This window comes from Coptis chinensis, chromosome 2 (assembly GCF_015680905.1).
Source record: "Coptis chinensis isolate HL-2020 chromosome 2, ASM1568090v1, whole genome shotgun sequence".
NCBI classification, from domain to species: domain Eukaryota; kingdom Viridiplantae; phylum Streptophyta; class Magnoliopsida; order Ranunculales; family Ranunculaceae; genus Coptis; species Coptis chinensis.
This window is the reverse complement of record NC_141457.1, coordinates 42914086-42965104: the sequence shown is the minus strand read 5'-3', so window position 1 is coordinate 42965104 and position 51019 is coordinate 42914086. Positions and strand designations below refer to the sequence as shown.

Here is a 51019-nt window from a genome sequence, read left to right as displayed (position 1 = left end):
TATCTATATTTATCAAAGTTTCTACTCTCAATTCTATCGAAATAGAGTAGAGTAACAAATTCGTTCCACTCCTAGTGCTCTAGCATGGAATGTTTTCTAGTCTAATTAGTCGGTCTTAAGTCTAATGAGAGGTTTACGAGGGGAATTCTATACTACGAGGTGAATGAAATTAGCAAGTTACGAATAACGAAATGATACTGAATACTGAATGTGAATCTAGATAAAGGATTAGAGGGGAATTGAATCCACCTCGAATCCAACTTAATAACCTAGCATAGATTCTTGTATCTCGAAATTCTCACGTTCTTATGGCAAGAATTTCGAGTTCTAATCCCCTAGTGTTCATGGCATCTCTACCAAATACTAACTAGCATGTGAGGTCGTCCACCCATTCTCATGGCGAATCACGACCTTCTAGAGTGGAATAAATTCTACAACGCGTCTACACTATACCACTAAGTTTTCATCAAGGCTTCATCAACCCCTCTAGTGGAGGTTTTAGCCTTGAGTCATCAACCCATCATTTCCCATTGAATTATAACTACACATCATATTAAAATTCTAACTTAACTAATTTAACTAACAATATTTCAATCTACTTAAACTACGAAATGATAATCAACAAGAATTAAAATTAGATCTATAAATTGAAATGACAAAAATCGAAATTGATAAAAATAACTATTTTTATTTATCTAATCAATCAAGAACAATGATTCAAGACTTAATCTAACACAAGAATTGAAAGTGGAACTTAAACTTAATTACTCTACTGAAAACTAGATCTAGAATTATATATATATTTTTAGGTCTAACTAGCTACCATTAACAAAGAGCTAAGCTTTGGTTTTTATACTTTCAGATCCAAAAATCGTGCATGGGCTTGGAGCCATGTTTTGGGCCAGAGAATCAGGCCCAAAACCCAATACTTTCAGTCCAAAAAGGCCTCTTTAGCTGTAGTTGGCTTCAACAGACTTTTCGTCCACTTCTGCTCCTCTGATTGGATCAAGGCTTAGACCATTGGAAAGCTCTTTCCGAGCCGGTCGTTTTGACATAAGGTAGGCCCAATTCCGAGGTCTAAGTCCAAAGATATGGTCTTCGGAAGTTCTATTGACTTTGTACACTATTTCTGCCCGCGTGGACTTTGACTCTTCATCTTTTGACCGGGCTTTACAGAGGCTTGGTCTTCTTGAATCTTGGCCTTTAATCACAGAACTCCTTAGCAACCGACCTTTGCTCCTTTATCTCGCTAAAGTAGCACATTTATGCACATAATGGACTTTTACGCCTGAAATGCATAAAAACACGTAATCAGTATTAACTCTTAATTATTACTCACATAATTTGTCTAAAAGTATGACTGTTACAGGGTTAAAACTACAGTTTTGGGCTCTTATCATCTATGGATGGAGAGGTTAGCATGATCGAGAGCTTCGCTCGAGATTATTTCAACAACACGTTCACTGATAATTAGATGCCAAAATTTCTTTCCTTTGAAGGTTCAGACTCCAACATTTTCATCCCTACACTAGTCGATACACATATTATGGATGAAGACGAGATAGATGACTTTCTCAAAGATATAGAGGAATACCATAGTAATGTGGGTATGACCAAGCTAGATGAGGAATTCGATGAGTTTCTTAGAGCAGGTGATGAGTCACCCTATCAAGAACTACTTTGCACAACATCCACCTCGACTCCCCTCCTTCCACCCTTTCAAATGAATCTCGAGTTTGCACTCGATCCTTTTGTTTCTCCTGTGCTTCATAATTTTTTAAATCCTCCTAGAAAACAAATACTTCAGAAGGACAAACCATTTGACACCTTCATTTTCAGAATTGAGACAGTCTCTACCTACACCATGAATGAGTTTTGTGCTAAACCCACATCCTCATTTTTTCCATGCTTTCCTTCTACAACTTTTTCATATCCACCATATTCTCCACAACCATTCACTTTTCCACACTTATTCACTAGGACACCCTCTCGTTCAAAGATGAAAAAGAAGGTGCATGCTAGGTTACGTTATAGGTTTATCCGACTTCGCTTTCATTTCACTAGGTTGTGTCATAGGAAATCTTGGTGCTTGATTGTGTTTGGGTATGTTTTTTGTGATATTTATTTATGGAATGATCCACAACTATTTCGGTTGTTGATATATGATAAACTGCATGTTCATACATATGTTTAGATAAAGTCTCGAGTATCTGACTATAAACGACTCAATTTTTGTGTTTGGTGTATTTCCTTTCATTTCAAGATATTGGTGAGTGCACCATTAAGGTAACCGGACCCTCCCTATGGAGTGTGTGGCTGTAAGTGCCGGATCCTAAGTCCACGTTTAACATAATTCACGTTTTCCACTCTTGCATGTTTTCTCGGATTTTTGAGTCATGTTTCTCTATGGGGTGAATTATGTCCTTATTGCTTATTCTTTTTCCTTATAAAAGTAACAAAAATATTAAATAATAAACATAGTAATCTAGGAAGTCACGGGAATCTGACTTTAAAAGACCCACTTTTAAAAAAACAAATTTTCTAAACTCTGTTGTAAAAATTTGTTTGGGGGTAGGGTGTTCGTGTTTCCGTCCTAGAATGTTTTATGTCCCATTAGAATTGCTTAGGCCGTTTAATTGTATTCCGATTCGGGTTGACATAATCTATGAATTTAGAGTTCATTCGTTCGCATAACTTACGTCATGCACGCACTTCGAGGTATTTTCCACTATCTTATATGTCATCCACAGTCGGAATAGAGTGTTTTATGGATCATTGGATTGGAAATTCTCTCCTGATCATTTCCATATCTCATTTGCAAAAATCGGACCGGTAACGAAGCGGCAATGTTAGTTTGAAGTCGCGCTAAAAATCGACAAAAATTGAAAAATTCGAATTGGGCTTGGGTCTAACTTCAAGACCGTAAGACGAAGCGCGCGCTTTACCTTAAACCTTCAGATCACGTTTTCATCTTCACCGCCGCCATTAATAAGCAAACAAGCTTCAAACCCTAAACCAAAAATTAAAATTAAGAAGAAAACTACCTACACCCACGCCAAACATCCAAACCCATTCCAAATCTTCTCAAAACCGTCCCACCACCACCTCCATCAATTTACAAAAACCAAAAACCACCGAAAAATCCAAATCTTGGAGCTGCCGCGCCACCACACCACCACCACCATCATTTTTTTAGTAAAGTTGTCCCTCATTGCTTCCCCCTACCTTATTCAAACCACCTAACCTTATCAAAACTTCCAATGGCTTAACAACGCCGGATTTTGCCAGAGCAAGCATTTACTGGCGACCACTTCGTGCCATTTTACGGTGACGAAATAGTTAGTAGAGATTGGAATAGCTTGTGGTACTCGACCGACGCCTTTTACCATGAAGAGTTAGTCCGACGGTTTTACAACACGAGGGAGTTGGAGGGGAATAGAATTTTTGTTATGGTGGCAAAGAGGAGGAAAGAAGTAACTACTGGGTTGTTGGCTGAGATTCTAGGCATTCCGCCTAGAATCCATCTTGATGCCACGTTACAGGAGTCCCAATATACTGGGGTAGAGCCTTTGATGCACGCGACTGTTACCGAAGGGAACTACAATGTGAGCTCGCATTGTGTTCGCCAGGCATCCCTCAGAACCAACCAGCTGGCTATAGCTCAGTAGATTAGTAGGAATGTCATAGGGAAGGAGAAGGTCAGCGACATCAGTCTGAATTGCCTTCACATTCTATGGATACTCCAGGAGCAGAAGTATGAGTTATGTATCTTGGAGTTTTTGCTTAACATGATTAAGAGAGTGGGGAAGTCTATTGCACCTCTCCCTGTTTTGATAACCAAGATCATGCTGAAGTTGAGAGCGACTTCGACGTCTGATAGAATTTGCGTCACCCTACACCAAAATCCTCGGATTTATAAGGAGTGTATCCAACAAGTTTGGAGATTGCCTGAGGATAGGGTAGTCGACGAGGAGGACGTCGGAAATGAGAATGACTCGGAGGATGAGGAAGACTTGACATGTTTTGATGTTGATGCCTTGGAGAGGTGTTGGTCAGATGCAGAACGCATGGCTGTGATTCATCGTGGCATGTGTTCATTCAATACTATCTGCGAAGACCTCCGGACTCGACAGGCTACTATACACCATAACTTCGAGATTTGTACCCAAATGAGAGGATGGCGATGGGGAACGGATGAGTATAATTTGGAATTTTAGCGCCAGTTTCGAGCCGATATGCTTGCACGCTTTCCACCTCACGGGGATTCTCCTTCTGAGGATACATGATCGAGGCACGACCATCGTCGCCGAAAGACGAATGGTGCTGGCCCATCGGGAGCTTAGGAGCCATCTTCTGAGCGTGTGCCCTCCGCTACCAGTATCGACGTGTTTAGGGATAGTATAGCTTGATGATTTTTATTTGTAGTTTTATTTTTGTTAGTTATTTTAATGTAAGTTTTAATTCGGTAATTTGAATTTTGTAGTGAAATGTACTTTGAATGAAAAATTAATATAATGCGGTTATTTTCATTGTGCGTGGTTGTTTAATATTGATCCGACCTTCCCAAATTGTTTGGGGGTGGTATTATCTATTTCAGCATGATTTTTATATGACCCTCATTTTTAGAAGTTATTTCGGAGTTAGGGTGAGAATATTGCCGATCTGGACATATCTATGAATAAATATGGGGTAGGATGAAATCTCGATAAGTTAGGTAGTTTTATCCTAAATTCAACCTAAAAAATACTACGATTGTTTTTAGAATCAAGAATATGAGTTGTTTCCGCTTTCGGGTTTGAAAATTTTAGTATTTCCGAAAATTGCCGTAAAAGCTTTTTGGCAACTTCCCGATTCGTTTTAGCAACTTAAAACCTATAAAAACTTCATTCATTCTACACTCACAACCCACACTATACCTAACTTCCATCTCCCACCTTTCACTCCCACGTTTCCCGTTGTTCTTCACTATTTTCACAAATCAGCACCTCGGAGCGCACCTGCACCCTAAGCCATTGTTAGAAATTTTACACTGAGCGCATCTGCACCCAAGAGGAGCGCACCTGTGCCCAAAACACTGTAAATCCAAAAACACCCGAGCGCACCTGCACCCAAGAGGAGCGACTGGCTCGACCTCGACCTCAAGTAGACCATAAATCTCTAGTTTTTCGCGGGTTGTTCGGATCGATTCGCGGAACTGTTCCAGGGTCGTTTTGAGATGACATCTCCTACAATAATACCGAACAGTCTTTCAAATATTTGTTCCAAAGCACTACTTATGGTGCTTGGTTTTGCAAGGCGATCACATACGTAGGTCGGAACCGCTTATGGTAAGACTGATGAACTTTATTCTCCAAAGACTTGCATCTTATTTTTATGATAATTGCATTTTTTTTTGAGAGACCGGATGGAGAACAAGTGTTCTCCATCAACATTGATGATGAACCAATGGAAATTACCAGGTTCTTGCTAGCATTTGTTCTTGGACTTGCTATGCCCGCTGAAATACAAGACCCATGGTGCTATTGGGTAGATAATATGCATGTCTACACTTATGAGTTTTTGCATGAGTCGTATGGGGCAAGCATTTTCCATATCGAGGACCAAGGGGAATATAACGCGTCGCCTTTGGTAGCTGTCCATGAACATAGGAACTGTTATGTTTTGGATCATGCTAAACATTTTAGGGAATGGCGCTTTTTTCTTACGTGAATGATGCCACTTGCGCCGTCTTTCTTGCTTTAGCCACGGGACGTATGTGCCATGACCTTCCCAGAACTTTGATGTCTAGTTTAGCTTGAGCCCATAGCATGAGGCATAAGTGCCTTCTTATGCCTGTTCTAATTTCCCATATTATGCTATGTTTTTCCCCTGTTTTTGTACACGCGTTTTACTGGATTGGATTACGGTCGATTAATCGCACACTCCACCAATAGTATTATTCGATCTTTCCGTGTAATGACTTGGCAATGGTGGAGGATACAACCTCATCAAAGGTTGCACCCTACACCCCGGCCGGATTTCAAGTGGCTTTAATAGGTTAGCAATAATAGATGATAAATGGCGGGAAGCCTGACAAATTATCATGGCATGGCAGGACGTGAAGGAACCTCACTTCTTTATAGAAGAAGAGGATGAGGAGGATAAAGAATAAAAGCGGGAGATAAGGTCAGTTTTTAATTCCAGTTAGTGTCTACTTATGTCCCAAGCAATTTTATTCTTGTTAACCCCATAATGGGTGGAACTCTTACAAAGTTGCGTCAGTTTTCTTTTCTATATTAGTATGTTCTAACCTTGTTTTGCAGATGTTCCAAAATTTCACGCGTTTCCATGGTATTTTTCTACCCTCTTTATTTAAATGCTTTGAGGACAAAGCATGCTTCTTGTGGGGGGCATAGAAACACGTGTAATTAAGGCATCTGTTAGGATATAGATATGTATAATATGCATTTGTTTTCAAGTTAAAAATTTCAAAAATATAAATAAATAAGTTTATGCTATACACTTAGGAATATTGGTATTGTTTTCTTTCTCTATGCTCTTAACAATCTAGAAGTCTCACGTAGCTTTTGCATCAGAAGAATTGTTAGAAACTTAGGTTAATATGTAGGTAAAATAATCTTTGCATCTATCTATAAATATATTACATGAGTATCTATGATTATTAGCAGTAAGTTTCTGAAATCTAGGCTAGAGTACTTATTCTACAAATCCTGTGAAAATATAGCCTAAAGCCTTATATGAGCGAAACATTTGAGAAATGACACAAAGGAGAAGTAAAATCTGGATAGAGAAATCACACGTCCACTTGCTTGATCACTATACCATATCCTAAGCGAGAATTTAGGCCCTCTTTGGATCGATATAGCCAGAAATTCAAACTACGAATTATTTTCCGCTAGTCGCCCCTCTGAGCCTTTCTTTAGCCTTTCATAAACCACAAATCATTTACCCTGTTACAAAAACAAAACAAAATAAAAAAAAATAAAAAAAAAATAAAAAAAATCAACCTACCCAATCTAGAATAAGTCTGGGAATAGAATGAGTGAAGAAAGAAGAAGAGAAAAACCTGTGTAAACAAAAATTAGTTAGTTGCTTCAGAAAAAGAAAAGAAGTTTCCATCCAAGGAAAAGAAAAAGAAAAAGAAAAATAGAAATAAATAAAAACTCCAAAAATAAAATAAAAGGAGTCAAAAGCCAAAGAAAAGAAAAAGAAAAATATGGCTAAGGATGGAAACAAAGTATAAAAGCAAAAGGAAATAACAAGGTTTTCTCTAAGTTACATAATATGAAGACTCTATTATCTCGGACTTGTCCTTTTGAATATCCATTTCCTTCCTTCTTAAACCATCTCCTAATCCCATGCAGAACACCTAATAAAGACCTCTAGCTCAATTAGGAATAGGTTAGTGTGATAGTAAGTGGCGATGTGTTTGATCGACTCCGGCTTCCTTGTTTGTCATTGAGATTGTAAGATAAAGTGTGCCCACCGCATTAATCGGAGTATGAAAACTCGAGCGGGGAAAATCGAGTGTTTGTATCTTGACTTATATGTGAGAACCTACTTAAGGTCGCTATTCCGAAGTTTTCATAAACTAACACATTCTTGCATTTCATAGTATTACTCATTGTATATATGTTTATTGTAGATGATTGATTATTATGCATATAGTAGCTTAGGTTTCGACTTGATTATTCTATATGCATTGCTAGTGAGATGTATAGTTAATTTAGAGCATGAATAAGGAAACAATAGTTTTATTTCTTAGTCGTTGTAGTATAGATGAAGTTTATGAGTTCCTTCACTGGAAAACTCCCACGAGGCTATAACTTGTCCACTAAGGAATTCCTAGTGGTTTAAGTCCTTGTTGCATATGGTCAATACAATCGCACTCAGCGAAACAAGAGTAGCTAGAACTCCATTTTTGGTCACTTATTCTAATTTCTCATATTTGCTTGAGGACAAGCAAAATGCTGTTTGGGGGTGGTTTGATAAGAGCCCAAAACTGTAGTTTTAACCCCTTAATAATCATACTTTTAGACCAATTATGTGAGTAATAATTAAGAGTTAATACGACACGTGTTTTATGCGTTTAGGGCTTCAAAGTCAATTTATGTGAGTAAATGTGCCACTTTTATGATATAAAGGAGCAATGGTTGGTTGCTAAGGAGTTCTGTGATTAAAGGCCAAGATTCAAGAAGACAAAGCCATTGTAAAGCCCGGTCAAAAGGTGAAAAGTCAAAGTCCACGCGGGCAGAAACAGTGCACAAAGTCAGTAGAACTTCTGAAGACCGTATATTTCGACTCAGACCTCGGATTTGGGCCTACATTATGTCAAAACGACCGGCTCGGAAAGAGCTTTCCAATGGTCCAAGCCTTGGCCCAATCAGAGGAGCAGAAGTGGACGAAAAGTCTGTTGAAGCCAAATCTAGCTAAAAAGGGGTCTGTGGACTGAAGGAATTGGGTTTTGGGCCTGATTCTCTGGCTCAAAACATGGCTCCAAGCCCATGCACGATTTTGGATCTGATTTCCTCCATATCAACAAAGAAGACTTAACTCTTAAGATATCTAGTAGCTTAGGATAGAAAGTAGCCATTAGAATAGCTTCTAAATCTAGTTTTAATTGTTTTTAATTAAGTTTAGTTTCATTTCATTCCTTATTTTAGATTAAACCTTTAAAATATTGTTATACATTTGATTAGATTAATAAAATAGTTATTATTATTCAATTCGTTTTCTGTCATTACATTTATAGATCTAGTTTAAATTCTTGTTGATATCATTTCTTAATTATTAATTAGATTTCAATTATTGTTTGTTAAATTAGTAAAGTTGGAATCTTGATATTATGTTTAGTTTAGATTCATATGGAAATGATTGCAGAATGATTCTCAGCTAAACCTCCATTAGAGGGGGTTGAGAAGCCTTGATGAAAGCTTGATTTCGATTATCGTAGAGTCGTCGTAATTTCTATTCCACTCTAGAAACGATTAATTCACCATGAGAATGGGTTTAATCCTTCACATGCTAGTTATGAATTGGTAGAAGTGTCATGTGTAATTAAGGATTAGGAAAAACCAATTGTTTAGCGTAGCAGTTCAATTCGGATTACGACGATTCGTCGTTAGTAAGTTAAGTTGAGTTAAGGTGGAATCAATCCCCCCTAATTCATTATCATAGAATCAACGCAGCATTCCGTAGTTAATTAGTCGTATCTTGTGGGTAATTGCATCGTAGTTATAATTCGTAAATCTCTCATTAGACGGTTAGTTAAGATTATTTATACTTAGAGAACATTACTATGTGAAAGAATTAGGAGTGGAACGAACTTCCTACTCCACTATATCTGTTCAATTGATTGAGAGTATAAAACTTTGATAATCTAGGCACGTAATTTCGTCTAGTTTTACTTACGTTTTGAGTTTTATCATTCATTTCGTAGGTAAAACTGTCATTAGACTTAGAAAACATTACATGTGAAAGAACTAGGAGTGGAACGAATCATCTACTCCACTATATCTCAATAGGATTGAGAGTATAAAGTTTTTGATAAATTAGATACACGAAAATAGTTCTAGTTTTACTAGCGTTTAGAGTTCTCGCGAGCTTTAGTCATTTGTAAAACTACTCTTTTTACAGTTATCAGTCGACCTTTGGTTTTTGCTTCCTTACGAGGCGGTACTAGCCATGTACTTTCTGGTACGGCAATCTCCATAAACTTCCTAATCATAACCCTCTGCTCTTCTTCAGAAACCATTGCAAACCTTTTCATGAACAAGTCCATCGAAGGTGTAACATCAGGACCAACACCCACTGACACATTGGGAGAAACAGACAATGTTTTCCAAAAGGGGTCGATAGCAGTCAAAGGGATGGACCGCTCTTGCTCTTCAAACTCAATTAATTCATGAGCACATGGCAGTCTATGGCTTATGCGCAAATAGCACCAACACTTGATCTCTCCATCTTTAACACATTTTATGCGGGTATTTATTTCTTCAAATAGCAAGTCCAAACACTTGCGTGAGACAAGACCTCTGAGTTCACGAAACAAAGGAATCCAGTGGTGGTGATGAGTTACAATCATACTCCTCTCGAAGGTAGCTCTAATCTCGGACATTTGGATCTCTAGAATTGGGTGGATTAAGCTAAACATACTCAAAAAATCATGATCGTTTGCATTTCTTAGTACACGCTTCACCTGAGCATGAGACCCTTCAACTCTATTGGTCGTTGTACTCCCAAAGTGAATGTGTTGGTCAGTCCAACAACATACGAATCGATCCCTGTGAAGAAACCAAGTCTCTCACAAATAACTAACAAAATTGGAGTACTCAACCCTATAATATTTTTCCAAAGCATCCCATCTTTGCTGGAAAATAACCTCTGTCTTCGATTTGACTACAGTGTTCCATGAGAACTGGGACTTCTTTACAAGTTATGTAGTTGGAAAAATATCATAACATTTTGAAAGGACACACGTAGCGATATGCCATCTACATAGATGCTTGTGTGCGTTAGGAAAAACTTTGTCAGCAGCACTCATCAAGACCAAAGTCCCTGTCAGACACGATCACGGATGGGCTTATGCCACCAAGCAAGCCACTAAACTGATACATGGCCCACTCATAGTCGACTGTTGTTTCAGACTGAAGCAGCACCTGACATACGGTGAAAGACTTCCACGTTAAACTCACTCCAACAAACTGTACAAAAAGCCACCGATACCTGTTAGTTTTGTAGGTAGGGTCTAACATGAAAACTGTTGGAAAAGTTTGAGCCAACTTAACACCTTCTGGATGGGCCCATAACAACCCATAACAACTCTGTTATCTCCTCAGTATTCTCATCCTATCTCAACTCTTTAAAATAATGTTCTTTTGCTAACAACTCACGCAATCTCTGCAATTGTGTGAGACCGTTCATATCTAATTTTCTCACCTTCTGCCTTATAGTGTAGACTTGGGATATACTAGATATGTTTTCATGATATCTATTCTTAATGGAATCCAAAATTTGTTTAGGCTTTATTCCACACTTACTCATCTCTGACAAGTACTCGAACTCTGGAACGGTCAGAGAAATAGCAAATGCATGTCCTTCAAGGGTCTTCGCCAATACATGGTTGTGAATACCATTTCTAACTTCTATTTTCCAACTATCGACAGTGCCGCGTTGGAAAACACCTTTTAACTTAAATGGACACCCTGATTTCTCGGTTCCCGGCCTTCTCTTATTAGCCCTCCCTTTGTCTTCCTTCTTGTGTGACTGATACACACCCAAGCACTTGCAAGCTAAATTCAATCTTGCTACTCGGTTTCCCTTGGCACACTCCGACTTTTCAATGACCATAACAACATTAACTTGTTTTCCTCTAGCGGTTGCCTCACTACATGTATGAAATACCTAAACACATAAAATACAACAACTATTATTAATACACTAATAAAATTACATTTAGAAAATTTAAAAAAAAAAAATGAAATCAATGCCTACTCCATCATACCTCTTCCGTAGTAAAAATTTCTGTTGTATCACTTAAAATCGGTTGACAATCTATGTCATTCGAGTTTGCAGAGGATCAGTTCTCGAATAGCGGCAAAGAATCCTACATATAGAATAAAACAAGAGTCTCAAACAATTTGCATTTAGGTAATGAGGGATTTCAGTCATTAAAAAAATGAACTTCTCACTAAATTTAGTCCAAACGACCTAGTCATGTAGTTCCATAGAGGGTCCAAATGACCCAGCCATGTAGTCCATAGTGTCCCTAAACGACCTAGACATGTAGTTCCATAGAGTCCCCAAACGACCCAGCCATGTCGTTTGGGCTCGGGTTTTGCATTCATTCAATCAATCGAGTGATTTGCATTCATTCTAATCAATGCTCTCTTATAGATTCATTCATTCATTAATTTAATCAATCAAGTGTTTTGTATTCATTATAATCAAGTGTTACCTCATTATTTAGGTTTGCTTATCTTTGTCGTCGACGATTTCTCGGCATCTCATTTGCTCGACTAGTCCTATATTCTATTTCTTCAAATTCTTCACCTTCACCTTCAACATTTTGTGCCACTTCTTCACTTTCAACATTTCTTCTATTTTCTCCTTCTCTAATTTGTTGTTGCACCTCAAGCATTAGCTCAAATGATTCTTCTTCATCTTCAAGTTCCATTTAGGATTTTGATTGGGTATTCTATGTAGAGAAACTTGAGTATTCTATGTAAGGAGTAAGGATTCTGATGAAAAAAAGAGTAAGGATGAGTACATGAGAAACTTGAGTCTTCTATGTAGAGATATTTGAAATTTTGATATATTTCAAATAATTGAGTGAAATGTGTTTGTAAACCCTAAACCCCAAACTAGTTTATTATTCACAATTGAAAAAAAAAAAAAATAGAAAATAGCAAGTTTAGATATAAAACAAATTATTATTTTAGATTTTGATAATTGAGTAAAATATGTTTGAAATTAAAATTTCTTTATGTCGGTATGAAATTTGTAAACCCTAAACCCCAAACTAGTTTATGATTCACAATTTGAAAAATAAAATAAAAAATAACAAGTTTAGATATAAAACAAATTATTATTTCAAATAATTAAGTAAAATATGTTGGTACGAAATTTGTAAATCCTGAACCCTAAACCCTAAATCCCAAACCCCAAACCCCAAACTAGTTTATAATTCACAATTTGAAAAATAAACTAAAAATAACAAGTTTAGATATAAAACAAATAATTATTTCTAATAATTAAGTGAAATATGTTGGTACGAAATTTGTAAACCCTGAACCCCAAACCCCAAACTAGTTTATGATTCACAATTGAAAAAAAATGAAAAATAACAAGTTTAGATATAAAAACAAATTATTGTTTTAGATTTTGGCATGTTTGATTACATTATTTTAGATTTTGACATGTTTGATTACATGTTTTAACTTGGTTATATAGATACTATGTCTTAACAGATAAAGAGTGCATGTAATTGTGTTGGTGTAACTAATTGTGTTGTTCCTAACCCAATTTTTTAAATCAGATTTCAATTTTCCTAATTCAATTGGGATGTGTTGATAATTGATCATTACTAATTCAATTTTGCAGATAATTGTTTAAATAAATTATTGTACATTTATGATAGATTAATAATTTCTATTATAAGAAAAGTGTTCGGTATTTATATATAAGAAAAATGTAATTGGTGTTTATGTAATCAATTTTTATTGGTTAATCGGGCTAATCATTGGTTAATTAGGAATTTTCTTGGTTTAAAACTTCTCAATTATTTTAGTCCAAATGACTTCACCATATCGTCCCCATAGAAGCCCCAAACGATTCAGCCATACCACTTGCATGTGACACCAAATGGCATTGCCTAGTCGTTTAAATTCACACTTAAATGATGTGGTCAAGTTGTTTGAGTGTACACTCAAATGATATAGTAGTACCGTTTGAGCGTACACTCAAACGACATGCTCAAACCGTTCCATGGAGATTCCAGAAAGCCAAGTCTCAAACGACATGCTAAAACCGAGTGCGTGTATACTCAAACGATATGGTGGTATCATACACTCAAACGCCCCGAGGGGTTTGTTATGGCAAGACAGGTTGAATTGGTTGCTGGACCTAGACTTTGATGGCAAACTTATAATATGGTAAATTTATAAAAAAAAAAATTTTGTGGGTTGCGAAATCCAATTTGATGAGTGCCCACTTGAATCACCGTTATTAGATTTTAAACAATCAACAATTATGATTCACGTGCCTGGTCTTTTTCCACCCGCTGGGCCCCTTTGTTTAAAAAAATGACGTCATTGATAGTTTTTGGAAAAAACAAATATATACTTCCTTCATAGCTCATTTTTCATATTTTCAATGGAAACAACAACCGAGCCATTATTACTCAACTCCTTAACAAAACCCCATCTTCAAGAAATCTCCTCACAAAAAGTTCCCGAGCCCATCATCATCGACCCATCTCCAAACCATGTCTCAAACTCTCATGAACCATCATCTCATCAAGAGTTTGTCTCTTCTTTTTCATTGATCAAACAATCTATGTTCTTGTTATTACTATATCTCTTTGTTGGCGTGGTAATATATTATTTGAATAGAGAACAATATTCTGGAGTTGAAACACACCCAGTTGTCGATGCATTTTACTTTTGTATAATAACCATGTGCACTATTGGTTATGGTGATATTACACCGTTGACTCCAACAACTAAACTGTTTTCATGTGTTTTTGTGTTAGTTGGTTTTGGTTTAATACATGTTTTACTTACTGGTGCTTTGAGTTATGTACTAGACTTGCAAGAAAACATGATCTTGACTAGTATTCAAGTAGGTGATCATAGTGGTTTTTCGGCGAAAAAGTATATATTTGATGTAGAAAAGGGTAGAATGAGGATTAGAATGAAAGTGGGATTTGCGTTAGGTGTTGTGGTGTTGTGTATTGGTAGTGGGATTATGATTTTGTGTTTTGTGGAGAAGTTGAGTTGGATTGATTCTGTTTACTTGTCTGTTATGTCTGTTACAACTGTTGGTTATGGTGATAGAGCGTTTAAAACATTGGCGGGGCGATTGTTCGCTTCCATTTGGCTACTGTTCTCGACTTTGGCTGTTGCTCGAGCTTTTTTGTATTTGGCGGAGGCAAGGATTGGTAAGAGGCAGAGAAGGATAGTCAAATGGGTGTTGCAGAGGGATATTACTGTTCAGGATTTGCTCGCTGCTGATGTCAATAACAATGGTTTTATTAGGTTGGTACTTTTTAATTTCAGTTCAATTATTATCGTTCATTACTTTGTTTGCAATTGCCATGGTTTTGTTACATTGTTATGCATTCCCAATGAAGGGGCAAATAACAAGTATTATTAGGATATATATCTTTCAAATCGCATTAGGATTTAAAACAATTTAGCTCTCCCTTAGTTTTTAAAGTAGTGTGAGCGACATTGAAATTTACAGAGAAGTTCTTATAAATTGGCAGTTGTAGATTAGGATGATTCGTACAATGCCAAGTTATTATCTTTATTAGTGATTTTATTATTAATTGTTTGTAGTGTTTCAATGTTTCATTTCCATGTCTGGTTGAAATGCTTTGTAATAGTACAACTAACTTTCTCTCCAGACTTTTGTTAGTACCACAATGTACATGGTGTCTCAGTACATGTTATGGAAGTATTTTCTAGCATAGAGTTTGGAAACCACCTTCCCTTGCTATTATAAATATGTGCTATTTGCCTATTTGGTATGTATTTAGTATAATATTGCGTTTGTTTGTATGTGTGAATGTATAACTAAATAAGTCATAAACATGGAGAAGGTGCCAGAAATGTGACAATGATATAGACGTGGGGATTTTTGTTTGGTTGAAAGCTGTGTATGCATTGTTTACCCAATGAATAAAGGCGTCTAAAGGTTTCAAGTGGATTCTGTTATAGAAGTTATCGTAAGGTTTGGGATACGTGGTGGCACCCTTTGAGTATATAAGGAATGGCGAACCAAACTGTCAGTAAGGAAACGGCCACGCTTCCTCTCAGCTAAACACTTTGAGTGTATACTATTTGATCCAGCAAGCACACCATTTATCAGCATGTTAGCTTTCCAAATTAAAAACTATGTTTCTTTAGTGGTTTGCTACAAAACCTTAGGGACTGTTTTCTTTGGTGGGGGTGTTTTGTTGCTATATACTGTATTTTAGACTTATTGGTGGGGGATGAGAATTGGGTGGTGGTGTTGGCAGGGGTGGACCCAAAGGAGGGCTAACAGGAGCTATACCCCCCCCCCCCCCCCTAAGTTTCTCGGAAAAAAAAATATCAATACTAACAGTACTAACGAAAATTAGTATACTAGGAACAAGTATACTAACCCAATTATATATACTATCCCAACTATATATACTAGTAACAAGTAGTTTTCTAGTGACGAAAAACCCTTTATATGCTAGTATGTCTCCTCTTTCCTGACCTGACTTCTAAGAGTGAAAAAAGAATAGCATTCTTACACGGTAAATATATATCTTCTAACATTCCATTCTCTTTTACTCTCATATTCTCCAAGTTCATTCTCAAATATCAAATATGGAAATTAAAAAATTAAAACCTAAAAGAAAACATCTTGTTTGTTTGTGTGTGATATTGCTTGGGTTCCCTTAAGAGAAAAAAAAAATTCTTTGAAGTTTAACTTCAAAGTAGCCCCCCCTTATACAAGATCCTAGTTCCGCCCCGGGGTGTGGAAGACTTGTCTTCAGTGGCAGAGCCAGGCTTTGGTTTCAGGATGAATACTTCAGGAAATATTTTCTCAACAAGTCTTCTAAAGAATTGTATTTGTAGATATAATTGGTTGTTCTCGTTGTTCATTAGTTATGTACGTTCATATTACCATATCAGAAATCTAGCAAACTAACTTTCTATTCAACAAGCCTGCAATCCAACTCCAAAACTTTGAAACTCTATACTTGAAATCGCAGTTCATTAAGATTTAAGACACTTCACACTATTAAACTGTACTGGCGGGCCATTTTTAGAAGGTCATAGTGTATACTAGTATGCTACATAGTACTGACCTTATCAACAGATATCTCTCTTAGAAAGATAATAGCTTCCCTTCCAAGAACTAACTCCGCTCTGGTCCATAGGCTAGCCTTATGACTTCTAGTAACTCTTCCTTGCATCAGTACTTCAGACGAACTCCTGAGTATTTGAGGACAAGCTCCCTATTCGATCTCAAACTAATCAATAATTCTTTGCAGCTATTGTTGGCTGATTTGACCCATAAATAGTTATCCCAAATGAATTTCAATAGTTTTCCAGTATATTGCAATGTTTTAAGAGATGCCCTTTGGTGAAGACAAGGATATCATTTGCATACAATGATCCTTGGCATTTCCTTGACCAGAATGAGAGGCTTCTAAAGACCCTAGTCCCTTAGAAAGTTTAAATATTGTGTTACCATGTTTCTAGCTCTTTTTTTAAGAAGTGGGATCATAGCAGTTTAATTCACAGTCATTAACCTAGATAATCCTTCTAGGTGGGAAACCAAATATTTTCACATAACCTTGACCAAAAAGTGTCAGCTCATTATATCATACGCTTGTGAGATGTCTACCTTGATACCCAAAGATGCACCAAATGTTTTATTCTTCACTTCATTGGAAAGTTTGAAGGCAAGATCAATGCCACCCTGTACTGATCCTCCTTGAAGGAAGATTTCTTGAGCCTCTGAGGTCTGAGACCAACCTGCAGATGACAGACATTAGCCTGAGCTGCATAATCTTAGCTCATATTTTAACAAATGCGTTTCCCATACATATATGCCTGATTATTGATATTTTCTGGCATTTTTTGTTCTAAGGTAAGAGAACTGTGAATTTGGTACTAGCATCAGCATGTAAAAAAAATCTTTAAAAAAGAATACGACAACCCCTCTAAATCAAGAATGTTGATTGAACTACTCTCTTGTTAATTCTCTTCTAGAGCGTTGATAGAAGAATCGTTTGAGGCCATCAGGACAAAGAGAGCTCTCTAAATCTAGCTCAAAACACTGCCTTCTTTTCTCAGAGAGAATATTGCAGAGCATCTGATTGTCAACCATTAGTGGAAGAAAGTGGTGGTGAATGGGATACTTTTGCTAAAGGGATTACTTTTCTTCGTGGTAATGGAGAGTAATTCTTTTTGGGGATAATATGTGGGTAGGGGAGACCTCGGTTAAAAAAGAAACTTGTGGAACAACGTAATTGCTACAAATAAAAAAGCTCGCACTTTGGATTACATGGAAAAGGATGTTAATGGTGTGGAATGGAATATGACACAAGATTGAGAGATATTGCTGTAATTTATCAAGTAGGTAGAAACTTTAGAGAAGTGGATAAGGGATTATGGGTGTGGGAAGACAAAGATCAAAGATGCCTTTACTGTGAAATCATTTTACAACGTTTTGGCTAAGGAGTATGCTTCATTGGTGCTTGAGGCGAACGTAAGGATCACTAATTTTCCATTCAAGCGGTTTTAGATGAACTCCATCTTACATAGAGTTATTTTCTTTTGCTGGGGTCCTTTCTTGGGTAGTATCCAATCCATTAACAATTTGAACTGGAGGGGTTTGAACATTGACAATGTGTGTGTTTTAGTGGAGGAAGATGTAGATCACCTTCTTCATTGTCTCTTTGCTTTTGGAATTTGGGCACTCATCTTCCAATGTTACTTGGGCACTATCTAAATTAAGGATGTTTTGGGGAAGAGTATTATTGTGGGTCCACTCTCAAACAAAGCCAAATGGTTTGCGGATCATCTTTCAAATGCTATTGTGTGGACATTTTGGAAAGAAAGAAACATGAGGATATTTGTACAAAAGGAAAAGGGGATGCATAACTTAGTAGGGGAAATCAAGGAGCTTCTATTTGATTGGGCATGTGCTATATCATTGTTTATGTGTGTAAGATTTGATAATTTTATGTGAAATTGGGATGGGATAGTAAGATGAGTTAGCTCTTGTAAGGAGTATTTGGGGAGTATGAATGTGGTTGAGTACCTCCTTGTGACTTGAACTCAAAAACATTGTAATCTTTAGTATCATTGTTCTTATTACAACGTAAATGAGCTAACAAAACAGCTAGCATGGTATCCAAGTTCATCTTGTACCATTATTTCATTTGTGAATGGTCTTACCAAAGCTTTAATCAATTTCCATTAGAATAAGGACCTCCTAATATTCCCAGTGGCCTACTGGTCTAGACTTGGGAGGTTGAGCTCAAAGTCTTGGGTTCGATATCCACTGATTCGAGAAAGGGGATTGAAGGGGATTAGGAAATAAAGTTCTAACCATTATAAAGGGGGTGGGGGGGGGGGGAAGCTTGGGAGATTTTGTTTCCCAGTTGTGAAATTGGGTGTCTTAGACGCAAACGTTGTTCTTCACAACCCTTCTTTTAAATTCCTTTGGTAATGGGACTCGTCAAAGAATCTAAACAATTTATACCCTTCCCGCTGGTGTTGTTTGCCACTAGTCTTAAGGATTTCATTGTCCACTGGCCAGTTCGTGTACCTTTTCAATTGTCAATTTGCCGAAGCTGTAACAATTTACTTATTTATATCCTGATAATAGGAAATTTATCCCTAAACCCTTTGTTGTTTAGGGTGGATAAGTACTTGGCGTAGAATGCGTAGGGATGATTGATGACCTAGAATAGTGCTCCGGTTTAGGGAAGGTGAAACACCAAAGGACTTGGACTGAAAGCTAGGAAAGGAAACAGCGAATCAGTATCAGGAAGTGAGCGCTTGTTAAGGACTGATATGCTTGTCAGTCACCATCTTGATGTTCATATTAAGGCCAAGCTTCGTGTGATGTTCATATTGATCTGCTCTGATGTGTGATAGTTAGATGGTTGTTTTCCAGGTGTTGGCAGAGTAGAAGTAGCCATATTGTAAAATATCTAGGTTTTAAATCAGTCGCATAAGATATATTCACTCCTGAGCATTGAGCCTTGGATCCCACAACTGTTTTTATTATTTTTGAACCTTTCCCTCATTCAGCGACTTTCTTATATTCAGTAGTTTTCTTCTTAGCACATGGACAGAAATCTTGCTTTCCCCTTCTACTGCTCCTGTAGTTTTTGAATACAGCGACGAAGATAATCAGACATGATCTGTGAGCAACAGTCAGTAGTTCCGGATGGACAAATAGTCTAGCTAGGGAATGATTTAGCCCCAAAGACAATAAGGAAGAGATAATATTTGACTAAAGAAGAAAATTGTTTGAATTTTACTACTACATTACAGCTTATCCAAATCCTAAGATGAGAATAACCTAGAGAGAAGGCAGAGTTGGTTTGCTAACATTTCTCATATTAATGTTTGCCAGGTGGCATTTGACGTATATTTAAAGGGTTTGAGATGCAACCACTTCTTCTCTTGGTTCATGGACATACTTGAATAGGTTGTTGTTGGGACTAGAAACTTCGGAGCAGAATAACGAATTCCCTCATCTTGTTTTGCTTTTGATGCTGCTTGGGTGAATTTTATATCCATGAAGTTTGTATCCACGCAGTTTGTAATTCTTCAGGATAGTTATAAATACTACCGACCAAAATAATTTGAAACCTGATCAAGAAAATAAAATTTTAATCCTTGCAATCCAAAAAAGAGCAAGTGAGCAAGATTTAAATTGTGAGTGTTCTTAATGGAATCACTTCTGCACGGAAATTGTTAGGTTAGGGAAGTCTGTGGTGCGCTTTTCAATTGGCACTATGGAATTTTTAGACCATTGACTAACTGTTTGTCATTTGGATCTTACCTAAAGGATTTACCATAATTTGAGTAATGATATCACTCAAATCATTAGCAAGCAAAGGCAGTGCTTGAACTTCTTAATTTTTTGTTTTTGACCTTGCAAAGTATAATTTGTTTATCAAAGAAGAGTCACATAGATGACAAACCTGGTGTGTATTGTGTTTTGTTTGTGTAGTCTTATGCAAGAAATTGTCATCTTACGGAGTTGAGTCTCAGAAAACACAGCCATTTGGTTACGACATAATTCATCGATCTGGTATATTTTCTATCTCTTGTTAGTCTTACTATCATTGGCATTGCTCCATATTCAATAGAACAAAAACTATTAATGGAACTTTTCTTTGTTGTTATTTTTCACGGTTCAGTGCTTCATACAGTCTATATAGACATGATTGTCTGAGTACACAAAAAGGGCAATGATATATCCAGTTGGTCTAAGAACCTATAACGAGCAGTCGGTTATCATGGATCCAATTGGTCGTACCTAACTCCTTAGAGATATTTTATAAACTAATAGGTAAATCATCAACCATGAGGATACCTGCTATCACTTCTGCATCATAGATTGTATCCACATCATTATTGTCCTGGATTCAGAATGTATAAACGGAATCGTGCAGTTGACTAAACTGATTGAGCTATCTCTTTGAGGGTTGACTGAAATCTAAGTTACATTGACACAAATATGTCTGTCCGATACCATACACTCTATGCATGTGTTGTGTCCAACACGGATACGTGTCCACGTATCCGATACGGATTATCTTTGAAATATGGTGTGTCCATCTAACGTAGATTGATATGTAAGTATTGAATGTTAATATGGATGAGAAACACGACATGAACATTTACTTTGAGGAGAGAATGCCATGTATATTTTGTCTGCAGTTAAAGATGGTACTATTTCATCTGTCTTGAATTTTTTTATTATCTGTATTCAGCAAATCAGATTATGTGATCTACAAACTCAAAGAGATGGGGAAAATAAGTGAGAAGGATATTCTGCAGATTGGCAGCCAGTTCAACAAGCTCGACCCCAGCAACTCTGGGAGGATAACACTGCCTGACCTCTTGGAGAGTCATAGATGACTAGTGATCGAAATGAAGCAGCGGGTTAGTTTATTATACATGTTTTTCTTTTTTCTTTCTTGTCACTGTTTGCTTACATGTGAAATGTGAAGGGGATGCTTTTATAGTTTTTCACGCTTATAAGTTAGAATAGTAGGTGTACATGGATAGATAAAAGGTATCCGTCAATAAGTGAAGTTTATATTGCTTCATAGAAAAAAAGGAAGCTGATCATGACCATTTAACAGGAAATGATACAATTATGGGGCGAATATATTTGTCCTTTGCTTAGATGACCTTTGCTTGGTTGATAGACTAGTTATCTTTAGATATTTGTTACTTTCCTTTTGGCTGTTTTATTATCCTTGCTCAGCTCCAAACTCTTGTAATTTGACTCATTGGTTTCAGATTTTTGTTAACGCACCTTTCTTTAGGTACTGGTGAAAAAGTTAATGAGCAAACCTAAAGGCAAAGTAGACTGCATATTACCAATAAATTCACATGAAATGAATCTGTTGTTTCTCCAATGCTGCTTAAGATATCTACCAGAGCTCGATGCTGCTTAAGATATCTACCAGCTCATAGTTGAGTATTTAGCAACAGTATTGAAGGAAAACGTTATTGCTCTGTGGATTTACGGAAGGAATGTTCTTAGCTTTGGAAGAAAATATTGGAACCAGGTGAGTACAACTCTTTTATGTCATAATTATATAGGCTGTGGGTAAGTTTCTTGCTCATATTGTTCCGAAGCAACCCTGAACAGGAATGGTTTGACAAGAATACAGCAGAGGTCTCAGCGTTGCAAGCAGGAGATGGAAGCTCAACCCTTCCATGCTATTCTTTCTGCAACAACATTGAAGAATTGGAGGATTGAACTTACTGACTAAACTAGTTCAAGAAAAGTTCTTATTCTTGGTCACATCTTTAATGGCAGGTCTCCACCTTCATTCCTGTTAGTTGGAATGAAAAGCAACGTCCGCGGACATGTTTTCCTGTGTTGACAAGTCTTCAATGCCTGTTTACTGTATCAAGTCTTCAATGCCTGTTTACTGTGTTGACAAGTCTTCAAGTCTTAACCAAGACAGTTTGGCAAAGAGGAAGATTACTAATCAATTACAGTCGTTATTCGTGTCTTGAGAACGAGACACCAAACATTTGTAATCAGATATGGTCTGCTATGCAGTACATGTTGGAAAATAAAAGGAGTTTGTTAACTCGGAATGATTTTTAGTGGATAAAAAGGTGAATGAAAGTAACTTAGACAACTGTTTGTGCTGCCTTGTTTCACTTGGTATTTTGGTAATGAATAATCAAAGGGCGAAGCAAACTTCGATTTAAGAACACCAACGAATTAAACTCGTCCTTGAGTATGATACTCGAAAGTTGAAACTAATTAAACATTCCATCGCAGTTGGCTAAGGGGTCGTTTGTTTTTCTGAGCCTATCAATCTTTGAATCTTTGAATCTTTGAATGGCTCATTCTCGAATGCTAAATCTTTGATTCTTTGAATTCTAAAAACATGTTTGTTTTCTGTTAGAATAACCTGGCTCTGAAGGCTGAATATAAATCATTCGGACAATTTTACTCATGCTATCTATTTTAAACACTAACTTGATTTCTTGTTAAACAAAATATATATTATATTTGAGGAGAAGAGATGGATTATCGAAAAAAATAAATGATAAATAAATTTATTTAAAATATGTTTTCACAAATATATTTTAACGGTTTATTTTCATATTTTGTTTATTTTCAGAATATATATATGTAATTCTATTTTTAACAAAGTGGATATCATTCACCCAAAAAAATGAAAAAACCCGTGACGCCAACATCAAATTTTGAAGAACTTATTTTGAAGCCATAAAAGTCAAGGTAGGAAAGTAGATGGGTTCTTAAGATTGGGTTCTTAAGAAAGGGCAAGAAGGGACTTCTTGTTTCAAGTATTAAATTCAAAGATTCAGAAGAAATTTTGGTCTTTGAATCTTTGAATGCTAAAAGTACCACTGAATGCTTAAACTACTTAAAAAAAACAAACAAGTTTTGAGCCTCTGAATGCTTAAAACTTAAGTTTAAGAGGTTCTGAATGCTGAATTCAAAAAAAACAAACAACCCCTAAGTAGAAAAGAAAAACAAAGTTTCTGGCCCTCAGCAACAGATATAGGCCGGAGAAAGTGGTGTCTAAAAGTCTAAAATGTTTCTGTGTAATACAACCTAATAATAGATGATACAAACTACAAAGTGGGATACTGAGATCTTCCAGTTTCAGGTTTTAATGTTTTTTGGACGTTTGGATATCACCATGGTTATGGGAAAATCGAGATGAGACATATTGCATTGCTCAAAGAAAAATTGAAGAAGTATTTCTGAAAAAAAAAAAAAAAAACTGAAAAAAACACGTGCAAGTGTGCAAACGACACATGCACACCCAAGTAAACATGTCCTATAATCCTACTCCACAGTCCACAGTAATAATGTGAATTAGCTGGCTTCATACAGAATCAAACATAAACACACCTCTAGAATAAATGCTTTGGTGTAACGGTTGATTCTAACTAATCTTCCAAAAAACGTATAGTGATCCTATGGCAAGCTTAGCTACAAGCCTACAATTGACTCATAGTTGTTTTAAACTTTTAATACCAGACCCTCATCTCATGGCTGTCAACTACAACAAGAGCAGTTCACCTTCTGTTTTGTTTCTTCTAAGAGTATCACCCGACTAAGCTAATAAACTAGCCACATTATAATTGTATCTTTTAAGGCAAAAAAGAAAAAGGAAAAAACTGAAAAAACATTACTAAAACTAAAATGCTCCCCTAGATATACCGATATCTAGATGTCAAAGACTAGGAGAGACCACAAAAATTTAGTTTGGACAAATCCACAAGGCTTATAATTGTATGCTCAGCCCAAAAAAGAAAATAATAAAACAGAAAAAAAAAAAACCTAAAACTAAAATGCTCCCCTAGATGTACCCATAACAAGGTGTCAACAACCAGAAGAGACCTTAAAAGTTTAGTTATATACAAAACCACAATGCCGTTGACTGGTAGCAGTTTGTTTATCTTTTTTGATAAAACCATTAGCAGTTTGCTGATTCAACCTGATCTTGTGTTTCTAATTGTAATTTCTAAGGTGACCCAATACCAAATCCTAACCAACTCCACTTGCCAATGAAATAGTAGTAATCAATAACATGCTGAGATACTGAGATACTGTTACTTCGAGTAGAAGTCAAACAATCAAACACAGGACGCTTTTATGCTTTGATGCATAATATATAATATTATGGAAATACTTTTTTACTTTTCTAGTTTATGGAAGTAAGGAAAAGAACAAAGGCAAACGACCATAATGTGAAAAAGAGATTATTCTTCCATATAAATATAGCCATAGGGGAAAAGAACAAAGGGAATTGACCATAATATGAAAAAGGAATTCTTGTTCCACATAGATATAGGCCTTGGTAATATACCAAGACCACATTAGATACAAATCATACAACTTGTGGCGAATAATGCCTAGAAATTAAATAGGTGAGATTGAAGTGTCGGCATACATAACAGATTATCAGTGTATGCTTCAAGAATCGGCATTTACATCAGCATGGATACTCAGATCTTTAGAAGTAGAACTAGAATGTAAAAGCATGGGTGTGCATGCATCACCAAATGGTTAATAATGCGACAGCATATGTAGGGCGGGAAATCACTATAAGTTGTAGGTCCGTGTGTGGTCATTAAAATAAGGTTCAGACATTGTTAATCAAAAGTGTGAAAGCCAACTAACAACTGTCTCAAGCTGCAATCCATAAACAGAATCTCTTCCCAAGTTACAAAACCGAAATGGTAGCTTTAAATATTTCATAAATGAATTCACTCTTCCCCTCATAGTCACTCTCAGAGTCTCAGCTCTCAAGTCCAAAGTCCAAACCCAAAAAGCCATGGTGGAGAAGGATCAGGTTCTTGTGTTATCTGTAGCTGCAATTCTACTACTTGTTTGTTCTGCTTCAGATCACGAGTACACTTCAGCAGTTGGAGACCCAGGAATGATGAGAGATGGATTAAGAGTAGCATTTGAAGCATGGAATTTTTGCAATGAAGTTGGTCAGGAAGCTCCTAATATGGGCAGTCCAAGAGCTGCTGATTGCTTTGATATATCAAGTAAGCACAAACATTCAAGAAGAACGAAACACATTATGAGTAGGTCCCTTTTATATATTTTTAGCTAATAGCTTTTACTTGTATGCAATTCTTAATTTCTAATAAGTAAATGGTCTGAACAAAAAACATTGTATTCAAAATGAAATTTAAACTAGCATTGTATTTCTAATAAGTAGGACTTGTTTACCACTGTTATGTGAAACACAGGAACAGGTTTTACATTGAAACACAAAGTGAGTGAAGCAGATAACAAACTTGGGGTGGGAAAACCATTCCCAGGATTGAGTCCAAAAGCCTTGAACAATATAGATCTATATGCAGTGGAGAAAGAAAAATATTTGGGTTCTTTATGTGAGGTTGCAGAAGACACTTCAAATCCATGGAACTATTGGATGATAATGTTAAAAAATGGAAATTATGATACAACCTCCGGTTTGTGTCCGGAGAATGGGAAAAAAGTGGGACCCTTTCCACCTGGGAGATTTCCTTGTTTTGGAGCTGGGTGCATGAACCAGCCAAGTTTGTATCATCAAGAAACAAATTTCTCTGGGGTGGATAGTTTGAGAGGGGGTTTCAGTGGTACTTATGATCTTGGTTCTGATATAAATGGTGTGCTTGATGGGATTTCTTTTTATGAAGTTGTTTGGGAGAAGAAAGTTGGAGTTGGGAGTTGGGTATTTAATCATAAGCTCAAGACATCAAAGAAGTATCCATGGTTGATGTTGTATCTTAGAGCTGATGCTACAAAAGGTTTCTCTGGTGGATACCATTATGACACAAGAGGTATGATGAAAATGGTAAGTGGAAAATATCTTTTATCATATGTGTTTCTTGCAAGCCAATTTCAATTCATTTCTCAGTTTCTTTTCTTTTGGTTATACATAGATTACCAGGAAAATAAGATTCTATGTAATTGGGCAGCCCTTCCCCTGTCTGAAAACTTACCCTTAAAGGGCCGTTTGGTTTTCAGTCAGCATTTGAGTCAGAATCTAATTTAAAAACAGAACACGACCGCAGTAGATAAATAAAAGTACTTGCCCCTCTAGAATGTATTAGTCTTTTGATTTGAAAGTTTGAACCATATATATAGTATTGTCCACTTGATTAAAATCGATCAACAAGAAGATTGTCAATGGTACCTTGAATTTTAATATCCTTCACCTCTCTATCTAATCTAATGTCATCGATATCTCTACTAAAATAGGCATTAAGTAGGGTTGATAAAAGAAAGATACATACTTAACGCATTTTTCTACTTTAATTGTTTGTTATCACCGCATAAAAGAAGTTCCTAACAGCATTTCAAACTTGCATCGTAAGTTTAAACTTACACAATGTTTATAGTTTACAGAGCTGATTACGCACTGATAGCATGTCAGTTACAAAAATTTGTTTTGATGCAGGTTTGTATGTTATGTATGCTATGGACTTACAAATTGCTTTCCATTGCATTTTATAGCAATATCTTATTTTCCCAAGTTGTCATATTTTTCTAAAAGTTTTGACGAAACTCTTGGAAGTTTAAGTTTTTCATCCTTGCCAAACACATGGAGTCCTTGTATATTAGTTTGACAACTACAAAATACAGAACTCGTGAAATAAGAAAATACGAAACACGTGTTCTGTTTGGGGCTTGAGGATCAGTGCGTTGTTCCTGGGAAGTAGAGGTTTAATTAAAACTCTGTTTGAGGAAGGTTGTATTTCTTTGTAACTGAATACCTTCCAATGGTCACTATAATTAGGGAGGGATTGTGACTTGAAGCACCATAATTTGTTTTAGTAATATAGGTAGGGTTCTGCCTTAACCCCAAAAACAACCAGAAGATACTGTGGAAAAAAAAACCACAAGTTAATCTTTCTTGTGCTGGTTGATGTTTTTCCTTACTAGTTCACAAAATTTCTATACCTCCAACAAGTAGTGCCTTCCATGGGAAAAAATTGAGTATGGTGATGATACATTTTTTTTATTATTGTTCCAGCTTCCAGAATCGCCTAATTTTAAAGTTAGACTATCCTTGGATGTGAAGAAAGGAGGAGGTCCCAAAAGCCAGTTTTACTTACTAGACATGGGCAGCTGCTGGAAGAACAATGGTGCTGCATGTGACGGGGATGTCCTCACTGATGTAACTAGATATAGTGAAATGATCATTAACCCCAACACACAGGCATGGTGCAGTCCAACAAGTTTGATAAGCTGCCCACCATTCCATATCACTCCAAACGATACAAAGATATACAGAAACAACACTGCTAACTTCCCCTACTCAGCTTACCATTACTACTGTGCTCCAGGAACTGCGAAGTATTTGCAGAATCCTGTTAGCGTATGTGACCCTTACAGCAATCCTCAGGCACAAGAACTGGTTCAACTATTGCCCCATCCCATATGGGCTGATTACGGATATCCAACGAAACAAGGTCAAGGATGGGAAGGAGACCCAACTACTTGGGAGCTTGATGTTGGTGGTCTTTCCAGTAGACTCTATTTTTACCAGGTTAGTATGTATATGATGCAACAAAGACTCTACAGACAAATATGAAACAAGTCTTTAATGTCCTCATACATACTTTCTCTTTTGCAGGATCCTGGTACATTGCCCGCCAAAAGAATTTGGACTTCAATTGATGTGGGAACGGAGATATTTGTTAGTGACAAAGATGAGGTGGCTGAATGGACTCTAAGTGACTTTGATGTTCTTATTACCTCTCCAAGTACATAGTCTACAAAAAAACAATTAATAAAATAAAATGTCGATGGCAGAGAGATTTTTTTAAGCTTGTTTTCTCTCGCGACTAATTTTAGTCTGAGATCAAGAAGCTAATGCCCAAAGGGTAATGCTTCGTCATTCTTGAGGCTCGGCATAAACATGTGATTATTGTCAAATACTGAAATGCAGAGAATTGGAATGGAGTTTTCGACTTTTCATTTTGTAATTCAGGCTTTGACTAGACGAAACAATTAACGTACATTCTGGAATGTGCTAGTTATTATGTATTCTCTTCTACATTCACAACAGCTATGTCACCAAAGTCTTTATCCCAAACATAATTTCAGTCTTAATTAAGAAAACGTTACAAAAAATAGAAAAATCTATATGGATCAGCGCAATCCACAGTCAAAGAAACCCACAAAGTTAAACGCAAGATCACCACCAAGAAACGTTTCAATTGAGGTATTTCCATTTGGGTTGTCTGATCCCAATCCAATTAATTTGTACACTTAATTGCGCATACAAGCCTGCCAACCAGATGGTGCCTAAAGCGTACAAGTAAAATTTTCTCAAACAAACGGATGACCAAATTCTGTCAAACCAAACCAATAGTTGGAAACATGTTAGAGTGGTCGAGAAGTCACTGATCAAACAATGTATTTTGGATAGTACAGTTCCATACAAACCATTGTCTAAATTTAATTGTTCCAACCATAAGTTTCATGATTATACAGTTCCAGACGCTAGTAGGTAACTTACCGAATTGTACATTCATGAACTATCACAAACTCCACGCTAAAGTGATACAAACCATTGTCAAAAACACAAGCCATACAAGGCTACAAGCTAAATATATCAAACGAACTGGCGGAACTGAAAGTTCAAAGTTCAAACGCATACAAAACCGAGTCACTTCAATGTTTAAGACGTTATTCTCGGATATAACTTAAGGGCTTTCCAAGTATTTTGCAGCGGCAGTTATTGCACAACACTAATTCAGTAATTCCCCCGTGGAGCAGCACATCTCTTACCTAACTGAATCATAGAATTATATTCAGAAGAAATGCAATTTGCATAGTAACAAGTAAATATGACTATAGAAATGTAGTGACTTCGGTCATGCAAACGTTCTACGCAACATAATTGAACAACTGTGGAACCAGATTTGCACATGCTACAGAATACAGACAAAACATGATGCTGAACATGTCATGCATCTTGAAGAAGAATTTTGAGGAATGATGTGAAACAAGCAGACTTGAAGTTGGTGGCGGATCTTCTTTCTTCTGCTAAGCTGGAAGAATTGCTGCATTACATCAGCACATTCACTTGCCAAATGCCACGCCGAATTGTCATTTTTGGGTGAAATGGATGGACCGGACCAGCTGCTTGATTTGAAAAATCAGCACTGCCTCCTGCTTCACCCCATCACGAAAAAAGTCTGCAAGAATAGTTTGAGGCAAAACATTTGCATCGTTGAGCTTCAAGCACAACTTTTCTTTACACAATGGTAACTTCAAGGTGCCCATCAATTAGAAAGTGGTATTGACCTATTAACCGATGGAAAAACAAAAATCAGAAGAGAAGAACCGGTATTGTTATTCCTATTATTACTTTAGGGAGGGGTTCTATGGAAATATATTAGAAAAACACATAAACAAACTCATAAACAAACTCATAATTTTTAATTTTTAAGTTTTAGATTAGGCCAAGTGCATATGATCTTCCAACTACTATGAACATTATCACAAAAAATTATTCAAATCCAAAACTAGGAACCCCATCCAATATAGTCAACAAATTAAAAAAAATTGGCTAATTGTGAACCGTTCATTTTCACCATTTTTGATACTATAATTCACAAGTTAAGAAATTTTTTAATTTTTTTGATTATTTGTAACAATGTTTAGAATAGTTAGGAGATCATATCTATAAAAAATTAGCCTAATTTAAAACTTATAAATCAACTTAACAATTTTGAATTTGTTTACGTATTTTCTTAATATATGTCCCTAGAACCACTCACATTACTTTATTAGTCCTATTGTCTGCTAATCATAACCATATGGTGGTCTATTGGACTCTTAGTAAAAGACTGAAAAAACCCAGCTACCATTGTTAGGGAAAACAATACCAATTGATCCCCACTAAGATAGCCTGCTCTTGGACAATCTTCTACTCCAATCGAAAAATCTAAACTTTAACTACAACCAACGAACAACTACAACCTAAACTATGGATATAACTATCACAAATAAGCAATGGAAATATAAAGCAAGTAAAACATACCACAACACAAAGATGTATAGTGGTTCGGCCAATGATGCCTACTTCCACAAGAACTAATCATTTTAAAAGTGTCCACAAGAACTAATCATTTTATAAGTATGGGAAGAAAGATTACAATCACTCATTTCAAATCTCTCCACCTTAATAGATCAATCCTCTCTCCTTACAAGCTTTTCTCTTTGCAAGGGTTTTCTCTCAATCTTGATTGCTCTCAAAATTGGGTTTCTATTCAAGACTTGATTTTCCAAAACCTAACTTCTGTTTTTATAGTAATCTAAAATTTCAACACGTCTGCAAAATTTCGCGTTATTGTGGAGAAAATCAGAACCCGACTTATTCAGGCATGAGCATGGGCGCGCTCTTATTTTCCCAGCTCCAAACTTCCAGTAGACATGTTTCATGAGAGGCTGAAAAAAAAAGTTATATTCTTTTTCACGGCAAGGCCAATTTGAGCGCGTGCGCACTCAGATTTCTTCACACGAACAGTACCAGTTTCTCTCCTTTTCCTCATGTGAGGGGTAACTCCAACAATCTCCTCCTCATGAACAATGAGGGGGGATACCTTCCTGCATTCCCAAATCAACAGGAGGAGTGTGCTTCCATTCCGACAGTAGCACAACAAACATCAAACTTACCTTTCGGTAAGACTTTGGTCATCATATCTGACCCGTTCTTGTCGGTATGGATCTTCTCGATATACAAATGCTTGTCTTCGAGTACTTCTCTAATCCAATGATAATGCACGTGTATGTGCTTGGATCTAGAATGAAAACTCGGATTCTTGCTCAAATGGATGGCGCTCTGGCTGTCACATAAAACTACAAACTGTTTTTGCTTTAACCTTAGTTCATCGAAGAACCTCTTCATCCATAACATCTCTTTACAACACTCAGTGGCTGCAATATACTGGGCTTCTATAGCAGAGAGGGAAACACACTTTTGCAACTTAGATTGCCAAGAAACTGCTCCCCCTGCAAAAGTAAACAGATAACCAGAGGTCGACTTCATAGAGTCAACATCACATGCCGTGTCTGCATCAATGTAGCCTTCAAGCAAGGTCTTACTCCCACCAAAACGCAAACACGCTTTGGAAGTGCCCTTGAGATATCTCAATATCCACTTACCACCTTCCTAATGTTCTTTACCCGGATTTGACAGAAAACGGCTTACAACACCAAAGGCGAAAGTAATATCCGGTCTTGTACACACCATTGCATACATCAAGCTGCCCACTGCAGATGCATAAGGAATCTTTTCCATTTGACTCTGCTCATGCTCACCCTTTGGACACATATCTTTGGTCATGCGGAACTGGTCACCAAGCGAACAACTGACTGGCTTCGCTTGATCTATGTTGAATCTCTTTAACACATTCTCAATGTAGCTTTCTTGAGAAAGCCACAACTTCCCACTCTTTCTGTCACGAGTGATCCGCATACCAAGTATCTGCTTTGCTTGACCCAAATCTTTCATCTCAAATGACTTACTCAAGTCTTTTTTCAGTTTGGATATCTTGTTGATGTTTTGGCCAACTATCAATATATCATCCACATACAACAAGAGCACTATGAAATCCCCATCTGGAAATTTTTGAACAAACACACAATGATCGGAAGCGGACTTCATGTAACCATACTTCACCATAAAGGAATCAAACTTTATGTACCACTATCTCGGTGCCTACTTCAACTTATACAAACTAAGCTTACATACTAGGTGCTCCTTGCCTTTGACCTCAAACCCCTCTGGCTGGTCCATGTAGACATCTTTTTCAAGGTCTCCATGAAGAAAAGCTGTCTTGACATCTAGTTGCTCAATCTCTAGGTTCATACTTGCGGTCAGACCCAATACCACCCTGATAGAAGTCATCTTAACTACAGGAGAGAAAATTTCATCAAAGTCAATACCTTTTCTTTTACCGAATCCCTTCACAACAAGGCAAGCTTTATGTCTTGGATGTGGATTATTCTCCTCATGCTTGACTTTGTAGATCCACTTATTCTTGAGAACTTTTCTTTCTTTCGGTTTCTCAACTAAGTCATAAGTGTGATTCTTATACAAAGAATCTATCTCATCATGCATGACCTTCGACCACTTCTATTTGTCTGTACCTTCAAGAGCCTCTTGATAGTACATAGATTTTCCACCATCAGATAGTAAAACATACGTATGTGGTAGATACCTGGTTGAAGTTTGTCTCTCTCTGTCGGACCTCCTTACCCCATCTTCTTGTAGCTCAGGAGGATGCACTTCATCTTGCTGAGGTGGTGGTTCATACATTTCATCTGCATCTTCTATATCAATAGGTTCTATCCCATCATGAGCAATAGGATCATCATCATGAGCTTCAAACCCATAGTTCTCTGCATTCTCAATGTCTTTTGTGCGTTCCACAGTAGGAACTTCTGGTTCTGAATCAACAAGATCATTAGTGAAAGTTTTTAGCTTCTCACCATCCTCAAAATCTGCTATGGTTTGGTCTTCCAAGAACACAACATCTCGACTTCGGATTACCTTATTGTTAATCACATCATAAAGTTTGTAGCCAAACTTCTTATCCATATAACTCAGAAAAATGCATTGCTTAGCTTTGTCATCAAGCTTGGATCTCTCATCCTTGGGAATATGAACAAATGCCCTGCACCCAAATACCCTTAAGTGTCCATAATCAACATCTCTGCCTGACCATACTTTCTCTAGATAATCACTATTCAGAGGCTTCGAGGCGATAGATTGATCACATGTACGGCTGTGTGTATTGCTTCTACTCAGTAACTTCTAGGTAATTTAGAGTGAGACAACATGCATCTCATCCTTTCTATAATGGTCCGGTTCATCCTCTCGGCTATACCATTGTGTTACGGAGTATTGGGAACGGTCTGCTCATAACAAATCTCATGACTCTTGCAATACTTTTCAAATGGCCCAATATACTCACCCCTATTATCTGAGCGAATACACTTCAAAGGCTTCCCTGTCTCTCTTTCCACCATGCAATGGAAAGTCTTGAACACGCCCTGTCTCTCTTTCCACCATGCAATGGAAAGCCTTAAACACGCAAAGTACTTCATCCTTGGGTTTTCAGACTATATGCCCATATCTTTCTTGAGGCATCATCAATGAAAGTCAAGAAGTACAAAGCTCCCCCAAGGGACTTCACTTTCATAGGACCACATAAATCTGTGTGTATAAGCACAAGGACATTGTCCTTTCTGTGAGAGGGGAATCTTTGGAAAGACACCCTGGGTTGTTTTCCAACTAAACAATGAGTACATCTATTTAAATACGTACCTTTGATATTTGGCAATGCCTTTTGCTTGGCAAGAACTTCCATACTTTTTTATCTCATATGACATAGTCTCTTATGTCATAGTTCGGAGGAAGCTTCTTGTACCGCATTTAACTCTGCTTTATACAAACTATCATGTGTCTTATAAAGCGAGCAAGTTTTCTTCCCTTTGGCTACTATAATGGAACCTCTGCTCAATTTCCATACCCTGTTACCAAACGAGTTTTGAAAGCCATCATCATCTAACTTCCCAACGGAAATTAGGCTTAGCCAAATGTCAGAGACATGTCTTACATCCTTGAGTGTCAAGGTGTAGCCAACATTGGTTTCTACATGAACATAACCAATGGCTACAATCTTTGAGACTTCATTGTTGCCCATCTTTACCTCACAAAAATCACCCGATTTGTAGGTAGTGAAGAAACTTTTCTGGGGTGTGACGTGGTAGGAAGTACCTATATCTACTACCCACTCTGCACCCTGGCATGAAGTGCTCAAGCATAACTCGTCACTATCTAATACAATTCCTACTTCACCTTCTGAAGCTATGACTATGACGTCTCTACCGGTGGTGCTTTCAACTCTAACTTGTCTTCATATACGGTACTAGTCTTATCATCCCTCTTCAATTCTATGCATTCATACTTGAAGTGGCCATGGATACCACAATGATTATACGGCAAGTCTTTCTTAGGAGGTATGCTCACGCTCCTAGATTTTCTTTTGTCATCACCTCTAGAATGAGATGGTTTTCTGCTTTTGCCTCTCTTTTGCTTTTCTGTAACAAGGATCTCTGAGTGACATGAGCTATTATGTGCATCCTTTCTTGTCTTATTGTAAAGGTCTTCTAATGTCTTCCACAGGCTGAAAGCGGTTGGGATACGAGGCGGATTACATTGTTGTCAATCCGTTGTTTAATGCACCCAATCGCTTTTTTATCAAGCGTCTTCCACTCAGCCGCGCCAATTGCATTTGGTTTTACTCTTCCATTCTCAATGGGTTGTGTCAAGTCCTTGCAATAAAGCAAGTCTTCCATCCTGGCTTTCCAAATAGTGTAGTTACCTCTATTTAGACTAGTCATGCGAGTGTTTACAGAATGGTCCATCTCTACAAGCTATTTCAACTCAAACCTCCTCTCATAAATTTTATCAAACACCTTCTAGGCAAAATTTGGATAACAATCTTGTTGGGCTTAATCCAACCTGGCTCTGATACCACTTGTTGGGGAAAAGGATACTAATTGATCCTCACTAAGATAGCTTGCTCTTGGACAATCTTCTATTCCAATCGAAAATCTAAACTTTAACTATAACCAACAACCACAACCTAAACTGTGGATTTAACTATCACAAGCAAGCAATAGAAATATAAAGCAAGTAAAACATACCACAACACAAAGATGTACCGTGGTTTGGCTAATGACACCTACTTCCACAAGAGCTAATCCTTTTATAAGTATGGGAAGGAAGATTACAATCACTCCTCTCAAGTCTCTCCACCTTACTAGATCACTCATCTCTCCTTGCAAGCTTTTCTCTTTGCAAGGTTTTTCTCTCAATCTTGGTTGCTCTCAAAATTGGGTTTCTATTCAAGACTTGGTTTTCCAAAACCTAATTTTTGTTTTTATAGTAATCTAAAATTTTGGCGCGTCTGTGAAATTTTGTGTTACTATGGAGAAAATCAGAACCCGACTTATTCACGCATGAGTGCGCTTGCTCTCAGATAGGCAAACCTGAGCGCGCACGCCTTCTTATTTTCCCAGCTCCAGACTTCCAGTAGACATGTTTCGTGAGAGGCTGAAAAAAAAAACACTATCTTCTTTTTCAAGGCAAGGGCGTGGGCGCGCCTTGGGCAATGCCAATCTGAGCGCGTGCGCGCTCAGACTTATTCACACGAACAGTATTAGTTTCTCTCTTCTTCCTCATGTGAGGGATAATTCCAACAACCATCAGCTCCTAAAAGCTTGTTGGGAGCTCCCCATACCACTGTGTCGATTCTAGCTTGAAGAATAGCACCCGCGCACATGGGACATGGGTGTTACATAAAGGGTTGTCCCCTATGCAAAGATATAGGAGAGGTAAAATAGTTATCAAAAAAAAAAAAAAAAAATACACTTTTTTCAGAGCACTTTAATTTTGTCCAAACCATATCTCATGAAATGGCTTTTTAAAATAGTAACAAGATGAGAAGTTCAAGAAGCCCATGTACTTTACATTGCATGTAAATTAGATCCACTTGGTCAATTAAGTGAAGTCGGAGAAATTTATCCTATTGCCTTAGAAGATGGCAAGTAATGTTTACATGAACGTACCGAGAGCCTCCATGTCTGAAGCATCTTAGAGGCTTCACGTAAGCAAATCATCTTCGCATGAGCAGTATGTGGAATCTCATAAATCTTCCACTCTGAAATACAGAGAAAGATTAAACATTCCCTAGTCGGTATAGATCTAATCTCAGAGGCACATAAAGTATAAGCTGTAATGCCACTTACATATTGCATCCTCGAGCAATAACTGTACAAGAATGGCACCAACTGGTACTTCCCAAACATCAGCAACCTTTTACTTTTCTAAAAGCGCTTCCTTCATAATATCTCATCTGTTTCTCTCTGATCATTTTCAAGCGTATATACTTCTTCCCATTCTTTAAATGTTTGTGTCTTAACCTGCTTATTCCTTTGAAGCTTCCTGTGTTTCAATTCACTATCCTTCACCTCAGCTCCAGAGGATTCTGTTGGACTCTCTCTGCCAGGTTGCTCCATCTCACCATCTGCATGAAGCCGCTTCTAGATGCAACAACTTTATCACTCTCATATATTTCTTCATTGGCGGCGGGAGAACGTTGTTGGGGTTTATACCAATACCAATCAATTCCCCCACTACATAGATAACTTGTATTTGAACACAATTCAACTCCAGACAAATTCTAAATATCAACTACAATCTATACTAACATGCCCAACTCACTAAACAACTATTAACAACAAATAATAATGTAAAGTAGTAAAAGCAAACCACAACACAAAGATATACCGTGGTTCGGCCAATGGTGCCTACTTCCACAAGAGCTAGTTCTTTATAAAGTGGGAAGGAAGATTACAATCTCTCCTTTCAGTCTCTCACCTTACTAGATCACTCTTATCTGTTTACAGGGTTGTCTCTCTGTAAATGTTATCTCTCAATCTTAATAGCTTTCAAGATTGGGTTTTCTCTGACTTTTGTGCTGCCTCTCGTATGTTTGGTTTTGCCAAAAACCCAAACATACAAGCCAAAACTCGCGGTTCTGAAAAAATAGAATCCTGCCAAAATAGGCATGGGCGCGGGGCGCGCTCGGGTCAAGACCAATCTGAGCGCGGCTCGCATTGAAGTTACTGGAAGTCTTCCATGGCATGGGCACAGGTCGCGCCTTGGTCAAGGCCAATCTGAGCGCGGGTCACGCTCTAATATTTCCACGCAGAATGAACTTCGTTTTCTCTCCTCATGTGAGGGATAACGCCAACAATCTCCCCCTCCCGAACAGTGAGGAGGGATACCTCCATGAAATTTTCAAATCAACAGGAGGAGTGTGCTGCCATTCTGGCAATAGCACAACAAACATCAAACTTACCTTTCGGTAAGACTTTGGTCATCATATCCGACCCGTTCTTGTCGGTATGGATCTTCTCGATACACAAATGCTTGTATTTGAGTACTTCTCTAATCCAATAATAACGCACGTGTATGTGCTTGGATCTAGAATGAAAACTCGGATTCTTGCTCAAATGGATGGCGCTCTGACTGTCACATAGAACTACAAACTGTTTCTGCTTTAGCCCTAGTTCGTCGAAGAACCTCTTCATCCATAGCAACTCTTTGCAACACTCAGTGGCTGCAATATACTCGACTTCTATAGTAGAGAGGGCAACACACTTTTGCAACTTAGATTGCTAAGAAACTGCTCCCCCTGCAAAAGTAACCAGATAACCGGAGGTGGACTTCATCGAGTCAACATCACCGCCATATGCGCATCGTAGTAGCCTTCAAGTAAGGGCTTACTTCCACCAAAGCACAAACATGATTTGGAAGTGCCCTTGAGATATCTCAATATCCACTTAACACCTTCCCAATGTTCTTTACCCGGATTTGACAGAAAGCGGCTTACAACGCCCACAGAGAAAGCGAAATATATATCCGGTCGTGTACACACCATTGCGTACATCAAGGTACTCACTGCGGATGCATAAGAAATCTTTTCCATCTGACTTTGCTCATGCTCACCCTTTGGACACATCTTTTTGGTCATGCAGAATTGGCCACCAAGCGGACAACTGACTGGCTTCGCTTGATCCATGTTGAATCTCTTCAACACCTTCTTAATATAGCTTTCTTGAGAAAGCCACAACTTCCCACTCTTTCTATCTCGAGTGATCCGCATCCCAAGTATCTGCTTTGCTTTACCCAAATCCTTCATCTCAAATGACTTACTCAAGTCTTTCTTCAGCTTAGATATCTTATTGATGTTTGGGCCAACTATCAACATATCATCCACATACAACAATATCACTATGAAATCTCCATCTGGAAATCTCTGAACAAGCACACAATGATCAGAAGCAGACTTCTTGTATCCTTGCTTTGCCATAAAGAAATCAAACTTTATGTACCATTGTCTCGGTGCTTGCTTCAACCTATACAAGCTCTTTAGCAACTTGCATACTAGGTGCTCCTTGCCTTTGACCTCAAACCCCTCTGGCTAGTCCATGTTGACATCTTCTTCAAGGTCTCCATAAAGAAAAGATGTCTTAACATCTAGTTGCTAAACCTCCAGGTTTATACTTGCGGCCATACCCAATACCACCCGGATAGAAGTCATCTTCACTACAGGAGAGAAAATCTCATCAAAGTCAATCCCTTTCCTTTGACCGAATCCCTTCACAACAAGGCGAGCTTTTGTGCCTTGGGTGAGGATTATTCTCCTCATTCATGACTTTGTATATCCACTTATTCTTGAGACTTTTTCGTCCTTGCGGTTTCTCAACTAACTCATAAGTGTGATTCTTATGCAAAGAATTCATCTCGTCATGCATGGCCTTCAACCACTTCTCTTTGTATGTACCTTCAAGTGCCTCTTGATAGTACATAGGTTCTCTACCATCCGATAGTAGCACGTACGTATGTGGTGGATACCTGGTTGAAGCTAGTCTCTTTCTATTTGACCTCCTTTCCCCATCTGCTGGTGCCTCAGGAGGATGCACTTCTGCTTGCTCTGGTGGTGGTTCATGCATCTCATCTGCATCTTCTATACCAATAGGTTCTATCCCATCATGAGCAATGGGATTCTCATCATGAGCTTCAAACTCATGGTTCTGTGCATTCTCAATACCTTCTGCACGTTCCACAGTAGGAACAACTTATGGTTTTGAATCAACAAGATCATTAGTGAAAGCCTGTAGCTTCTCACCCTCTTCAAAGTCTGCTATGATTTGGTCTTCCAGGAACACAACATCTCGACTTCGGATTACCTTCTTGTTAATCGGATCATAGAGTTTGTAACCAAACTTTTCATCTCCATAACCCAGAAAAATGCACTGCTTGGCTTTGTCTTCAAGCTTGGATCTCTCATCCTTCGGAATATGTACAAATGCCCTGCACCCAAATACCCTCAAGTATCCACAATCAACATCTCTGCCTAACCATACTCTCTCTGGATAGTCACTATTCAGAGGCTTCGACGGCGATAGGTTGATCACATGCACGGCTGTACGCATTGCTTCTACCCAGTAGGTTCTAGGTAGCTTAGAGTGCGATAGCATGCATCTCATCCTCTCTACAATGGTATGGTTCATTCTCTCTGCTATTCCATTCTGTTGCGGTGTCTTGGGAACGGTCTGCTCATGATGAATCCCATGACTCTGGAAATACTCTTCAAACGGCCCAATGTACTCACCCCCATTATCTGAGCGAATACACTTTAACAACTTCCCAGTCTCTCTTTCCACCATGCTGTGGAATTTCTCAAACACGCCAAGTACTTCATCCTTGGTCTTCAAACTATAGGCTCATATCTTTCTTGTCGCATCATTAATGAAGGTCACGGATTATGAAGCTCCCCCGTGGGACTTCACTTTTATAGGACCACATAAGTATGTGTGCTCTAGTTCAAGGACATTATCCTTTATGTGAGACGGGAATCTTTGGAAAGACATCGTGTGTTGCTTTCCTACCAAACAGTGAGTACATGTATTTAAATGTGTACCTTTGATGTCTGGCAAGGCCTTTTGCTTAGCAAGAACTTCTATCCCTTTTATGCCCATGTGTCACAGTCTCTTGTGCCATAGTTCGGAGGAAGCTTCTTCTTCTGCCGTATTCACTTCTGCTTTACACAAACTAGACTGTGTTTTGTAAAGAGAGCAAATTTTCTTCCCTCTGGCTGCTATAATGGAACCTCTGCTCAGTTTCCATTCCCCATTACCAAGCGAGTTTACAAAGCCATCGTCATCTAATTTTCCAACCAAAATTAGGCTTAACCGTATGTCAGGGACATGTCTTACATCCTTGAGTGTCAAGGTGTAGCCTACATTGGTTTCTACATGAACATCACCAATGCCTATAATCTTCGAGACACCACTGTTACCCATCTTCACTTCACTATATTCACCACCACTGTAGGTAGTGAAGAATTCCCTGTGCGGTGTGACATGATAGGATGCTCCTGTATCTATCACCCAATCTATATCCTGACATGAGGTACTAAGACAACACACACCACAATCTGACACAATTCCCACTAGGTTATCGACTAGTGCGGTAGTATCTCTGCCTGTGTTTCCATTCCTCTGCACCATGTCTTCATGTACACAGTTATTCTTCTCATCCCTCTTCAGTGTTCTACACTCATATCTGAAGTGGCCCTTGGTGGCACAATAGTAACATTGCCTCTCTGCCTTAGGAGTTCTAGCTTCACCCCTAGATTTACTTCTGTCATCACCTCTAGAACAAGATGGTTTTCTGTATCTACCTCTCCCTCGTTTCTCTGTGACAAGGATCTCTGAGTGTGAGGAGCTGCCTTTTGAACTCCTTCTAGTATCCTCATTCAACAAAGATGTGGTAGCCATCTCCATGGTAACAATTCCATCCTTGGCTGCTCCGTGTAGAGAGACTGCTAATGTCTCCCAACTTTCGAGTAGAGTGCCTAATACAAACAAAGCCTCAACTTCGTCTCCTAAATCAATCTTCATCAAATGTATCTGATTGATGGTATTCTGTAATTCGTTAAGATGCTCAGACATTGAAGAACCTTCTTGGTACTCCGTGTCGGCAAATTTCTTAACGACAAACACTTTGTTTCTGCCCGACTTCCTCTCATAAAGGGCTTCGAGTTTTTTTTACAAGCCAAAAGCTGTTGTCTCTTGGGATACATGGTGAAAGACACTGTCGTCAATCCACTGTCGAATGTACCCAATTGCTTTTCTGTCAAGCTTGCTCCACTCAGCCGCAGCAACCGTTTCCGGTCTTTCTCCTCCATTCTCAATGGGTTGTGCCAAGTCCTTGCAATAAAGCAAGTCTTCCATCGTGGCTTTCCAAATGGTGTAGTTCTTCCTATTCAGACTCGTCATGCAAGTGTTCACGAAATGGTCCATTTCTACAAGTTATTTAAACTCAAATCTTCTCTTAGTTTTTTTGGCAAACACCTTCTGACCATGATTTGGATAACACCCTAGGCTAATCTAACCAAGGCTCTGATACCACTTGTTGGGGTTTATCCCAATACCAATCGATTCCCCCACTACACAGATAACTTGTATTTGAACACAATTCAACTCCAGACAAATTCTAAATATCAACTACAACCTATACTAACATGCCCAACTCGCTAAACAACTATTAACAACAAATAATAATGTAAAACAATAAAAGCAAACCACAACACAAAGAATATACCGTGGTTCGGCCAATGGTGCCTACTACCACAAGAGCTAGTTATTTATAAAGTGGGAAGGAAGATTACAATCTCTCCTTTCAATCTCTCACCTTACTAGATCACTCTTATCTCTTTACAGGGTTGTCTCTCTGTAAAGGTTATCTCTTAATCTTGATAGCTTTCAAGATTGGGTTTTCTCTGACTTTTGTGTTGCCTCTCGTATGTTTGGTTTTGCCAAAAACCCAAACATATAAGCCAAAACTCGCGGTTCCGGAAAAATAGAATCCTGCCAAAATAGGCATGGGCGCAGGGCGCGCTCGGGTCAAGACGAATTTGAGAGCGGGTCGCACTGAAGTTACTGGAAGTCTTCCACGGCATAGGCGCGGGTCGCGCTCTGACATTTCCATGCAGAATGAACTTCGTTTTCTCTCTTCATGTGAGGGATAATGCCAACAAACGTCTCAAGTGCCTTGGGGGCAATGGTCAAGTTTAGTTACTGGAAGGAGTTTCTCTATTTCCCCTTTCATCACCAACTAAAAGTCTCCTCCATTGAAGCTGAAGAAGCACCTTTAGATGCTGAACTGTCTTCTAAAGTATCCAAAGAAGAAACTACATCAGCCTTGAGTTTAATTTTTTTGTTGTTTGGACTCATACATTCTGAATCACCTCCTAGACTCTGAGTTCTAGTTTTCCGAGAGAGGGCCAAGACGAAGATGATCCACAAAATTTTGGCATGCTTTGTCTTCCCTTCTTGACATTCTCATCATCTTTTTCATCAGTATCATGACTAGAAAACCATGCCTCACTGCCAACTGACTCATTTGAAGAATTCTTACTGTTGAAGTATATATATAGGCGTGCACCTATTATCTCTGTGGAAGTTATAGGGCGTGGAGTGCGCCTATCGGGTTGTCAGAACGAATTCGTGTTTGGTGTTTCCTATTTTCATGTATTAGACTTAAGTATATATGTAAAGGAGCATTTTAGTTAACCTTCACATACGAGGTCGTAGGGAGAATGGGCTTGAAGATGGTAAAGACCGAGTTCGTTGATGAACGAACTGCCTATGTATCTTCTCTTGATTCTAGGGGGAGAGAAGAATCAGGTCTGACATAGTTCATATGGGAGGTATTTATAGATAGTGAAGGTGAATCTTCACCCAACACGTGTAAAGATCAACACAAATATAGGGTTCAGATTGAGAAGGAGTATAAGAGTGGTGTTGGTAGGAATGTTGTGATGATGGGGATTAGTTGCAGTGGTTAGTAACTTGCGGCAGTGGTTTGTAGAAGAGCAGCTTGGGTAATGATTGCTTCTAGAAGATAAGCTGAGTCATGATGTAGAACGATCTGCGTAGTGATACGATTTGTTCTAAAGTGATCTCGTAGCTCGCAAACACGAGCTAATGGTGTAGGTCATCCTGATGATAGTTCGGAGAACTAGGTTAGAGGTCGGTGTGGTATTTTCACTATGCTGAACACGTGCTTGATATTCCAAGATGAGAATATCACTCCCTCACACAGCCCCCTCTCAGTAGGTCGTATAGTTCGTTGAAGTGACCTACTGAGAGAACATGGTAGCACGTGTTGAGCATGAATGAAGAGACGAACTGAAGTAAATGGAAATACCTAATGAACTGGTGTGCAGTGATAGCTAGCACGTGGACGTCACGTGAGCAAATATGAGCAATTATTGAGGAAATGTGTCGCTGCATTTTTCGGATTAGTGAAAAGACAAGTCCTTGGTACACGTGTGCGGGCTAGGGCGTAGGCTGTAATCATATTGCATTGGGAACTGAAGGGGCAGTTATTCAAAATCAATCTTTGGAGAACCGAAAAGTTATTTTCCGTTTTCTTCTTCAACACCAATGCAAGCTAGGGTTTCTCAGGTGAGTGTTTTTGCTGCTACTGCTGCTCTTTCGTTTTTTTGTTTCTTTCTTCTTGTTAAGGCGTTGTGTGCTTAATAGCTAGATCGGTGTTAGGTTTTATTATGTAGTTTTGCGTATTGATAAAATAAACACGAGATGTCTGACTCTGATGATACTCAGTTGGAAGAGGTTCAGGAAGTGTTTGTAAGCTGTGGTGAATATGAGGAAGATAAAGAGGAGTCTGTGGGTTTTGAAAATGGGCCTGAGGATGATGAGGCTGAGGTTAGGGGTGATGAGGATAGGGCACGCTCTGGTTCTGTGGGTGCTATAGCTAGCACTTTAGGTTGTGAAGAGGGGTCGTCTTCCAGTAGGTTGCCCCCTAGGACGGTGGATCGACTTGCAGCAAGTGCGTTTCCCGACCTGAGGGCAGCTTATGGGATAGAAGCAAACAACCTAGAGATATACAACCCAGGCCAGAACGAAAATATGCGTAGTGAGGAGTATAACCCTCTGAATTGTGGGATAATAATCTGTGAGGGTCAGCTGAGGGCTGGTATGACGATACCATTCTCGAAGTTGGTTTGTGACTTCTTAAATTTCTGTTGGAAGTCCCCCTATCAGTTTGTTGGTAACACTTGGCGTCTGTTCAAGGTGTTCGATTTATTGAATGCGAGTGGTGAGTACCGCATAGGGGTATCTGACATTATTGAGCATTTCGCGGTAAAGCGATCTCGCAATTTCAACTTTAGCTTGCAAACTCTTGGGGAATTCTAGTGTGTTGGATGGTGTGAGCAATGAGGCTGGAAGAAGAGGTCGTTGCTGTTAGTTGGGAACTATTGTGCAAGAGGATGTAGTTTGCAAACTAGGGTTTGCAATATTGTTGGTAGGTAGGAGTGTGTTGGTTTTGTCGTTTTGATGGTTGGGTTACTGTTATTTTGAACTGATTGTGTGTTTTGTTGTGTTTGTAGAGCTCGCTATAAAGAAGCGAACCAAGCAGAAGGAAATAGAGAGGTTTGCAAGGTTGGCTCGGGCTCAGAAACAAGCGAAACTGCCTGAAGTCACGCATTTCTTCGTGGAAAAAGGAGGTCCCGTGATCAGGGAGAAAAGAAGAGATCAGAAAGAAAGGGCTCGGGGTCAAACTAGTGAAACCGTAATGGATAAGCGTAAGAGCGATCTGGTGATCAGGGAGGATAGGAACCGAGGTCGTACTGCTACTAAGCGATCCACAGGAGGTGCTGGTGCCTCAGGGTTTGGTGGGTTGGGTGGGCGACCTGAAGGGGGGTCCATTGGTGCACCTGTAGAGCTGGATAGGGTAGTCTTCAACCCTCGTGAGCGGAGCAGCTCATTGGAGAGAAAGGTTGATACGTTTGAATAGGACGCTGCAAAGGTGACCAAAGCTGCAAGGCATGTGCTTGGAGAGAGTTCCAGTACTCGGGGAGGTTTTGGTGGTGGTCGAGGCCTGAAACCATCATGGACCTGGAGACTTTTGGGGTCAGGTAGAGCTCGCCTCCTGTAGCTCGAGAGCCTACTCCGTTGGCCAAGGCGAAGGCCCCGAGTAAGATGAGTGGGAAGTCTGTTGTGGCTGTAGAGGATTTGGAGCCTCGAGTGGTGTACTTGGATGACCAGAGGGTGCAGCGGTGTGTGCAGCGAACTGATGTCAGCTTCAAGTCGAGTAAGATCTCGGCGTGCTTGCTTGATCACATAGCTCTAGATGGCAACCGCAAGGAGCTGTATGCCAAGGGGCTGGCGGATAACCTGAGACGAATGGAGATAGCGCAGTGTCTGGTAAGGGGAATGCTCATGATTTGGCTTGTATGTTATTTTATGAGAATGGTGCGAACTAACTGCTATTTTATGTGTGTTAATACAACTGGTGAGTGGGTTCCAGAAGCTGAAGGAGATTGCCCAGTTCGCTGAATCAGATAGGGAGACCGTGGTGAAGCTGACAGAGGAGTTGAAGAATATGCAAGACGTGTGTAGCATAGACTGCAAAGAGCTTGATGAGGTGAAGAAAGAGCTCCAGGCGCTGAAGTTGGTGAAGCTTCTGAAAGATACTGAGGTGGAAGATCTTAAGCTGAAATTACAGGGCGCTGAGGAGAACGTCTTTGCTGCGACTAGAGAAATTGGTAGGTTGAATGACTATGCCTAGCACTACAAGGACGTTGCTAAAAAAACTACTAAAGCGTATGACGTTCTGGATACTAATTTCCTTGAGCTGGAGGTAGATTACAACGCCTTTAAAGAGGAGCATGAACGCGGGGCTCCCAGTACATCGGTGGTACCTATACAGGGAGATGTATGTGATGCTCCTACTTCTGCGGTATCCGCTCAAGAGGTCGTTGAACCTCGAATTGAAGGTGTTACGCCAGATGTGTTTGTGAACTTGGGTGCGGATGGTCTTTCTGTTGTGATTGAAGAGGGTGATGTGGAGGTTGAAGACCTTCTAGTTGTTGAAAATTTGGCAATGCTTCCTGGAGTTTGAGAGTTGTGAGGGTATTTTCTTGATTCTGATGTTTGTAAGTTGTGATACATTAGAGCTGGTTTTCCGGGGTAATCTGGACAGTTCGACTTTCCTTTTATGGTTGTCAAAACACTGGGCGAACTGGTTCCCCGTACTGTTATGGGGAGCTCGCTGTATGATGAATGGTGATAAGCCGAGCTGGATTTCCTCAGAGTAGACTCAGCAACTCGGTAGGTAGACGAACTGGGGCCTGAAATTGGCTAAACCGTTCGTCTTTTTGCTTTTATGAAATGCTAGTTTTTGTTTATCTGTTCTGTTTAGCTTTTGATAGTGTGAGTGTATGATTCTTGATATTGTTAGAATGGTTTGGCTGTGTGGGCGACCTTTGGTAAAAGTGGGTGGTTAAGTAACGTGTGATCTTGGAAGAGCGTCTTGATCTTTATGCGTGCTTAGCCTTGCAAGTCGCGAGTGTCCTTAGGATGCCTTAAGCGTTCTAGTTTTTAAATTGGAAGGACTATAGTACATGCATGGCACGTGTAGGAATACGAATGGTCGAAGATATGAAATGATGGCTGCCAGGTGGCCTGATGTTTGGCGTCTCGATGTAATTATGGCGTGCCTAAGGAAGATACGTTATTTGAGAATAAATAGAACTATTCCTAGAAGACCAAAGGTATTTACTCTTCTCTTTGTTGCAGTGATTCTTCTCCAAACTTCGTGCGCCATTTTTCTTTGTTGATCCACTCAGGTATGTGTTTTTCATTGTTGTGGTTCTTCCTTAGAACAGAAGAACTGTGTTCTTGTTGTTAGTTCGTTAAACGCTATTTTGTTTGTAGATTCTATTATGGCCAGGTGTCGTGGATATACTACTGGTGATGGGGGCCTGAGGGAAACCTCTCCCCTTATGATGGAAGAGATGGAGTTCCACCCCCATCGTCATTGTGATCGTGGTAAGAGGAAGGCTATTGCGCCTGAGGTCAAGAGCAACAAGCGATCTAAAGGAGCAGGTCGCTCGCTTGGGGGCATTGTGTTTAGGTCTCCCAGTCGAAGGGATGAGGCCGATCTGGAAGCTGAGGCACATGGCGATCTAGGCCAAGCTGCCGTTGGTGACAGCTCTTCTCAGCGTGCTGATGACGTAAGGAGCGAGTTCTTCTATATTGGGAAGACAGGGAAGAAATGCGTTGTCAAGCGTTCTGATTGTAGCTTCCACTTAGCACCTATAGCGACTAGTCTTCTGGAGGGCATAGTTCTGGATGGTGACAAAGCAGAAGTGGAGGATGCAGACTTGGGGTCGCTGTTAGGGACCATGGATATGGTCTGTTGCTTGGTAAGCTCTTGCTCTAATATGTTCCTTTTTTGTTTGATAGGCGTCTCTAATCTTGGTGTTTGACTTGTAGTTCCTTACTGGATATGATAAGCTAAAAAATACTGTTAAGCATGTTGATAACGATGAAAGTGCTCGAGTCGAGCTGGGCTGCATGTGAGCTGAGTTGGGAGCTGAGAAGAAGAAACTACAAGTGATGACGAAAAGGTACCGTGATGTTGCTGAGGAGAAGTCGGTGTTAGTTAACTCGATGAAGGACTTGCAAGCTAAGCTGGCTGAGGTGACGGAGTATGCCAAGCGTTGCCAGAGGGTTGCACGCAAGACACAAGCTGCATACGACGTGGCCTGTGTCGAGTATGCCGAGCTGAATGAGAAATATTTGCAGCTGACTAAGGCTAGTGACCGTGGGGCTGGGTACGAGTATGCGCGTCGTACCCAGGGATGCAAGACACACTCCTTCAACCAGTACTGCTCCTAAGGACAAACACGTTGTTGTGTATTCTGGATGATGACTGCTAGACTTGCTCTCTGGTAAATGTTGAAGACTTTTTTTTAGATGTTTTTTTAGTTCTCCTCTCTGTAATAGAGTTAAACAGTAGAGCTGGTTTCTCAGGCTTGCCTAAGCAGTTCGCCTTTTTGGTATAGATACGCAACGAACTGGTTTCCACGAAAGTGGCAGTTCGATATTTTGAAAAAATTGTAAGAAATACCGATCTGGATTTCCTGGGTAAACCCAGCAGATCGGTGGATTCGTGAACTGGTTTCCAGGCGTTGGTCAGGCAGTTCCATTGATGAATATGTATGGAATGCATATTTTTGCTTATGCTTGATTGCTTGTAGCTAGTTTTCCGCTTATAATGCTTATGGCGTATAGTGGCTAAGAAACATGAGAGTTAGCTTAAGGAAACGTTGTGCTCGTAGATAACGTTCTTATATGTGAGTTGCCCACTTGTAAAAACCGTATAAGCTGTAGAGTTTGTTAGCTTGGGTGAACGTGTTAGCCTAATATGGCGTAGGGCTTGCGAGGAGCATTCACTTTGAGCTGATCCTAAAGTTAAAGGTAAGCAACTAATGAGAATTGGATAGAGCATGCTGCTCACGGAGAGCGTGGTAGCTTATGAAAGCATGTTGCTCACTGAGAGCGTTCTCACTGAGTTGATCCTAGAAGTATAGGTCATCAACTAGTGATAATTGGAGAGGCTATGGAGCCTGTAAGCTCAAGATAGCGTGCTGCTCACGGAAAGCGTGGTAGCTTATGAAAGCGTGTTGCTCACTAGGAGTGTTCTCACTGAGTTGATCTTAGAAGTATAGGTCCTCAACTAGTGAGAATTAAAGAGGATATGAAGCCTGTAAGCTCAAGAGAGCGTGCTGCTCACGGAGAGTGTGGTAGCTTATGAAAGCATGTTGCTCATTGAGTTGATCCTAGAAGTATAGGTCATCAACTAGTGAGAATTGGAAAGGCTATGAAGCATGTAAGCTCAAGAGAGCGTGCTGCTCACAGAGAGCGTGGTAGCTTATGAAAGCGTGTTGCTTACTGAGAGCGTTCTCACTGAGTTGATCTTAGAAGTATAGGTCCTCAACTAGTAAGAATTAGAGAGGCTATGGAGCCTGTAAGCTCAAGAGAGCGTGCTGCTCATGGAGAGCGTGTCACTCACTGAGAGTGTTGAAACTGCTGAGAGTGTTGGAAGTGTGCGTATACTGGTGGTGCTTTTAGTGCAAGTTCGGTGTTTTGTTGATGAAATTGAACGGAGTAGGTTGTAAGGTAAACATAAGTAAACTAAACTTGAATTTACAATAAATAAAAACATGGAATGTACAATAATGTTTTTTTATGGATAAAACTTATTTAACAAATAAGTGTTCCAAGGGCATAACAATGATTTCCCTTATTGGGTTTTGATCTAGTACGCTCCATTGCCTACAACTCGTTCCGCTATGTATGGTCCTTCCTATGTTGGTGTGAGTTTGGAGTCATCTTGAGTCTTTTTTAGAACTAGATCACCAGGTTGAAAAGATTGAGGATGTACTCGCTTGTTGTAGGACTTCTTCAGAGTTTGTTGGCAAGATGCCACTCTGATGGCGGCTAGGTCGCGCCGTTCTTCTAGCAAATCGATCTCGAGCTAGGACGGAGTCATTGTGTCCAGACTCGACGAGTTCTGATCGAGTCGTAGTGATTGTTAGTTCGATGGGGATAACGACTTATGTGCCATAGCATAAGGAGAATGGTGACTCGCCTGTGCTGGAATGAGCTGTGGTGTGGTGAGCCCACAAAATGTTCTCTAACTAATTTGGCCATTGGCTTTTGTTCTTTTCAATCTTTTTCTTCAGATTTTCTAAGATTGCTTTGTTGCTATCCTTTGCTTGGCCATTGCTTTGAGCGTACTGAGGAGTGGGGAATACATGAACGATCTTCCACTTAGCCAAAAACCCCTTGACTGTTTTCCCCTTGAATTGGGAACCATTGTCCATCACCAATGTGTGTGGCAAGCCAAATCTAGTAATGATGTTAGTCCAGATGAAGTTTATGACGTGTGATTCCTTGACATAAGCTAAAGGAATTACTTCGACCCACTTAGTGAAGTAATTAGTTGCAGCTAAGATGAAGCAAAAACTGGTACTCTTTTATGGGATGAACGGTCCCATGATGTCCATGCCCCACATGTGAAATGGCCAAGGGATCGCAATGTTGATAAACTCACGAGCTAGTTGTATGATGTTATGGCAAAAAGTCTGGCATTTGATGCACTTGAGGACATATGTTTTGGCATCGATCTGCATTTGAGGCCAAAAGTATCATTGGGAGATCGCTTTGTAAGCTAAAGAGCAACCGCCAACATGGTTTCCGCACTCTCCCTCATGAATTTCAGCAAAAATTAATTGACCTTGTTATGGGCTTATGCATCTCAAGTGAGGTCCGCTAGCAGATTTTCGGAATAACTTGTTATTGACCAAGCAATAACGGCGAGCCTGATATGGAATTTGTCTGGCTTTGGCACCCTCTTCTGGGAGTGTACCGTGCTAGATGTATTCTATGATGGGCTGCATCCATGTTTGACTCCTCTGATCCTCAAAGAGTGGGCACAGGTTGCTGACCTCTAAGACATGTTCAGCTTGGTAAGCAGGTCGGTCAACTACTTCAATGAGTAACTACCTAGGGGCGCAGTTCAGTGTTTGGGTAGCCAGGTAAGCTAAACGGCTCGCATGATGATTTTTGTCGTGCAAAAAATTATGTATTGTGGCTTTCTTGAAAGCAGGAAGTAACTGATAAACAACTTGAAGATATTTAGAAAGGTTACCTTTGTGGGTAGTGTACTTTTTAGCAACCTGACAAACAACCAGTTACGAGTCACTAAAGACTTGGAGCTCTTGTACACCGAGCTGTAGCACCATTCGAAGCCCCATAATTAATGCCTCGTACTCCGCCTCGTTGTTGAAGGTCGCAAAGTCAATGCGAACTGATTTCTCCATCTGGGGATACTAGGACAACTCCGATTCCACTTCTTCCGGGGTTGCTAGATCCGTCCACAAAGAGAGACCAGACGGTCTTGTCATTCTTCTTTGTGGATGGGATATCTGTTTTTGGTTCCCAATTTAGGCCATCGACAGGGAAATCTGCTAGAAAATCTGCAACGACCTGCCCTTTCTGTGAGGTACGTGGGACG

General features: G+C 39.1%; 2 protein-coding genes across 7 annotated transcripts; both read left to right on the top strand.

Moving 5' to 3' along the window:
- The first annotated feature begins 13858 nt into the window (after positions 1-13858).
- LOC147516118 (two-pore potassium channel 5-like) lies at positions 13859-22615 on the top strand. 5 transcript variants are annotated; one of them, XR_015210947.1, is made up of 4 exons: positions 13859-14756; positions 21224-21395; positions 21785-22030; positions 22285-22615. XR_015210947.1 is itself a non-coding variant. In XM_086588771.1 (3 exons), exons 1-2 carry the CDS (start codon positions 13873-13875, stop codon positions 21369-21371), a joined length of 1032 nt encoding a protein of 343 aa, XP_086444897.1. In that variant the 5' UTR covers positions 13859-13872; the 3' UTR covers positions 21372-21395; positions 21785-22615. The 5 variants fall into 5 exon arrangements, 2 of the variants coding, with proteins under 2 accessions (XP_086444897.1, XP_086444898.1); XR_015210946.1 differs by having other exon boundaries at positions 22114-22615; XR_015210948.1 differs by adding an exon at positions 20458-20538 and having other exon boundaries at positions 21785-22615.
- Positions 22616-25100: 2485 nt separating this feature from the next.
- Positions 25101-28438, top strand: LOC147516117 (calcium/calcium/calmodulin-dependent Serine/Threonine-kinase). 2 transcript variants are annotated; one of them, XM_086588769.1, is made up of 4 exons: positions 25101-25556; positions 25725-26314; positions 27497-28012; positions 28100-28438. In XM_086588769.1, exons 1-4 carry the CDS (start codon positions 25298-25300, stop codon positions 28235-28237), a joined length of 1503 nt encoding a protein of 500 aa, XP_086444895.1. In that variant the 5' UTR covers positions 25101-25297; the 3' UTR covers positions 28238-28438. The 2 variants fall into 2 exon arrangements, with proteins under 2 accessions (XP_086444895.1, XP_086444896.1); XM_086588770.1 differs by having other exon boundaries at positions 25126-25517.
- The last annotated feature ends 22581 nt before the right edge of the window (positions 28439-51019 follow it).

What these genes read in the sequence shown, in the direction of transcription:
- LOC147516118 (XM_086588771.1), top strand. Translation starts at nt 13,873, where the DNA reads ATGGAAACAACAACCGAGCCATTATTACTCAACTCCTTAACAAAACCC. An exon ending in AATAACAATGGTTTTATTAG is followed by an intron (nt 14,757 to 21,223) that starts GTTGGTACTTTT and finishes ATCTGTATTCAG; the next exon opens with CAAATCAGATTATGTGATCT.
- LOC147516117 (XM_086588769.1), top strand. Translation starts at nt 25,298, where the DNA reads ATGGTGGAGAAGGATCAGGTTCTTGTGTTATCTGTAGCTGCAATTCTA. An exon ending in AAGAACGAAACACATTATGA is followed by an intron (nt 25,557 to 25,724) that starts GTAGGTCCCTTT and finishes TGTGAAACACAG; the next exon opens with GAACAGGTTTTACATTGAAA. An exon ending in CAAGAGGTATGATGAAAATG is followed by an intron (nt 26,315 to 27,496) that starts GTAAGTGGAAAA and finishes TTATTGTTCCAG; the next exon opens with CTTCCAGAATCGCCTAATTT.